Raw genomic sequence first — 69,840 nt, 5'->3', positions numbered from 1 at the left:
AGTTGCTGAGTGGCCCGTTTTGTGGAGGGTGCTGGGTGCAGCCGCCGTCCCTGCCCGGGGACGGAGAGCATCGGGGCACCGCGACGTGCCACTGCCGGCACCAGGGCGGCAAGGAGGGGAGCCGAGCGCGGCGACGGCACAGCCTACACCCAGCCAGCACCCCGGGGCCACGGCTGGCAGCCAAGGGCTTGGCTCGCTCCGCTTCCCCCAGTCCCATTAAATCCCGTTACTCCCTGCAGGAGCTCCTTCCCTGCTCCCCTGGCCCCCCCCGGGCTCCCCGAATCCACCCTGGGCTTGCTGGAGCCCTCTCTGCCCAACCTCCTTCCCCTCGCGCACCCACTCCTCGCCTCTCGCATAAATCCCATCCTGCCGGGGAGGCACCGAAACGGCTCAGCCCGCCACAGATTTGCCGCTCGGCCAAGAGGGACAGAGCTCATCCCCAGCAGCACGGCTGCGGCTGCCGCTGGATCGGCTTCAGATGGCCTCCCTGGCTGAGCGGGGCTGGAGCGGGGAGATAACCCGCCCGGCTGCCACCAGGAATGATTTGGCCTCGGCTGCGCTGGCCACGGGCCGGGGTCCCCGCCGGCTGCTCGCAGCCCTAGGAAGCCCCGGCGTCGAGCAGCGGAGGTGGCGGGGGCGGGGATGAGATGCTCTGGCCACGGCCTTTGCACATGGGATGCGGGACGGCCGTGGGCTCAGTGCCAAGGGGCAGGAGCAGAAAGCATCCCTTTCGGAGAGGCAGGGCCCCAGAGAGGAGGAGGGCAGGAGGGCTGGGGCTGAACCCGGACACCTTGGGAAAGCAGCATCCAAATCCCAGCTCTCCCCGTAAAGCTGTGAATTCCTGCAGAGTTTTGTTAGCGGGATCGGCGCGCAGCCTGGTGCCCCGCTCCGAATTAATTATCCGCTGACACGATTTCGCTTCTTTCCCTTTGTGTTATTTTAATTAACAGAGATCTCCTCCAAGCAAGCCAGCTGCCATGTAAATTGTAAAACTGTCAGCATGTACAGGAACTTAACAGGGATTTTAAGAAAGCCTTGCACAAAGCGATGTAAAGTTGAAAAAAAGTGTGAAGACCGGGGTGGGGCTACCGATGGAGAAAGCCCAGCTTTTATTTTAGATCCATTTCTTGAGGCAGAGGTGAGGGGCAGAGGTACTGCCAAGTATTTCTGATCAGGATCATCTTCTCGCAGCCGTGCGGCCGGGGCGAGTCCCTGCAGCCCGGCCGTTCCTCCCAGCTCCCTTCCCCTCCGTCCGAGCAGACTGCAGGTGGGGCTCAGCGCTCAGTTAGGCAAAAGGAAACATCGGTGGCTTTGCTATAGTGAATCTGTTCTGTGTCCATTGCGGATTCAACCTCATCCGCATTTGTCCTGAACTTGACGCAGCCGCGTGTGCCGATGGCCAGCTGCCGAGCTGGCACCAGCTCTCCGGTCTCTGCGTCTGCGCCCAGTTGTATCGAGGCTTGCGATTTTTAACTATGAGCTGAAATCAGCCAGTTCTTCCTAAGATTGGGCTCTGCAAACAAGCAAAACCGTGTTAATGGGCCCCATATGTCTTTGGTTAAAAGCCGCTTCAGCAGCAAGAGCAGCAGATGCAGAACCGAACGCGTGTAGATGGAGGTACGGTGGGAGTTCATGCGAGGATACTCCGTGGACATCTCATCTCCCCCGACCGCGAGCAGAAGCCTGTGGTAACCCTGCAGCGATCAATTAATAAATGTTTAGGCAAAGTCGATGAAGGTTAGCAAGGCCCCGGCTCAACGGCAGGCTCAGAGGGGCCAGCAAAAAGCAGAGATGCTCCGGAGCAGGGGCTGGCTCCGTTAGACATGCGGAGCGTGGGAGCCAAGGGGGAGCCGGGCCGGGGCAGCTGGGGGTTTCGACCCCTTGGTGGGACCTCACAAGGACGTGGGGCAGCACGGATGCTCACAAAACCCGCTCCTTGCAGAGAAACCCCAGGCTATACGAAAGTCAGCGTTTTTCTCCCTGCCTGATTTTAGGTGCAGATCAACAGCTCTGGGAAGGGCCCGGCTTTTCTGCAGTGTGGTTTTCTGTGCGCATGCATCGTCCCTGCGAGCTGTGGACCTGGGTTAAATTTGGATGAGGATTGAGCTACTTAATTCTATTTCCTCCCTTCCTCATCAGAAATTATTTTCATTGTCCTTTCAGAACAAAGCAAAAAGATTTCAAACCACATTTTGGTGAAGAAGGAGGGATTTTCTTTCCCAGCAGCAGCCAGGGATAAAAGCCTCCAGACAGCTGAGAAAGCTGCAGCATTAAAGCCCAAATGCTGAGCTTATCCGGCAAGCACAGCCGGGCTGCGAGGGGTCCAGCGTGATGCTGATGGTTTCACACGAGGCCAGTTTCCCAGGGGCTTGGATATGCCTATCGCATACGGAGGTTCCCTCCTCAGCCCTCTTTGCCATGCCAGGCATGCTGCCTTGTCCACTGAAACAAATGACCTTGAGCAGAGCTGTGGGTCAATAAAATAATTTGCTAACTGATCCATCTTCTGTGGCAAACAGATGAATCAACTTCGGCTCCCTGGGCTGTTTTATGTACGGATGGGAGAGCCGTGAAGTTAAAATAACATTTGCTCACACATCCATCTCCATGCAATAAAAGGATAGCTCCAAGTGAATAAATTTGTGTGTTTCAAGATGGAAAAAAAGCATCTCTGCATCTTCCGACACTTGTCTTTCTGAGGTGGGTGCTCTTCCTCAGGCCAACATGGCTTGGGCAGCCCTCCCCTGGGCAGTGCATCATGGCCCCTCGTCCCCGCTTTCTGCCCGTCTCTTCCAGCAGCTCTGCTTCCCCGGCCCGTCCTCTGACGGCCCCTCCTGGGGGTTCAGCCTCCGGGCCGCTCTCGGCCGCCCTGCCCTTGCCACCGCCTCGATCCTCCACGAGGGATGGACCGAAGGCTCCGGTCCCCTGGGTTGGGCTGAAGTTTCAGCCCCCGGAAGGTGACTTACAGCCGGGAGCTGGAGCGGCGTGGGAGGCAGACTTTGCTTTTACTGGTCTCCCGTGCAGCAAAGCACTAAAAGCAATTAAAAACGGCCATTTCCACCGTGGCGACACATCATCCCGTAGCAATTGGCAGGGGGTGGGAAGGAACTGGAGCCAACGAAGGGAATGCAAACCAGCCAGCGCTCCCCGGACCGCGGGCTCGTGCGCACGCCTGGACTGCGTCCGCCTGAGAGCACGGCAAACTGGGGCACTCGGAGGTACGGGAGCAGAAAGGCCCCGAGGCAGCCTGTGCTCAGTGAGCCCCTAATCACGGCGAGGTGATTAATGCCCTTCTGCTCCCGTGCGTCGCTGCTCCGTTCCCGTGCTCCCCGCGCTCGGCCCTGCTGCCTCGGCAGGTCCCACACCGGTGGGCACCAGGCAACCGGCTTCGCAGTGGATGGCACTCGGTTTTCCTGGTACCAAAAGCAGGGATGGAGCCGGCAGCGCGGGGAAACGGCAGGGCAGAGCCAGGGCTCTAACCCAGGGACTTGTCCTTGGCCATGAAATGGTCTGTGAGTTAACGACCGCTCCCAGGAGAGGGGATTTTTGTCACCTTCCTTCCCAGAGGATCCCAGCGCTGCGTGCTGGCCGGGGCCAGCGGGTTTTAGGAGTCCCAGGGCTGAGGCCGAGACCGGCTCCTGCCGCATGCACATTGCTCAGACTGGCTGGAGCTGCCCCGTATCGATCTGTTTGCAGATCAATCTGATGAGCGCGTTGCCTTTGGTTTTAGGCTGGTGCAAAGAAAGCAGTGGCTGGGAGCTGGGGACAGCCCAAATTTAAGCTCAGGAGCTCCCCAGGGAGTTGCATCCCAGGTTTCAGTTGCTGGGGATAAAAATCCCCTGTGCCCTGCTGCTCTACCTGCTTGTTCCCCAAATCCTTTATCAAAATTGCTGGCACGAGCGCAGTGGAAGGAGGGCCCTGGAGACCCCGCAAGGGAGGAGAGGTGCTGGTCCTCTGCTCCAGGTAAAGCCTGCTGCCCAAACTCCTGCTCTGACAGCTGGAGCACAGAGCTGGGAGCAGAAAGGGGGAGTCCCGGCCCCCGCCTTGCTGCGGCAGCACTCGCTGATCCCAGCACTGCATCCAGCTGCAAGACGGAGTCTTTCCCGGGGGGTGCAGGCGGGATGTGTCTCCCCTCTGCTCTCCCACAGCGAGGGGTGAGTTACCCGGCCCTGCTCCCCGGGGCTCTCCCCGGCAGGTTAACAAGGTTAGGCACAGCTCAGCAAGGTTAGGCACAGCTCAGCGGCAGCAAATAATAAGTTAGTGAGTGGGAGCGAGCGGCCGTGCTTATTATGGGGAGGTGAGAGGTCGTGGTTTGCCTGTCCCGGAGGTTAACAAACCCCACGCAGCCAGCCTGAGGGCACAGGAGCTGCTTTAGCTGGACACCAGAGATAAAACAGAGCTGCTCAGAGGGCTCAGAAAAATGGGGTCCCTTCCATGGGGCCACGGGAAACACCTCGTGCCCCGGCAGCTTCACGCCGCGCTCCTCTTCCTCGGCCGGTAGCCCAGGAGCTGTGCATGCCACAGAGCTGCACCGGGCAAAGCTCCCTCCGCACCGGGATTGCTGCAGGGCACTTCCTGCGAGCCATTAAAGCAAGTTGGGTAATTAATACCTTCCATGCATGAGGAAAAATGAAAGGCAGGTGGGAGGAGGAGGGGAGGGGAGCAGGGAGGAGGCAGCTCCATTTTGAGGGCAGTCGGGGTGGTTTTCCCTTGGCGTGTTGTTACTAATTCGGAGCCTCCCGTTCACTGCGGCGTTCACACCTCTCAGGCATGTTATTACCAGCCGGGTCCCACGCAGCACTGCGACGCTGTCGGGCTGCGCGTCTCGCTGCTGCCCGGGCACCCCACGAAGCCGGAGCAGCTCTCCTGCCTCCTCTTCGCCCCGGCACCGCTGCAGGACAGGGGCTGGGGCTGCCCCACGCCGGGCTCAGCACCGAGCCAGCTCCTCCAAATCCCCTCCAAAGCTGCCTGGCTGCAGAGGGCTACGGGAAAGGCCCCTCAGTGCTAAAGAAAGCTCCATTTCAGCACCTTAAATACAGTTTCTTAACAAACAAAATGTTTATTTTCTAAATAATAATAAAAAAAGAATTCCAGCCTTGGGGTATTTAGTGAAATGGCTGCAAGCTCATTCGAGCGTGTGTCCATTACCGTCCCCCCGCGCTCCAAACCCCGCCGCGTCCCCAGCGCTTTATTCCGGGAGAGTGACTGACAGACCCTGATCGATGCTGATTTTGGTCTTAAATAAACACATTGGCCCTGGTTCGCCAGGGAAGAGCGAGGTGTCGGCATCTGGCTGACAGGCAGAGAGAGGGCAAACTTTGCCAAACGGGCATTTCTTTGCAATGTATTTTATCTTCTGTCAGCATTGTGGCATGGGAGCCAGGCGAAAGCCGGGATGTGGCCGTTAGGAAGGTTTCAGCACAGGGGTTATTTTGCATTTTTCTCCTTTAAGTTGTGTTTTCTGTAGATGGAAAAACAACTGAGATGGAGTTCAAATATCCAAAGAGCATTGTCCTGCTGAAAGCCGTCAGACATCTCACTGTTGACTGATCAGACCATGTAGCAGGGAAAGGTGCTTTATTGTCGACAGTCGCTGTCAGGAGAAAAGCCCTTTGATAATTTGCTGAGCTATCGCAATTCACTGCAAGAGCTGCAGAGCTCCAAGAAACCCCGAGATTCTTGGAAATGCAAAATGGGAAACTCCTCCCTGGCTCTTGCACCAGTGTCGTGTAGTTCTTAAAATTATTAGAAATGGCACTTGGGAGATGAGTGAACTCAGCCTGCTGCAGGTTTGCAAAATATCACTCGGGTCTTTTTTTTGAGTACCATTTTGTCCAATCCATCAGTTCAATACATCTCCAACGCCCATTTCTTGCTTTACCACAGTGTCAGGCATCAATATCAGAATAGCAGCAGGCAAAGTTTGTTGCTGCAACAGCCCTGGCAATCTCCTCTGCACAACGCGCGACTGCGGCCGCCCCAAACGCTGCTGTGCACCCATGTGCACCCATATTCTGGTGGCTCATTCCCGAGGTGACTTCTTTATCTCTGCATCTCTGACCCCTGCGTGCCAGGCAGACTCCAGCCTGGTCAGAAATGAAGGTGCTCTGACTCGAAGGTCACAAGTTACTGAGCTGAACTGGGAGAGAAATTCCAGGAGAGCAGATTGGGATTGTTTTAATTAAAGGAGAGAGGCAGGGGAAGGGGGGCAAAGAAACACTTGAGCAATCAAACAACGTTTTCCCCTCGCAAAGACGAACGGTTTGAGGTAGGATTAAGAAGGCTGAAACTGTCTTTTTAAAGGAATGTGAAAATGTGGATGTTGAATGATTGACAAATAAAGGGCACTCTCCTTTAATTTAAATATGCTCCTAGTTTGTGCAGAATATGTTAATTTATACATTGCCTAAATAGCCAGTAGCTATTGTCTGTAAAACCACATCAGATCAGGGCAGCAGGGCAGTTAATGTACTGGCTAGATGTTATGGCTGGTCAGTGAAGCGATCCGAGCTTCCTTCCACTGGCTCCCGAACCCTAAATGGAATAGCTGAGCTGTAAAAAACTGCCAGGGGCATAAACTGAAGTTCATTCTGTCAGCCTTCAATAGGACGAGGCTTCTCCTTCCCACAAGGACCCGTCCGTACCCTCAGACCTAGCCTGGCTCCTGCACCCCGGTGACCCCAGAGCTGTCCCCCTTCTGCTGGGAGCGAGCGGGGGATCCTCCGGAGCCCTGCAAGCCCCCGCGCCCTCCGTAGGGCTGATCTCAAAGTTGTGGGGTACCTACAGCATGGGCCAGGAGCTGGGGGATGCAGAGGCTGTCCACAGCTCTGCAGTGCCTTCCTCTGTCCCCTGTGCTCCCCTTGTGCCTCAGTTTCCCTATCTGCAGGCTCTCCCAGCCCCTCCAGCCCAGCTCTCCTGGGGCTTTGGTCACGGCTTCTCTCTCTCAAGGTCCCACAGCAGCTCTTAGCCTCTCCAAAAAGTCCTCCTCCCCTCCTGCCATGCCATGCCCTGCTGTGGGGGTGCTCAGCTTGGCTGCTTCCAAAGCAGCCTTGGTGGTCGCGCTGTATTTTAAACACTGTGACATTTGACAGCCTCTGCCCCAGACAAGACCTGGGTGTGATCCATCCCTGACCTGCCTGTACCTCCGCCTTCACGCATAGCCACGGCTTGGTCTGGTCACTGGAGAAATTTTTAATGCAGAGAGGCTTCTAATTAACAGGATTCTGAAGTTAATTAAGACAATCTTTCTCATCTCCTTTAGATGAGAGCGCTCACCAGGGCCATGCTGCTTCCCTGGGCTCCTAGGGAGCCTTCGCTCACATCCCAGGGGCTGTCGTGTCTCAGGGCAAGGGTCTGGGATGTCAGCTTAAAGGCTGAACATACGTTTGGCTGAAGGACCAAATGATCAGCCCTCAATCTCAGACTCCAGAGAGTCCAGGACCCTGCTTCAGCCTTCCTGGCCCCCTCCATTCATTTATTGTACAAACCTACCGGCTTCAACAGATGACTCCTAAGGGGAAATTGGCCTCTGGCCTCTCATGTCAGCCCAGTAAACTGGCAATGTTATGGACTCATCTTACTTAAGAAAGGTCCATCTTCTGCATTCCCGATGCCTTCCCATAGATCAGTCTGGATTAAGTTTGGAGTGATATGATAAGTAGTAATAATACCGCTGCCTTGCCCCTAATTATTTTCAATATAATTACGTACCCTCAAGAAACCTTTTAAATAGCACACTCTCATCAGCGCTCTGGTCCAAGGGATTCATTTGTTTCAGGAAAGAAATATTCTTGGGGCTGAATCCTTCATTAGTCTTTACTAGAGAGACTCCTCCTGAAGTCAGTAGGGTACGTGTGCCCCACTCGAAGATGTGGGGCTATGCCCATCTGGGCAGCTGGCCAGCAAAGGAAGGTTTTTGCAAGCACCTCAGAATTTGGTTTGTTGGCAGCGTAAAGCATTTGGCAAGAAAAAAAGCCTGGAATTCTGCTGGAAAGTATCAGCAAAAGACTCTGAGTTTCACTGTCTTTTATCAGCTTATCATGCTTTCTTTTCTCCTGTTTTAATCCCACAGAAGTGCTGCAGCTCTGATGTGTGAAAGAAAAAGAGAGATTAGATCCCTTGGCTGCTTAGCTCTGAGTGTGGGGCCGTATTCCCGGTATCTGCCTGGGCACGGGGAGGTGCTGAGTCGCCATTTTATCTCCCAGTGCTCTCCGAACCAGCTCGGTCTGCCGGGGACCCAGGTGCCTGGTGGACGTGCGCCTGTGCCGGTACACCCGTGGGTGGACTCTGGGGTGCGGCACACATACCTGTGCAGACTTGGGTTCTCGCTGTTGGGATTAAATTGCAGCTCCGTGCGGGTGTGAAGGCTGTCGAGGGAAGCTTCCCAAGGCACGGTCTGCGTTTGGGATAGCGGTACCTTCCCTGTGCGTCTACAGCCTGGGTGCTAAGCGTGCAAACCGAAAACACGTATCATCGTATCACCATGGCACGCTGCCCTACCTTGAGATCAAAACTGGGAAGGAACAGCAAGGGCCAGTGTGTTTGGAAGGGAAGAATTAAATGCATACACTGAATTTATGCAATATATTTTTTGTATCTTAAGGGGGACCATTGTTTTACTGAGCAAATCGGCTCTTCATTCAGGGTGCTCTCAGGCGAGGTCCTGATTGTGGCAGCCCTCTGGAATTTCCTATAAAAGCAAGATGTCCTTTGCTGAATTGTCCACTGTCCCCGTTACCTGCTGCCCTCCGGTCCCACCGCTGGCAGCACGTCCAGGGGCTGGGATTCCCATGCATGCCCACAGCCCAAATCTGTCCTGATGCGCTCCTGCCTTCCCCCTTCAAACCTGTGGGATGCTCAAAGCAGAATTCGGTTTGTGGGTTTTAAGCAATTAATGATCTTTTAAAGATGAAAAATCTGTATAAATGGATGTTTTCCCATGATCTTTGGCTTTATTTTCTTGCTGGCACAATGGTTGAGAGTCCACTTGGACTTTGATCCTGCAGAGACTCTTCTGTGCCTAACGGGGTGTCCTGAGCGCTCCCCTGGAGTCAGGGGTGAGTGAAGCATCCGCGTAAATCAATGCCTGCTCCAGCCCCTAGACCAGGGAACAGGTACAGTGGGATCACCCCGTCTGGATCCCTGAAATCCTTTTGGGAAAGGGAGGACTCTAGCTGGGAAGTGAAAGCCCAGCCCAGCCCTTTCTGTGCATCCCCACACAACCTTCATTTCAGACTGTCCCTTTTCTGCACCAGGGTTTGAAAACCAAGGATGAGTTTCCGAGGAAGTTACCTCACTGAAACAGTTAATGAGAAATTATACCATCCCCCACCTCGCTCCCCCCAGCTCACCACCCCTCTGAAAAAAAAATCAGAATAATAATTAAAAGATGCCTAGAAACGCTCTTGGAAGAGCATAAATTCTGAAGATGAAAGTAAATGATTAAAATAATTAAATACTTCAAGTTGACAAGCAGAAGCAGAATCTTGCCAACGGACATTTGTCGGTAATTAGTTAATTAATCCTAACACAAATTATAAGCCATAACAAACCAGTCAGGCTGAACGCAGCCGGCTGTTCAGAATTAAACTTAGAAAAAGAGGGAGTGAGAGAAAGAAGAAAGAAAAGTTTTAGGATTCTTGCGGATCTGAGGGAAGATGCTGTGCAGAAGCTGGTGTCCCTGTGGGAAGAGCAGTTGGGGATAGGGGCTGGTTTGCTGGGGCAGGAGCGCGGCCGCGGAGCACTCCCCTTCCCTCCTCCGCTCTCGGGGTGCTCCCAGCTGTGCTGCCTGCTCAGCCCTCCACTGTCCCCGCTCAGCTCCTCACCAGCCTGCCCTCAGCCCTGCCTTCACACGGGAAGACCTTCAAGCACCTCTCGGTCCCCTCCGCAGCTCCCGCACGGCATCTCTGGGGAGCGCTCAGCCTCCCTGTGCTACCGGCACCCTGAGCCCGGGAGGAGCGCTTGCGTCCTCCCTGTACCCCCTGCGTCTGCAGACTGCTCGGTGGAGAACAACAGCGGTGTCAGAAAGCAAGGACAGAAACCAGCACACCCGCTGGGAGAGGGCACTGGCAGGTGCTGGTGTCCCAGAGAGCTCCTGCAAGGCTTTGGAGAGAGCAAGGATGGGGAGACAAGATCCGGGCTGGGCTGCATTCCCACCCCCAAGAGCACAGTGGGATGGGATGGGATGGGATGGGATGGGATGGGATGGGATGGGATGGGATGGGATGGGATGGTCGGAGCAGGCAGCACAGAGCAGGACTCAGGATTTCCACCCTTCTTCTGTGAGTAAATGTGAAACAAAAGCCTTCCCAGCTCTGTTTCCAGCTCTGCCACTGATGCCAGTGTGCGACTTGAGGCATGTCACTTAGCCAGCCAAAGAAACAAGCTGGTCTGTGCAATCGGGGTCCCCTCAGGTCCCCGAGCAAACAGTGACATTAATCCAGTGGTTTCTGGAAGACAAGCATGGGCCAGCATCTCAGAAGGGCTCCGTCTTGGGGTGTTGGGAGGGGAGCTGCAAACCAGCTGCCCATTAACACCCTGATTTAGAAAGTGTTTCTAAGACAGGCTGAAAAAGCAGGGTCGGTGCTTGGGAGCTGGGTCCAGCCAGGGACACTCGGTGCAAATGACACGTATGCGGTCAGCAGGGACCTGGCGTGAGCCTGGTGCACGCCAAATTGCTGGAAAGGTGGGGAAGCCGGAGCTGCTGCTTTACCTTGTGCAGCGGGAAGAGGTTAATGAACTGCAGTCTGGTTTCCCACCTCCAGTCACCTTGGCTCAAGTCCAATTTTCAGCCCTAGATTAAGTGAGCCCAGTGATCCACAGGCAAGACATGGTGAATGACAGCTCATATGCAGCAGCGTACCTCTGTATTAACACGTCGAGCAGGGACTGCAGATGCACTGAAGGGCCAGGCTTTGCCCTTCCTCCAGCACAAAAAGGCTCTTGAACAGACAGGAGCTGGTGCTCCTACGGAGAGGACCTGCGCATCCCCAGCACAGGGACACTCCTGTGTGACAAACCGGGCCAAATGACAGCTGGCAACGCAGTTAAAGTGATAAATGGGACATACAAGTTGCAAATGGGCTTTTATCAGTAAGGAAAAGAAGCCAGGCAATATTTTGAAAAAATAAACAGATGCCAGGGAAGTGTGACTTTCCCGCAGATTCCAGATTGTCAGAGGAATTGCCAGCGACTGATGTGCCATGTCCGGGTATGCGTCATGTGAGTGGAAGTACGAACATGTGAGCACACATGACCATCTACTGATGTGTTTTACATGCAGGGGAGAAAGAGATAATTTACAAGACAATAAGAACTCAACACTGAAGAAATGTAAGGCTCATCTTTTCTGGCCAAAATTCTCGGAGACAGATGTGAAGCAGGTTCCTGTTTTCCATAAAATCTATCCAGCGCTCCGCTGAAGAGAAAGTTTTATTCCGCATGTGTGTGAGCATGTGTACGCGCATGTTCTAAGTGTTTTGCATTATGTGAGCTCTGACCTTCAGAGGGGAACAGAAGGAATATTTTCCCCCCTGAGGCTAGAGTTGTCAGTGAAATGTCTGTCTTTCTTAATAATTTCAATCCGGGTGACAGGGGACAGGGCATTTTGCTCTGAACGAACGTACTGTAAAAACTGTCAGATAGAATTTGTCTCAAGAAGCAACATTTCTATCTATTCAGGGGCATCTTATGACCTGTGGAGCAGCACATTTTTCTCAACTGAAAAAAGGAGTCCTAAAATAGGTGGTTTGGTCTTCTGCAGAGCTTTGGATCAAACCTAAATGGATTCTAACAAGCAACGGTGATCTCCAGCAGAATGCTTTCTGCGTTTGTTTGTTGGCTGTTTTTTTTTAAGTCCAGAACAAACTGTGCACAGAAGTGACGTAGCAGAAAAGAAGGGATATAAATTGCCATTCACTGGGCTGGAGTAATGGCCTATTTTGTCCTATATCCTGTCTCTTAACTGCCTGCCTCTCTGAATTTCCTCCAAACTGACAGTGGCCAGCGTCTTTTTAATGAACTGAATAAGTAACTAAATGGGTAATTAACCAAATGAGCATGACGATAATTTGATTGTGCTTTCCCCACTTTTAAAGCACAGGAAATAGTAAGAAAAGTAGTAATTCAGTGACCAGCAGGAATTCAAACAGAAGGGCAGAGCTAGAGGAGCCAGGGGGGACCTTTGATTAGATGTTGCTGTCTATAAATCTCCCACGCCACCAGGGAAATCTCTGTTTGTTTTGTTAAACATTTTGATTTTTTGATTTGTGCCTCCTCAGTGGGGAAAAAAACTATCCAATGACTTGGAGCAGCTTTTCTTCTTATGGTTTAATTTTACAATTAGCAATGGTTATGAAATGGATCATCCCGCTGGACGCCGCAGAGCTGTACAGTTATGGGTCACACACCACTCAAAGCTAGATATTGTATTGGGATCACCAACCTGGTTTTGCACCACTGAGCTTTTGCAATATTAGCCTGCAGTGCCTGTTGCTTCCCTGCCTCACCGAGAAGGTTTGAGTGGCAAATCAAACTGGGAGAGAGGGAACCAAAAGTTAACACAGCAGGAAGCCGCCGTGATGCCCTGCACTGCTGGAGAGGCTCCAGAAGTGGGAAAACTGGGAAATGACGCTCCCTGTCCCTGGCCATCCCAGCTGCTTGCGGTGAATATCCTCTTGTCCACCGCAAGGAGACAATGATGACCACTGCAGAACTGCTCAGGAAGGAGCATCCCGCCGAGAAGCAGGGCCCCAGCTGGTCTCTGAAATGTTCTCACCTGCAAGATCAATCCTGCCAGAGACACATACAAGCGCTAATCAGCTCTATTGACATGGCAGATGGCAGGTTACAATCCATTTTCACCTGCACACTCCAATGGATGCCCTGTTCTTGCCATCACAGGTGGAGGGTAAACACTCTGCAACGGACCTGGGACCAGGGAAGCAGAGCAGCCCGCTCACCCACCGCCCGCAGCGGGGGGCTGCTGCAGGACGCAGGGCCCATAGGATCGACACTGCCAGACATTGACATTTCCCGACAAGTTTGGCAAGAATGAGGACTCTTAGGAAGGAGTTTTGCTGGTGGTGGGCAAGGAGGACACGCTCCCTCCACACTGACCTCAGCTTGGGAAACTGCAGGAGAGGTGAGTGGGGCCACCCATGTCCAGAGCAATTCCTCTGCAAAGCTGCTGTATGCTGGAAAGCAAGCACTGCAGGGAGATGCCAACAGTCCGCACTGCATCCCAGGAGAGCCAGGCTCATGATTTAAATGCCACCGACAAAACCCCTCCATCCAGGTAGTGTTTAACACCCATCTGTCAAAACAAACGTGAAAGAAAGACCCTGCAACTTTTGCTAGCTGAAACTCCAGCAAGCGCTGTTCTCCGGTGACCCAGAGGCAGCTTGGTGGGGAGGACAGAGGCAGAAACAGACCGGCACCAGGGGCTGCCCACCATCCTGGGCACGGGAGGAACAATGCAAGGTTCGTCCCTGCCTATCCCTAAGGAGAACCTGCTTAAATATACCGTGTTTAGGCCCACAGAAAGTCAGCTTGAGGCGCTCTGTGGAGCCCAGACAGAGAGATTAAGAGCAAAGCTCCGTGTAAGCCTTGCAGAGTTCATTCCGGGGTTGTGTGATCCAAATGGCACGCTTCAGCAGCTAGGGAGGAGCTCAGTGAATCAAGACGTTTCTATTCCCATCCAGTCCACTCACCTGCCCTGTGATCTCCACTAAATCACTTCTCCTCTCTGCGCCTTCATTTCCTGCACCTGAAATAGCAGGAACACGAGGATCCTTTTCTTCTCTGGAAAGCGGTGAGCTCCTAGCAGGAAACCTTGTCTAGGCATTACAGTAACTGTAGCATCGTCTTTACTAATACCATATTGAGACAGATGACAGCAAAGGGGAAAAGCCAGTGCAAACACTGGTCAAACAATCCCTGGAATGAAAAATACCTCCCATACTGCAGTTGTGCATCAAACCACAGCCCCATGCCTGCTGGGCTGCTTCGTGAGCTGGGGACAGAGCAGAAAGCTGAGCCCAGGTGCTTCAGGCCAGCACTGCCCAGCTCTGGTTTAGCACAAGGCAGCGGCAATGCACCCAGGAGGGCTCAGCATCGCTCTTGTGGAAGGGGAACAGGAACTTGGGATCACAGACTGGGAGACAGAGATAGAACCTGCAGGGTTTTCCTCCTCCTCTGACACATTTAGGGCACTGTGTCCTCTCTAAAAAATGTTCTGCTGTTATAACAGGTGGAAGAGGGACGGATGCCAGCCTTCAAGCAATTAGCCAGCGGCTTAGGAGTTCAGCAAGCAGAGTGCTTGTTCCTGGCCGAGTGATCGCAAATGTATCACAACTGCTCTACGCGGCGGATCTTCTGTCTACGGCAGAGCTGTATCTGCACTGCGTGTGAATTCACACAGTCCCTGTGCCCCCGGGTGTACGCAGACCTGGGATGGACCCTGTGGGGAGCCTCCGTAAAGTGCGTTGCTGTTTACAAATGTCAGAAGCATGGCAAGTCTGCCAAGCATTAACATGAGAACCACGCACCGTCGGAGAGCAATTCCACTCAAGGTAGCCAGGCAGCTGACGTCTGGCTGGCACAGCAACGTGCAGCCAGGTCAGGTAAAAGTGAGCTTGTTGTCCAAAGGTAAGAACAACACCTGCAATATCTCCCAGACAATGCGTGAAGAAGGGGTAAAAAACTAGCAGGGAAGAAAAAGCAATGCTGAAAGGTTTGCAAAGCCAGCTTATGTCTTCACGGACACTTGTTTCCCAACTGTTGATGTAATGACGTGTCTGCATTTTCTGCTCAGCTCTGGGCTCTCTGCTGGAGCAATCAGCACCTAGTAAAGAGACTGCGATGTTTTCCTCTGTAAATATAATCTTAAATTAGGAAGTACTGGTGAGCCCACATCAATGGAGATGAGGAATTACTGTCCAGGCCAGATCCACAGCTGGTGTCAGCCCGAACAGCTCCAGTGGCTGTAACAGGGCTCCGTGGATTTATATTCAGTATTTATATTTATATCCGTGGGCTGCACTGAGGACTCTTTACTTTTATTGTTTTACAGGTTTTCCCTTTGACTAACTACTTGTCTGCCTCTGTGTAGAAAACATGACAGCTTCATACTTGACAGCTCTTCTATCTACTTCTCAGCCCTCCCATTTTCCCCTTTCTCAACCAGTCTGTCCTTGCCGAGTTTCCTTCGTTGCACTGCATCTTGACGCCGATTTGTGGTGTAGAGCCGTCCAGGGAGTTATGGCAAGTTACGTAATAAATTCGAGCTGCTTCCTCCTTTGTGGGTGATCTCTTTTTTTTCTTTTTTTTTTCAATTTCAGGGTTCCTTACAGGATCAACCTTCCTTTTTAAGAAGATAACACATTTCCAGCTAAAGCATGCTTTACTTGCTCCAGGCTGCGATGGGAGGATGGGAAGGCGAGCTCCCCTCTCTGTCACAGCCTCTCGCTCTCTGTGCTCCCATTCCTGCTTTGGACTGGGATGCTTCAGCTCCACAACTTATCTGGACCTACTGAGAAAAGATACTCTGAGGACCACACAGTCTTTGGATATCTCTGTATATTGGGTACAGGATCACAGTATCAGAAACTGTATATTGTATATCAGGTTTCTCAGTACATATAAGAGTTTTACGTAGGCTGCTTAGCATCCCTGTGCTACTCACAGCTTTTGTTCTTGGAATAACCCCCACCAAGGCTGTGTAGCACAGACAGGTATAAATACGCCTAACTGCAATACTTGTCTTGAAAAGAAACCAGGCAAAGGTACATTCAATTTTAAGACATACGGCAGCCTGGACAATTTCCCTTTAATGGTGGAAAATATTCCCCGATTTCTGCTAGGCAGAGATGTCCTGCTGTCCTTCTTATACCGCTGTACTAATGTCAGAAGCGCCTTCACCCCAGGAAGAGAGGTAGGTGTGTACTGGATGCAGGCGTGCTTCCTAAACAGGGAAATTCAATCTGTCAAGAAAATTCAATAACAACCTTAACATTTAATTGTACCCTAGGGCCCAATAAAGGATGGTAGTTGTTGATTTTTCGTTAACCTTCTCTTAAAAAGGTCTCAAAAAATAACTGCTAAGTTCGACTGGCTGGCTGTATATACACATGCAATACGTACGGAGAACTATAGGGAAAAATGTGTTTAAAACTTCAGATTGGATCCACATAGAAAATGCTTAAGCAGTGGCACAGAGCTTGGCCATTGTTAGGTAAAAGAAAACATCCTGTTTTGATTTATGCACGCAGCACTCAATTTAACAAGTGTAGCTACAGGCAATTGGAAAACAGTCAAAATGGTGAATTTGCTGCTTACACTCATTTATACTGTTTCCTGAAGACAATTTGCTGTTGCTTTTTGGCATGTTCAGTATTTTTTAAACCACACAAAGGTTATGCCCAGTTCTCATAATTACACAGTGACTTTCTTGGTATAGGTGCAGTTGGGCGTTTGCCATGTGCTGTAGCAGCCCCAGTTTTTTTTCCTGGGGCTAACTCCTTTACGGCAACTGCCGCGGGGGTTTAATGCTCCGGTGGCCCCTTTCATTAGCGTGGGGCTGGGTCTCTGTGGAGCTGCACTTAGTGAATGTATTAGATGGGGCTCAGGCAGAGGCAGAGTCTAATCAATAAACCAAGTGCCAGTTGGAGTTACTCTGCTTGTCAGGATGGCGCCTGCAGTTAGACAATGTCCAGGCAATTAGAGTATACCTTTTGTTTCTCTTGTTATTAATTATCTACATTACAGCCACACCTGGAAGCTTCTGGGTGCTGCACAGCCACCCAAGACAAGACATTTTTTGCCCTAAGAAATTTAAGTAGATTGAGAGTGGGGGGGAATAAGGGAATAGCAGAGAAGAGCATTTGCTGAGCAGTGGCTGGCAGAACCCACATCCGGCCAGGCGATGAAACAGAGATGCCATCCAAGCTCCCTACCTGAGCTCATGGAGGAGCTCTGAAGCCATCAACTGATAGGAAAATCCGCAGGCACATCTGCGGCTCAGGAGTTTTCCCTTGGTGGCTGCCATGGACAAAAACAACCCCTTTATTGGCTCAAGAGGTGAGTCAAGCTAGGGCTTGTCCCTTTGATCGTGGGGGATTCTGCTCGGGATGGTGTTTGGGGTGGCAGGAGGGACTCCGGACCGGAGGGGCTGAGCATGCACTCGCAGTCACTGTCTGCGGACTGGCAGGCTGTCACCGCAGACGGCGGCAGGAGCCGCAGGGAGCCCCGCACAGCGGCTCGGGGCTCGGCTCTGCAGGCAGCTGGCACTGCTGGCGATTCCTGACACAGAAAGATGGGCAGCAAATAAATCACTCCATCGCTCCTGGAAGGATTTCACTGTCTCTTCTCAGTTCAGTTCCCTTTGACTACATAGATCAGAGGCTGCAGGAGTGCCAGTCATGTATTTCCAAAAGAATTTGTGCCCAAGGAACAGTTGACACACAAGGAGGGTTTGGAGTGTTTTTCTTTCCTCTTGGACCTCCACAGAACGCCACCAGCGAGCAGCCAGCCATTCGCTCTGGCAGAGACCGCCAAGCCACTCTGGTTTTATTCCACCGAGTGTGGGGCAGAAGCAGGCTATTCGATTATCACTCTTTTCTGCATTGAGACTCTGCCTTGGAATTGTGCTCTTTAATAGCAAACACGGTGTGTTTTGGCTGGGAATGGTGCCAAAGACCCAGACTCACAGGATTTTTCTCCCAAACCAAAATCCAGACCATCTGCCTGACAGGAAACCCAGGTTTGCCTGAAACCCCCATCGTCCCCGGAGCGTACGAGCACCCCTGTCCCCGCAGGGTCCCAGTGTGGCGGCCTAGGGCAGCGCGCTGTGGGAGCACACCGGCCGCTCAGCCCCCCCGAGCTCCGTTCCCGACGGATCGATCCCCGCCGCCTGCGGCCCGGGGGACAGGGAGGAGCCCGCGGGACTCTGACAGACCAGCCGGCGCCTCACGCCATCCCCGTGCCCCTTCCCGGTGCCGCCGCCAGGCTGGGCAGGGACAGCCCTGTCGCTGGCGAAGGGGGCTGTAAACCGGCGGGAACGGCGCCCGCCCTCATCGCCTCAGGCCGCCGCGGGCAGCGCGCGCTACCGCCGCGCCACGTGACCCCTCCCCCGGGCGGGCGGCTCTCGCGAGCGCCGGCGGTGGCGTCATCGCTGCGCGCCGGCGCTTGCGCGCGACCGGGTGGGAGGAGGCGGCGGCGCTTCGCTGTGTCACGGCGCGGCCTGAGGGGACGGCGGAGCGCGGCCGGCCATGGAGTACCTCATCGGCATCCAGGGCCCCGACTACGTCCTGGTGGCCGCCGACACGGTGGCGGCCTCCAGCATCGTCCAGATGAAGCACGGTGAGAGGCGAGGCCCGCGCGGCTCGAGCAGCCCCGCCGCTGCTCCGGGGGGCCCGTTAGCTCTGCCCTCCCCGGGGCAGGCCCCGCGGGGAGCCCCGGCCGAGCCGGCCCGGCCCTGGGCGGTCAGGGTGCCCTTGGGCTCCGGTCATGAGCAAGCGACCGGTGCTGAGCTCGCTGCATGTGGTTAGGGTGCTCTTGAGTCTGTGGCTGCGGCTGAGGAAAGGCTGTAAAAATAGGTGGGGGTGGGGGTAGAGGCTGCTGAATGTTTCAGCTCAGGTTTTATTCGTTGTAGGAGCTGCTGGCCGGGCTCTGTCACTCAGGGTGAGCCTAGGTCTCAGAAGGCCGGTTGCTCAGAGTACAGTTTCCAAGCCTGAGCCAATATGACTGCAGTGTGATGGGTTGTCACCTTAACTTACCGGCTCAGGCAAGCGTCGACTGGTTAACCCAAACCTTGCTCTGTACCGCAATACAAATGCGTGAAAAAGCTGCACGGGGGTAACAGTGGGTGAGATTAAATGCTTGGTTGTGTCTAATTCACTGGTAAAATGTAATTCCTGGAAAAAAGCAAATATTGGTAGTAAAAGCATACATGAAATTCATAGCATATGAGCCAAACTGTAATATGCTTTTGGTTTCTTTATGTGATAAAACATCTGGGGCATTATCAAGCCTTTGAAATTCTCTGAAATGAATTTTTCTGTCTGCTGTTGCAATAACCTAGACTGAAGTTTGTTTACAAGGTGTAGTGATCTTTCCAATCTAAACACTGTGGTTTAGAGCCTCTTTTTTTTTTTAAAGTTGTAGATTTTAGTATTGATAAACATCCCATAAAATCATGACTGCTATAGCTAGCAGTGCTTTTACCTAAAATATTTCACTTCAGGTCTGTAAAAGTCAATTGTATTAGTGTTAGAAAGATGGCTGTGAAAGGTGGTGGCACAGACAAAACACAAATATAATAACTTTAAACAATGTTTTGTAAGTTAGTGTTGATCCCAAGTAGGTTTATTGATAAACTTTAAGGAAAATGTACTTAGGACATAGAGTTTATTTGTCTTTGGGGGAGAAAAAACCCCAGATTTCAGGTATTTGTTTAGAGTGTTGGCATTCACTAATACTTGCTTTAATTTGTAAATAGATTGCAAGGGCTGATCAGTGCGAGTGGCCTTTCCTGAACTCTCAAGGTGTGCAGCTGCTGAGTACTTCAGTAACTCTTGAAATGGTGTTAGGGGATTGTGACACTTCATACATACCTCGCAGTGAGATTATTCACCAGCATTTAGTAAACTGAAAGCGAAGGTCAGAGGGAGAGGTTTAGTGTTGTTCCGTAGACCTGCCTTCAGTATAGAGAAGCAGTCTGTCTTTCATGCCAACAGCTACTTGAATTTTTCTGTCTCGGATATCTGAGTGCCAGTCTGCTTCAATTAGATGAGACTGGAGTGTTAGAGTGAGCACAGAATTGTCTTCAGCGTTGTCATCATGACAACTGGGATTCCTTCAAATACACACAGACAAGTTTTTAAAACTGCAATTATGAGTAAAAGTATAGCTTACTGTTCCTTAATTTTGGTGTGTATCAGTGGGCTGCTTTATAATTTAAAATCAGTACTTAATTTTTAATATGTTTTTTTTTACAAAAAATGACAAGCAAAAACCTGTTTCTGAAAAAGTTCCACTCACCTAAATTGCTAATTTTTGAGACAGTCCTGGACATTGAAGAGGGGATCATTTGACATGGATTTTGGTTCTGGATTTCCTAGAATTGCTTTTGCTCGATGTGTTGGTATTTCAGCTTTATTCTAAAGGATTTGCTTCTGATGCAGTATACTTAGATATAGTAGAACGGTCACTGAGCAAAATTCTTATTCCGGAACCCAGGAAGCACCACGTATAATGTTAAAGTTTGAACACAATATTCTGTGTGAAGTTTTAGTCTTTGTTTCTATGTAAGAAAGACCATGTATTTCTGAAATGCCTCCCTTCCTGAAGGAAGCACTTTGTGCATTTCAGCTTTGTTTCTCTTGGTGATGTGTTTAACCAGTCTTGTGTACTGTGCTACCAACTGTGAGAAGCTGAATGTTCGGATTTGCTCAGGAAGACTTTTGGTAGTGCTCCAGGACATAATGTAGTTATCAGAGTCTCTTACTTCCTTGCTTCTGAAAGAAATCATGATGTGTTAGGTTATTGGCAAAGAAATTTATTCTTTCTCATGACCGTGGCTCTTAATGTTATTTTTCTTTGCCTAGACCATGACAAAATGTTTAAGATGAGTGAAAAGATCTTACTCCTGTGTGTTGGGGAGGCTGGAGACACTGTACAGTTTGCAGAATACATCCAGAAAAATGTTCAGCTCTACAAAATGAGAAATGGTGAGTGAAGGAGAACAGTGACTCACTGAGGGCTGGGAGCAGAGTTAATGGTAGGTATGGTTTACAGTTGACTGTTGGTGGAAAGTGCTGTTCTCAAAGCTTCTCCAGCTTTAAGGATTTCTGCATTTTTAGTGTCAAGGAAAGGTGGTAGTGAAGGCAGGATGAAGAAATGGAGGTTGGACTATACAGTATAAACCAAGCGGTTTATCCAAAGCCCAGCTAACCTATTTGCAATATAAATGACACAAGAATAGGTTTGTTAGTAAAATATTTCTCTTAATATGTTCGTTGCATGACAACTGTTACCAGTTTTCCTGATACACTGGACTGAAAAAATCAGGCTATATGCCCATAGTATTTTAATTTTTTGAAGCTATGTATTTTAATGGTCTGTACAGATAGGAGCTACCTGGATTTTGGGGGTCTTTTTTATGCTTGTAGCTTTCAGAATAAACTAGAATTAGACATATGGCATAACATTTTGTCATTAAAGAATATCTTGTTATTTCAGAATAGGAATGAAAATTCAGGAAGTGAAACATGAATATGGATTTGTACTGTTATCAAATACACCCATTTCTTCTCCAGGTTATGAATTGTCTCCTACTGCAGCTGCAAACTTTACACGACGAAACCTAGCTGACTATCTGCGAAGTCGAGTGAGTAATAGCTGAAAGATTTTGGCAAAGGCTTACAGGGGAAAATTTCAATTTTCAAGTAATGGAGTCTGAAAAAGGTGGCGGCTTCTGTCTTTAGCGGTGAATTCACTTTGCTGAAAGGATGTTTTATTAAAATATAACTTGATTTGCTTATTTAAAAATATTATCACATCACTTATCAATAACCGATACAACTATAGTCTTAAAATTCCAGCCTTGGGCCCGATAAACATTTTGTCACAAACACTGCAGACAGCTAAGTGAAATAAGCCTCTTTAACATCGAGATAAGGTTGTCAGTTTTCATGCAAATGCACTGAATCTGTTTAATCTTCTTGGAAAATGATTTAATGGAGCAAAGCTGTTTGATGTACTTAGCAAAACGAGTCCTGTTTGTAAACAGCAACATGAGGCTTTCAGTAAATACCAAATCCAAGTTGGAGCTGTGTTTTCAAGTTACTAAACTGCAATTACTGATTTTTCTCATGGTAATTTTTTGAAAGTATGAAAAGATGTCATGAAGGGGCAAACGGACTTTTAAAGATCCAAGGTTAGGAAGCATTTCATTAACATTCTTCTCAGCCTGCTATATGAAAGAAAACAAGAAGAAATAGGATGTTGAGAATGAAGTTGAACAACTCTGTCAGGGATAGGGCATGGGATAAATTATGTTGCTGTTCTAACAGTATACTGCCCAGGCCTGAAATTATGTTTTACACTAGCAAATAAAGGCCAGTGTTAACATCAGAGCTGTATGGCTGAGAATTATACATGTGCGGAGTGAGGCCCAGCCCTTTCTTCAAGAGCTCATCCACAGAAACAACCTGAGATCGTTCTTCTCATTTCTGGCATGGACGACAGCTGAAGGTAGCAAGTTTTCAAGTTACTAAAGTCAGAGTGAGACAGCAGAAAAACTCAGTGCAGAGTCCTGCCTCAGTCTTATACGTGAAACGCTACTCTTCTGGTTTAAATGACTTCAGCCAACTCCATGGATTAAGCATGGCTGGTAGATGATGGTTGGCAGTGATGCTGCTTGCTTTAGCTTTTGTTCGGATGTGATTTGGAAGGTCTGTGTGTGTTTTGTGGAACTCTGTGCAGTTTTTGAGGTTGATGTGAACGAGTAATGCTGCTTGGTGCCTAGCCCAGATGGCTGTCGGCTGCCCGGTGCTGGTGGCTCGTCTCAGGGGCGTCTGACCTGCACAGATGGTGTAGGTGAGGCTGACACCGAATGTCCTGCCCACTTAAGCAGAGGCAGCTATTTCTTACATACGATTTAAAGTACCTCTAACAGGAGTAATTTAACAGGCTTTTTGGTAAACTTGGCCAGCAGGATGTGGCATCGATGTGGCACTGTTGTCTTCTGTGCCATGTCCCTTGAGGCCTGATCCTCCCTGTGTCTCCCCTCCTTCCTGAGCCCACGCTTGTCTTCCAGCTCACCTGCTCCAGATGGGCAGCACAGTGGGGAGGACACTGGCAAAGGCAGATGTGTTTATTTACCGGAGACGAAATGTTGTGCTGTTGCAGATGGCAATGCCCTGCAGCAAGTGGCGCACTCTGACACTACTGTCACACTACAGTGATGTCTATACTGTAGGGAGAACTCTTTTTCTTTAAACATAGCACTTAATGATTTGTTTGTGGGATTTAGAACTTGACGATGCAAACCTTGCCATCAGAATGTTTTTCCTGCGAATTTTGTTAATTTTCATCATAATTTGTGGGATACCAGAAGGATTAACACTAGCTCTCTGTCTATTTAAATTGCATATAGGATGCCTGGAGGCTACTAATTAAATTATGTGGATGATAAAAATAAAAACTGAAAAGGTAAAACATGCCACCGCCTCCTGTTAGGAGCGAGAAAATAGTTTAGAAGTAAAAAGTTTGGTGGGGGAAAAGGTAGTTTGTTGCTGTATTGCCATTCACTGTGTGAAGCAGTTTCTGTTAGGGAAGGCTAGAAGGTATATGAAGGGGGGTGGCTAACCGAAACAGTAGTTTTTCAGGCATTAGACTGTTGTCGTGGCCCAGCCCAAAACAGAGCTTGTTCTGCATTGTTCATCGCCGTCTGGGTTCCTCCCTATGGCATCTAGTTTGGTTTCGTTTGTGAACCTTGTGGCTCATGTAGTCCAGGTTCCTGATATCTTGGGCATGGCTGTCTTGTAAGGCAGTGCCTTGAAGTTGTTCTTTTGGTGCAACAGAACCAAAGTGTGTCGTGACACTGGGCTTGTAACTTAAGGCCATTACATTACTGTGCTCTTTTCTTTTACTGAATAGTCAACGTGGTTTTTCATGACACTTCTCTTTTTAAAACATGGGGTTTATGCTCCAGAGTAGGATCGGAAAATAATCTTTGTTGATTGCTGTTTATATGTTGCAACTGAGGCAAACGTAGGAACTACTTTGGAGCCAACTGGCTTTCGCATAGGTGAGTGGTGCTGTAGTTCCTCTTCCACTGTTACCTACTCCAGCATTGCACTTGATTCACCTGCTGAATCATTTAACGTAGTACATTTAACATACTTCTGAGGTTGCATGTTGGTGGGGAACAGGAAAAATCCCCCCCTGCCCCTCCAAACCCGATGAAGTTCAGTTTCTTGTTGTGATGCTATGTTTAATTAGGTGAGAGGGTCTGGCCCGAGTCCAGAGGAAGACTGTTGGTTCCTCTCTCCTTGTCCACGCTTGGCAGGATGCTTCCTCACGCCCACCTTTCCCCCGTGCTGTGACTTCGGCTTCCGCCAGATGTCACACCGCTGCTCGTCACCGCCCAGCTTCCCGCTGCTGATCTTGTTGTTTTAGTGTATTTATCACAACTGTTCTCTTCAGCTGTGAATTCTGAAGGATTTCACACATCTCTTAATTGCTGTAGTTATTTTAAATCAAACAGCATAACGTGCAAAGCTACTTGGGATGAGAAATATTGCCTCTAATAGGAAGGTTGAGTTTGGAAAAAAATAAAAATTTAATCTATCCTGGAGCGTTAGTCATCCACTCATTTGGTAGCCCTTTAATCACACCAATCTTCTACAGAGTTTAGAACTGTTGGCATGGACTTGGTTACAAAAGCCAAGGGTGCCTTTGGGATGGACAAAAGGATTGTGATGTACAAGGAATACCAGTCCCAGCATAGAGACGTTAGTCCCGCTAAGACAGCACTAAGAGGTCCTGTCTGCAAATTTCATTTGTAATCACGGTAGTAGTAGATACATTATGTATATTTTTCTAATGTTTAAATCCTACCTTTCTTGAATAATAGGAAGGCATGGGGGATGCTTTATTTACATTTGAGTTTTAAGAAGTTGTCTCATGGACCACTAGCAGGAGAATATACAACTGAAAAACAGCTTACAGATATAAGTCTGTATAACACCATTTATTTATGGTTGAGTATCTCGCATATGCCAATGTTGGTAATTCAAAGTCACACAATAATTCGAGTGATCTTGTGTCATGGCTCTTAAATATCAACTTGTGTGATGTTTCAGAATAAATAAATGATGAAATACAGACTAATTAAACAAATACAGCTGCATGGTAACTTGGTTCCAAATATTCTTGAATGCTTTGAAGATTAAATCACACAATTTACAGTGTTTGATATATAACTGTAGCCTGCTTTATTCTTTCTTACTATCTGGTGAAACTCAAAATATAGTATCTTGTAATATTTTTTTGAGTGCAAATTCACTGTGTTTATTATCAAAATTAACTTTTTCCTGTGATAAAGTTAGTGTTTTGGTTTTAGGGTGAAATTGTGCTTGCTTGTTCTAATCTATTGTTAGTTGCATCATAATTTTTTTCTCATTTTGTTGCTTTGTTGATCTAGACTTTTCAGCATTTTAAGAGATATCCTGTTAGTATGATTAATAAGATACATTACATAAATGTGAAAATACTGGAAGTATATAAAAGCAGTTTTTAAAAAAAATACATAAGATTCCAAAATTTTCTTCTGAGCCTACATTTAAAAATAATACAGTGCACGCATGTTTCATGGTCTGATAAAGTACACATCTTGGAAGATGATGTATAGGGACATCTGCTTTATTCATTATGGTGGAACACACTAAACCTAAAACACGAAGGAAACGGCTAAGGAATTGCTAAACTTGCAAGTCCAGCACAATAAAAAGGCATGTTGGCATTAATGAAGTTGCATGGTCTTTTTGGATAAGATGTAGATATTTCTCAGTCTTATTTGATGGGCTTTTGCTAAGTAATAAAAAAGAATCAGAGAAGACAGCAGCTAAAGCAGACTAAATTTCTAGTTTAAGAAAATTGTTTCCAACCAAGCAAAAAAGCTACTGCAAACATGATGTTGCAGTATCTTAGTAGCCAGTTTTGAATAGAAATAAACCAATTCCTTGGATCTTCTTCATTCAGTTGGTCAAGTTAGCCTATTATTAAAGATTAAACTTGGTACATGCAATAAAAATCTTAACTATCAATGTACTGTATGTAACTGCACTGTATGTAGGCTTTCATCTGAGCTAAAATGGTCTATGGTTAGCAGTAGTGTGACTGGGAAAAGAGCATGTTAAATTGACAAAGAAGTTCTTATAAGCTGCAAAATGTTCACATTGTGCCCACATGTTAACATAAAACTTGTGGATTTTTACTGTCGAGATGAAAGAATCTGGTGTGAAAACATAATTAAAGTTTTCTTAAGTTTGAATGTGCCATGAAAGCTTTAAAAAAAAAAACAAAACAAAAAACCCAAAACAAACCACTAGTTTTCAGAAGAATCAGTTTTTATGTTTTTATTTGCTTCTGCATTCCATGTTACCAAAAGACCTAATCGTTTTTAGACTGAGATCCATAATCTCCTGCAGACAGTATCGATGTAGTTGCTAGTAGCATTTTATGGCAGAATTGTGAAACCAACTATGTTGCTGTTCTGTAGGTGGCATGGGGAATTGAGAGTCCAAGATTTGGGTGTGGCTGCTTTAATGAAAACATCATTTCTGTTTGTAGACCCCTTACCATGTCAACCTTCTCCTGGCTGGCTACGATGACCATGAAGGTCCTGCCCTTTATTACATGGATTACCTTGCGGCTCTGGCTAAAGCTCCTTTTGCAGCACATGGATATGGTGCATTCCTTACCCTCAGCATCCTTGACCGCTATTACAAGCCAAGTAAGTGGAGTCTATGGAGAAGAAAATTCTCCTGTTACCAATTAATAAATTAAAGGCTTAAACTGAGAGATTGACATTTGCTGAGTCAGATGGTCCAGCACAATTGCTGTGATGCTACAGATTTGAATTTGACTTTTTGTTAGAATAAATGTAGCTTTAAAGATTGCCTTCTGTTTTTGCTGAAATGGTAATGTGAAACTAGTCAACTCCTTAAAAGTGTTTTCCTGTTTGAAGCATAACAGACAGTAAGTGAAGGAAATTTCAATTTATTCTAAAACATGACCGGACTTTCCTGGACCATTAGCTGCTAGTAGTCTGTTTTTAATAAATAACATTTTGATAACTTTATCTTCTACTTGCTTGTCTGTTGGCTATGACATGTACATTTTCCCAGAGTGTCAGAGGGCAGTCCCAGATCCTATTGCTCCGTATCTTGGATTGGCTTTGTGTGAGATACATTAAAAGCATACAAGTGAAAAGATACTCCTAGCAAGATTATCTTCAGTACTCTGAAGTGGTGGTGATGAAGATTGGTTGGTTTGGTTTACAGTTTTATGCACGTGGTAGCTGTTGATCATAATTCTTGTACATGTCTGTACCTGTCTAAAGTTTTAATTTTAGAATCATAATCCAGTTCTTACACTGCCAAGGAATAAACATGGCCCCATCCCCACTTCACAGACGAGGAAACGTACAAAGCTTGGAATGTTGTTAATCTGATATCTTTGGCTTTAGCTACAAAACTACTTTACTCCTGTGTGCAAAGCTGAGTTTAATCTCATAGCAGAGATGTTCGCTTAGTAATCCTTTCATCTATCTCCTGCAAGAAATGTAGCTATAAACTGACAATTTTATTCTAATGGGGCTTCTGCCTGAACAGTGGATGCAGGTCTGGAACAAACTCTAGAAACAAGTTTTGTGAGATCCACAGAGCTTAGCTGTTTTCTAGTCATGTCCTTTGAAAATTATACTGCTCCATTTTCACCATTCCTTGTGAAAAGAGGAAAAACAGTGAGCTACAATACGTTGTCATGGCTTGTCATCCCTATAGAGTGCTGGATTTTATCCTAATGTGTGAGAATAGCAGGGCCATCACACACGTGCCTTTCCCATTATTAAAACTAATACCCAGCAGGGAACGTAGCACTAAAACCAATCTCCGCCTACTGTCACTGACTTGCAGCCGGCTGTGGACAGATGGAGCTGATTTAAAACTGTAATAAACTCGAGGAGAGAGAGACGGCTGGACTTCTCCGAAGCCCAGTCCCTGGCCATGGGAGGCAAAATTCCGTCATGCTTCCCATTCAGTGTAACAAATCGATTCTCAATGGCTTGTTGCAGCGTGAGCGCTTCGGTGCAGGGCGTCCTCAGTACATCTGGAAAGTGTTTTCTGTGAGCTGGGAAGGAGAGTTTTTGGTGCTCAGCTGAAAAGTTGTTTAAATTTAATAAAGTTTCTGTTGAGAAAGATGGCCTCTAATTAAATCAATCTGTGGATGCTTTCTCTTTCAGGTATCACACGTGAGGAAGCTGTGGAGCTCCTAAAAAAATGTCTACAGGAGGTGAGTTGCCAGACTTAGGCCCTTATGATCTTGAGAAAGGAATGTTTGTTTGTGTTCATTTGTTGATATTTTCGTGTTCCTATTGTGGCATTTTTTGCTGTCTTTGCCAGGAGGGGGGTAACAAAAGCACATTGACCAGATGTGGAATAGCTACTGAGGAAAAGGATTTGTGGGCACTTGCATTGTCTTAGGATGGTTCATGTCCTCCAGAACGTAAACTTGAAGCTTAATTGCTTTTCTTCACTTCTGCTTCTTCCATGCTTAGCATAATATTGATACAGTCTTTGACTCTTTCCTTTTGTGTTTCTTCTGAACATAATGCAAGCATCCTTCTGTTACTTGTATTACACTTAACTAGTATATACTTCTAAGTGTACTTCTCTTCCAGCTTGTGAAGTGATATCTAACTAAGGTAAAGATTTGACCTAAAGTTCATGGTCAATTTTAGTGTAAACATAACCTTTCCAACTCCAAGGCTTTTATTGTATTCATCCTTGTCTTTAAGAGATTGAATTGATTGTAACTGGGAAGAAACATCTGGGGAAACCTCAGGAAGAAGTACTCTAAAGAGGTTCTGTTTGAAGTATCTTTTTGATACATACACTTTGTGCCCTAAGTTGTAGCCCGCTCTAGTCTTCCTGCTTAAATGTCTTCCTTGTTCGCAGGCTTGTGATTTTTGCATCTCTAGGCTAGGCTTGTCTAACAAGGATAGTCTTACAACAGAGAAGAAACTCACACTAATTGATTCCTGAGCAGTGAAAAAAACACTCTAGTTCTTAATATTTCAGGTCACTAGAACCAGGATGGAAATGTTGATGCGCAACAGCATATCCCTTAAATTATGCTCTCCGCTTTTATTTAAGCTTTGAATGAATCTCATCTCTTTTGTCTTTTTGTCTTTTGTTGAACAGCTTCAGAAACGCTTCATCTTAAATCTGGCTTCTTTCAATGCCCGGTTCATTGACAAAGATGGCATCCATGAAGTGGACAATATACCCCTTCCAAAAGCGATGTCCTAACCCCTGAGATCTTTCTTCAGCAGTCTTCTTTTTTGTTCACTTTTGTTTTTTTCTATTCATTTGAAGCAGACAAGTCATGTACTGCACTGGGAGATCAAATAAAGATTGACGTTTATATAGCCAGTTTTATCTTTTTATTCCACTGATCCTTCCTGAGAGTATTTAAGTAAACTGTTCCACAGTGAAGGTGAAACTTGATTTACTGTTAATGGGTGCACGTTCAGGTTACTTATATTTCTTTCCTCTTCTGAGATTTTTACTTCCCCCTCCCTGTAAGTTTTCTTATGTGTGGGAAAACTGGTACTATATTTTCCAGATGACAATATGCTGTCATCCACTCTCATAATTAAAGCTCAACAAACACCGAGCAAGTGTTTCATGCTAAACATACATCATCTACTTGATTTTTCTGAAGATGTTACCACTGTTTGCTTTATAAAACAATAATAATCAGTTTTTCAAAGACTTAATTTGTTTTTGTTATACTTTGTTTCACTCTAATCCAAGTGAAAGGTGAATGAACAGATTTTCAAGTAGAATGGATTCTAAAATGCTAATGTCATTTTCAACTCACCTGGCCATGGTTCTGTTACTGGGAAAGAATATTCTCCTGCTGGCACAGTAGGCTCATAACTACATTAAGTACTTTAAATACAAACCGATGTATCAATTGCGTCATTTTTCTTAACTGATGTGTCTGTACATTTAGAAGTACATGAAAGCAGTTCAGTGAGAAATAAAACTGCAGCACTTTTCATAAATCTTTGAATTACTCTCGGCTAGCTAGAGCTTTGTTTCCATGAGAATAATCACTGATCTGTCTAGGCTCAAGATGATGCTTCCACATAAAAACTCCATTCACAGAACAGCCTCAGATAATTATCATGTGGCTGATACTTGTAGTCTGCCCAGAAGTGATTCTTCTGAGAAAAAATTTCATTGAGAGTGCTTCCCTACTTGAATTTGCACTGAATGAGTTAACCATTTAAAATGCTCTGTTTGGGTGCTTATTTTATGTTTCCATAAGCTTGGAAAAAGAATCTTGGAAGTAGAAGGACGGATGTGTACAAGATTGTGTGCAGATTGTACTAGTTGTGTGGCATGGCGTAACACCTAAGTTCTCAGTTGGGAAAGGTAAGTGACAGACCTAACTGTCTTTATTTGTCAAAGCTTTTTTGGTCTTGCCTCAGTAGTGCGTTTGAGAATGGCATCTTTTGGGGGAAGATACTAACAGTCTTAAAGACCAAGTACTCCCATCTTATTGAACAGGTAAGAACTGGATTAGAGACTGACACTCAATGTCACAGAAAAAATTTGCAGCTCCACTGCCGTAACTCATCCTGCCTCTTAAGACTGCCCTTACTTAAATCTAATTCTTAACTGAAGTCCCATCAGGCTTTGTAGTTTAATTCTTTCCAGAATGAGTTTAATTATCAGCTGGCTTTGTTGTAGTATTTGCCGCCATGGCTTTTGTTTAAGGCCAATGGCATATAACTCTCTGAAACATTTTGCTGAAATTTACTTTGTCTTTAAAAACTTTTTCAAACTTTTAAGGAAGGAAGTCCACAGCCTGCTTATTTTCTCTTGGCAGGTCACATTTAACATGAGTAGAGTCTGAGCATTCTAGTTCCGTGATTGAAATCTCACCCCTTCATGTTGCATTAATGCATTTGTTTAGCTTAATATGCAGCTTCTCTAATTTATTTTACCACTGATGTTGAATGTTTTTGCAGGTTTCTTGTCTCTTTTCAAAGTCACCATTGCAGAGTGGCTGAGCTGATGTGATATTTTTGTCACTGCATATCAAAGTAGTAATGCCTCCGTATTGGAGGTATTCATTATTTCAGACACCAAAACTGGGATATGGTGCTATTAGATCATGTGAGTCTGGCAGAGAATCTGCCTGGAGTTTTTATTGGCACCTATTTGCATGCAGGTGATTAATAAACATAAAACAATTATTCCCTTGCAAACGCCCTTGTTGGATTCAGGTTGGAGTGGAACATATGTTTTGCCTGAGGGCAGGGACCAGGATCTGAATCCCTCATTGAGCGAGAGATACGAGGGGTTGCATCAGAAGCCAACAGAGCAGCAACCTCTAGGAATGAATAAATACAGACCTTTATTGCAAAGCAGTAGAACAAAAGAGTTGGCCCACAATGAGATTGGACTCTAGCCTCTAATGAAGTAGATTCTTTTGAGGACTTTCCAAGAATTTACGCTTTTTAAGGAAAGGAGTAATACTTTTGCTGTGTAACTTTGGATTGTTTTAAAGGTCTACAGTGCTGATCTTTAAATTCAGAAACATTCTGCTTTCATTTTTAACAGTAATATGTGGAATCTGTTTGAAAAATCAATGTTTTAAGTTTACCATTTGCATTACTTAAGGAGAATAAAACTTCTTACCTTCTTCAAGTTTAGCCCTAAAGCTTTTGGAAACTGTATTTTGCCTGGAATCCAGGAATACCTTTTGGAAAGAATTCACCTTTCCATTTGAAAAGCATCTGTATTTATCATGACAGGCCTCTATTTCATAAGAAATCTTGGAAAGAATTGAGCACTGCAAGAAAGTACTGCTTTCTACTAGTAAGTTTTTGGTCCTTCAAATTATAAAAATTAATGTTGTAAAGCAAGGTAGCGTATTCCTAGGGCATTGTAGCCACGGTGAGCTGTTCTGCTTTGCTTTGGCTGGTAATTCTGACCATATGTTTTACTGCCAAAGCCTCAGGGCCTAAAGAGTTAACAAGGCACTTTTTCTTGGTTTAGGTTTCCTGTTTAAAGATGGTCTCTTCCTGAGCACTGTGCATGTAACAGATCATTGCACCAGCTCATCTCTTCAAGAGCTTGGAGTTTGCTCTCAGATCGGTTTACAGGGGAACAGAGCCTTTGAGCCTTAGGCCACATTACCTTGGGAGTGCTTTGCGGAAAGAAGTATGTGAGTGTAGGTGCAGTGCTTACAGGTCTTTTTCTTGGTGTTAATTATACCTTTCAATGGAAGAAAATCTGCATTTTGTTGTAGAACTTCATGCACACTAGAAATGTTGGCACAGAGGAGGTCATCAGTACTCGGACAGCTGGCTGGCATAATTGTTCTTAGCACAAGTTTGCAATGTCATCAGGACAGTTCTGCAGTCCTAAAAGTAACTAGATGGCTAGAAGTTGTCTTGAGTGGTGAAGCTTCTCCCTGCATGGGATGGCAAGTGACAGCCGAGCACAGACATGCAATTAAAATCTGAAATGGCCGAAAGGTAAGAACTACCTCCCCCTTTTGCTGTGGTCAGCCTTTATGTGGCACCACTGGTGGGGGAGAGCGCCCCAGGTTGATTCACTTATGTTTCCCCAAGACTTTTCCAGTCCAAGAAATCTGTGACCCCGTTCAGTTGAACAAGCCAAGAGACGCTTCAGCCATGGGTAGGTGAAATGCCTTGGGCAGGGACTGCTTTTGCTGTGTAAACCAGAGGGCCCTCAGCAGGTGTGCTTGGAGAAAGTGGTGAGCCAGTGTAGAGACTACACAGCAATAGAATAATCAAAGATACAGAAATAAAGCATGTTTGGAGCAATCCTGTACGGTATTCTCGGCAGTCTTTGACTTGTGTTCATGGTGAAGTATGAAACGGTCAGTGGCAGAAACTTTGTTTGTGACAAGTGGAGCTGTGACTTTTCCAAGTAAAGATCTAGGAGTAGAGGGGAGAGATCAGGCTAAACTCTCCCAAGGATGTGTTTTCATTTGCTCTTGTCTCTAGTTTTGACACTAGGTTCCTACAAGAAGTATTAGCTGATGCCAGGGCTGGCATTATGGATTATGTTCATAGTGCTTGGGATTTGGTTGATTCCATTTTCCAATCTGAAGCAGGGACAGAATATTCCTTTTGTATAAAATAGCTTGGCATCTAAGGAAGGAAAACCCTCTAACTTTGCTACCTGTGAAGCACTGTACATATTGTGTCTGCAAGGAAAAATACATTATCCTACTCATAAAAAGTTTATCCTTCAAGGCACTTTAATTCTTTTTCTTTAAAGGTTTAACCTTATATAGAGTTTCCACATGTTGTTATCAGTCTGCCATCAACAGTAATTAAGTGCAGGAAATTTTCATGTGAGCACTGATCAAACTAAACAGACATAAGTTGTTTTAACAGATTTTTAAAAAGCAAAATGGAAATGGTGGAATTAAAGCATGCAACTTCTTTTTTCCATGTTCTTGACTACGTTGGTTTGAACATCTGTGTAGTCCTGACTTGCTGAGGACTATGTTAAAGATAAGTTAGTTGTCTTGAAAATGTGAAGTGACAGTTTAAGTGTTTTGTTTCTGTGCTAATGTGCAATTAGGTAGTTATCCAATAAGCTTATTCGTGTAGTCTAACTCAAGACAGCTGTGTAAGGAATAGAGAAAACCCTTTACTGTTGAGGAATGGTGAGAGGGAAAAGGATGTTTGAAAGGATCTGTTTCAGAATTGCCAGTATGTTCTTTTTCCCCATGTAATATAGTAAAGCATTAAAGGTTAGCCAGATTTGTGAAAAATTGAATTCTGCTGATCAAATCTATAGAGAGGTGAAACTAAAATGTGGATAGATCTGAATACCAGCGAACGTAGTATAAGTTTGGCTCTATAAATTAACTCTAAGGCAACCATACAAGGTGGGGCCCACCTAATAATCTAATTGTCTGAAATGAAGACTTGGCTAAGTGTATTTTGATTTGGGTAAGGTACCTTTTGCTTAGTAGATTCTTCCTTGATGTCAAATATTTCTAGTGTTTATGCACAAACATGAAAATAGTGCATCTCCTTTAGTTAATTTACAGAAGACAAAGCAGGCTCTGTCATATTCTGTGTCAGTATTTTTAGGATTATTGACAGTATCCTACTATAGCACCACCAAAATGCCTGTGGGCTTAAGCGATGCTTGATCTCCTCTTACTAAATGTTGCACTTGAAATGCAACAGATGCCACTACCCTGCTACGGGAGCTCTTTGGTTTGTGGAGAAAACCTGTGCATCTCGCAAGCCTCTCCCATTCAGCAGAGGGCAGTGATCTTGCATGTACACCGCTGCCTCCGTACGAACTCGTTTGGCCTCTTCATCTCTGTGCAGATCATCCGACAGCCACAGAAACTCAGCGTTATGGAGAACGGATTAATGCCTTGTCCAGCAGTGGCAGAGAGGATGTACAAGGTTGTTTCTTCCCTTGGAAGATGCACATTTTATTTTTCACAAGTGTTGGACAGCCGTCCCATGAAACAGATACTTATCCATGTTTTCTCAAGTGAAGGTTAAGATAGCTAGTGACTTGCCAAAAGTACTAGTAGTAGTAGAGTAGAGAGTAGTAGTAGAGTAGCTGGAATCCATCCTCTACTAGTTAGTCTGAGCACTAACAAGCAGGGATGTAAAGTTAAAGTACATCTTCAATTTTAAGATAATGCCATTCTCCCTTGCAAAAGTGCTCCTGATATTTACTGCTATGTGCTTGAGGCGAGGATGCTCACGGTATTTTATTAGCAATAGTACGCTGGGGAGGAAAAGCTACGGCACCATGTGATACTATTTTCAAACAACTTTCTGTGATGCCACAGCGGAATTTGCTTAAGAAAAAAAAAAATCAGGAAAAGTCTGAAATGGCTGTTTTGGAATGTGGAATATTATAACACATTCATCTGCTCTTACCCAACAAACATGGAGTGTGTTGAGGCCATGGCTGAAAAATATCATTATGGTCCTGGGTTTAGCAGAAAACGCACTTGTCTGTGTAATTAAAATGTCCACAGTTGGAGTATATGGGAATCAGAAACTTTAAAGTACATAACCAGACTCTGACATCTGGGAATTGGGAAGACATTTCCTAAGCTGTCAGATCATTTTGTGGTTTTCTTTTTTTTTTTTTTTAACAGCAGTTTCTTGAATCTTTGAAGCTTCTGTTACTGGGCAAGGCCAAGTACAGGATAGAAAAGGATCTCCAGGGTTTACTTATTTCTTATTTTGTCTCATTTAAAGTGATAAGGTTCAAACCTGTTTCTCTTCTTTTTTTATAATCATCCCTAAAATCATGTAGCTCTGAGTGGGCACCTTCAAGAAGAAAACAATTAAAACTGGGTTCTAATTTCAGTTGTATTACCGTATTCACTGGAAGCACATGAGGAACCTGTCCAAATCATCACACTTGGGGCTTTGGTCTGGTACATCTGATATTCCTAGGTTTGTGTATTAGTATTTACTTTAGTGTTTATTGCCCATGCTTTGATGAAACATCAGGAAGGCTGGTTGTGTGAACACTGCCAGAGGTCAGCTTGCCTTCATCTCAGATGTTTATATAAGCTGGTTAAAGATTTGAGGTTAACCTCTGCTGATGTTTTTAGGAGCTGTAAAGCCATACGTTTTTGGTTTTGGCTTCCATGTTGGCTCCAAAATTTGCGGAGAACTAAAACAAGAAGTTCTTTATGTTCAAAAGCTGTGAAAAAGCTTATTAACACGTGGCATTCAGAGAAAAAATTTCTGCCCTGAACTGAACAGAGCTATATTTCCTCACAGCACTCAGCTGAATTACTCCTTAGCTCAGCAGATTCAAAGGCACTGACAACTTTTCTTAAGAATACTTTAAAACAGGGATGTTCCTTTATTTGTTTACCTTTTCATCAAAGTCTTCAGACTTTACCAGATAAGACCTATAGTGTAGATTCTCTAAACTGTCCCTCTTTCTTCCAAATATTATGAAAGATGCTCCATAGGGTGGACAGGTTTCCTACCTCTTTTGCCTTGCTCATTTTCCTGGGGACAGCTGAACGCTTCTCAGTTTGCCTGAAACCTGCCTCTTTGCCTGATGCACGCATGGCCGTGCCCTGCCAAGGCGGTGATGGGCTCCCTGTCTGACACAGGGCTGCAGATGCCCTTGCTCCCATTTTGGCTCCAGAGAACTGTGCCAAACCCTGTCTTCCTCGCAAAGAGATTCTGAAAGGGGCAGAGTCAGAGTGATCTGTGCTAAAAAACTAGTTTGATTTAGCATGGTAATAACTGTGTTCTTCTGAGGCTCCCTATGATGACCAAATGAGCAGGAAACTCTAAAAGGTATAATATGCTCCTGACATATGACAAGGCTGGGGGAGAGGAAATGAAATGAAAGTGGGTCAGGAGTGGGAGGCCTGGGCTGAAGCAATTCCCTGTGGTGCCAGGGTCCATTTAAGAGTCAAAACAGCAGCACATTACACAGAGGGTGTAGAAAGGCTGTTTTCATTGTCCGAACTGAGCAAACTGGCCTTTCCACTAGTCTCCTCCTCAGCAGTGCCTGTAGCACCTGCAGCACAAACCTCTGATGTATTGCCTTCCTAGTTTGAATGCTTTTCTGCCTTTGTTTTTGCAGTGAACCAACAGGCAAAGTAGAACAGGGATTCTTAGAGGAGATAACTCTATCATTGGAAATAAAATAATAAACTTATAGACTATATCTTTGTCTGAAACAGACTGTTGAAACTAATTTTGGGCTTTTGTAGTTATGGTGCTAGACTTGAATTATCTGGGTTTGGATCCCAGCTTTTTCCCAAACTCCCTATGTCTCCCTCTGCAAATCGCTTTAACTCTGTATGTCACATCTCTTTTCTGTAAGATGCAGGTAACTATTTCCTTTGTAATCTTGTCCATTGAAATAGACATTTTGGGGTAAGATCTCTTTGCATAGCACCTAACAGGACGAGAATTTGATGACTGATGGCACAAGGTACTGCTGGAATGTAAAGGTAACCCTCTTGAAACAAATAGATATGCTGATTGGATTGGACGAAATGGTTTCATAGGAAATGCTGCTCTTTTGAAAATATTTGCTGCATGCTGAGAAGTAAACCTGTTGGAAAAGAAATGTGCCTGGACGATACAATCTGTGCAGGAAATACAGATAAGTCCTCTGTTTACAATTCCACGTAGCTGTCAGAGTACAGTCTCCAAGGTGCGATGAAACTCTCATGACCTCCAGAATAAAAGCATGCAGTAGTTCAGCCACTAATGTTGTGAAGCTCATCCAGTAAAAAAACTCCATGGATCCACTTTGATCAGGTCTGTAACAGAGTAGAAGCTTGACTATGGAAGACCTTGAGTGTCCAATGGAAAGAATGTGATTTACTTCTTATAGCATGCACTTGAGGATAAATAAATCCAAGATGCCATTGCAGAATTAGATGAAACTTATGTGTTCTGTGAGATAACAAACAGAACTACATATGAAATTTTAGGTGTAGACAGAGGAGGATGCTGGACTGATTACCATTTTTTGAGTGCAGGTCATTGTCGCACCAAGAAAATGCTGCCTCTTGGGGATTCTTTAGCCAGTTTAAGGCTCTGTACAGTGGAAGAACTCAAGGGGAACCCAAGGCACTTCTGCACGGACAGACCAATCATCAGGTGAGAAGACTGTAGCATCCAGACACATCTTGACATGCTGGAGAACTTCTTGACTTGGAGCAATAGCTTGATCTTTCTCTGAACTCATTTCACACCCTGAAAAAAGCTGAGTTGTCTCCATTTAACAAATTATCTTTGGCTATAACCTTTGCTACTAAAATGAAGCTATCCTTATGGGAATTACTTCTGAATTTCAGGGTATAATTTTAGCCTCTTCTCTGCTGAAAAGAATCAAATAAGAAGCATCTGAAAGTGTCAGGATAAAAGCACACAAAGAAGCCATCCAGAATAACACTGGCATAGTTTTTGCTGTCTGCCTGCCTCAGAGAGGTTACTGGGATGCTTCAGCACTGCGATTATGGGGTCAAAGCTTGGGTGTATATTCAATGTCTGGAATTATTATTGCTATTTATGGTATCCTGTTGAAAATGCAGTGATGCTCAGGTGGCCGCAGTGGGAATTCTTTGCAATATAAAGGAGGTCAGGCAGGAAGACCAAAATGATACCTTCTGGCTCAGCATGTTCAGGTTCTGTGTAATGACTGGGTTTAGACTGTTTCTCCTAAAGTCTGTTAGGATAATGAAGGCTCTAGTCGTATGCTGCACATGGCACTGTGCTATCTGTCTAGGCTGCTAAATCAATAATCTCTGAAGCAAGCATTTTGTCACCCTTGCAAATAACACTCGTTTTACTGCCTGATTTGAAAGTGTTTTTGGGTTTGGTGTTTTGATTCAGTTGCACCAGCAGGAAAAACTTCCTTTGCTCACTGATGGTGTGGCTCCTTGGATTCTGTATGTAAAGTTTGGAATTTAATGGACTCTCTCATATATGGAAGAATGCATTAACTACAGGTCAGCAAAGCCTGTTTATTGCGTTGTTTTAGTACAGAGAGCTATTATTACCCTGTTGCTTTTAAGGTAACCTGCTTAAAGGTAATTATTTAGTCTATCCAAAGCCATGCAGAATGCCAACACAACCTCTGCTTGTTTACATTATGATACAGTATAGAGTCACAGTTCAATGTTAACCTCAGTTTACCCTTGGGATAGCTGACTGTTAGGGAATGAAGAGGTTTTGTTAATGTTCTTCTTCTTTTTCACTTGTCAAGGATTGTCATGTGGTTTCCCTGGACTTGTCATTCATTCAAAATTAATTCAAAAAAGATTTTTTTCAATTCCCCTTTAGGATTGAAATTCCAGAGTGTTCCATAACAAGCGTAGAAACCATGAGCCTGAATCTATTTTTACACTTTGACACAATCCCACGTATTTTCCCACGATAATATTTGTAATCAGTGTGGGAATTTATATCAGGGTTGAGCCATGAATTCTGTAAAATGCCTTTTTTTCCTCTTAGGATGGAAAGGCAAAGAACACATCGGGGGATGGCCTTGTTTGACTGAACCAGGAGGGGAACTCCAATACTAACTCATTACAAACAATAATTAGCCTGGTGCAACCTCTGAAAGCTGTGCTCTTCTCGGGTATCCTGCAGAAATGAAGGTGTCCAAAATTTTGCAAAGTGGAAGTCTCAATGATTTTAGAAAGTTGATCCTACATGACATGTCCATCGTCAGTCTTGACCATCTGTGGCAGGATCAACAAGTGAATCCAAATCGTCAAACTTCCTCCCAATTAAAAGGTAATTGGTGGTATCCTGGCCTTTCAGGCACCAGACTGTTCCTCATAAAACATGCAAAAGCCTTGCAGTTACCCAAAGAGGAAAATGAGGAGGGAGGTATTTTTTCCACCCGATGGACGTGGCATGTAATTACTGTAGGCATATCCTGATTCTTTGTCTGTATTGCTCATCGCTGCTATGTCTAAGAATTCCTTGATATTCAAAGAGCACCCTAACCAAGTCAGGTTTTCATAATATGATTACATTATGAAATTATATTTCACGCCTGTATATTATAGTGTGCACACATAGACTTTCATCATGTGTCGGAGTGTAGTTTGCTCTTCTCTGATACCATGCATCAGAGGATGTCTACAAATTGAATTATTTCAGGATAGTTATCCTAAATAACTCCATGTAGGGAAACCTGTATTGTAGCACAAAAGCACCTTACTCTCCTTTATCATAATCCATTTTAAACATGGATTATGCTGATGCAGAACAGGGCACTCCTATTTTGGAATAATTTTAAATAGGAGTAGTTTTTGTGCTTTTGGCTCACGCCCTGTGTTATCCAAAATAGCTTTGAAGTGTAAACAAGCCTCTGATGTGTCTCTAGCATTTCCATTCTGCTCCCTGGCTCCTCCTTGTTCACTGGGAAGGTCTGCCTTTGGGAAGGTCCAGAGCAAAACCAGACCTGCAGAGCCTGTCATTTAGGTCTTTGCTTTCACAAACTTCATACCAGGGGACATTTCCAATCCAATTCCCAATTTAAATGCATCCCTGAGCTTTTGAAGGGAGTATTTAGATGCAAGTTTCTGACTGTGAGCCATCCCCACAAATTATATTAGTACATAAAATGTTTCCTTTCACACTTTTCTGAAAGGGAGAAGGGTTTGTATTTCTAACCTCCTGTGGTCCCTTTTGGAACAGCTTGGGTTTTTTTCTCTGTTATCGTCAGCCTATTCTGCAACCTCCAGACAAAACTGATGGGTACAACTCTGAGAAAGGTCCAGTATAACAAGTGCTGTAATGACTCAGCCCCATGTCCATCTGCCTCGTCTTTAGCTGTGACGAGCAATGGATGTGTAGGGAAGACTGCAAACGTGCTTTCTAAAATCATCTCTCTTCCATTGTGTCAAAAGCCATTTGCACGTCTGCTTCCATGAAATGCCGCGGCTTCTTACTTGTCTTCTGTTAATTTATTTAAACCTGCTTCCTGACTGTTTCATTTGGCGTCCTGCCTCTAGTTTTAGTGTCATCAGTCCCTGTTTGTATTCCTTTATACCGTTGTTTTCCATGCCTGTGTCATATACTGCTCACGTCGTCTACAAGTGGTGCAGCTCTAATCCCTCGGTCTTTCCTTGCACAGAAGTCTGTTCCCACCTGAGATCCCCCTGGCTGCTTTTCTCTGTGGCTTTACCAGCTGGGCTGGCCAGATCTGCAAGTGGCATTCAAGAGAGAGGAATACCATGCAAGCACATGTACATCATGCAGTATAATCTGTTTTCTGGTTTGTCAATCCTTTTTTAACAGTTTTAACATTTTGTTTGTATTTCCAGCCTCCTGTGAGTACAAGGTGGCCGTTTTCAGAGTCCTATCCTTAATAATGCCACAAACACAGCAGCTAATTTAGAGAGCTTCATTGCATATAGATTAGTAGGGTTATTTTATCTGTTAATTTATCACTCATTGTCTTGATACCATGAGGTCCTTCTGCAGCTCTTCACAGACAGGTTTAGATTTGACTATCCTGAGTAGTTCTGAAACATCTGCAAACACATCACTTCACTACTCATCTCCAGCATCACCAGAGGCGCCGGCCAGCTCGGCTGCGATGGCTTGCGAGATCAGGGCATTAACGCCAGCTCCTGTCATTCTCTGAACTCTCTATTTGTGACGGCACATATCAGTGAAATGTCAGCCATGAAACTGGAGGATATTGTTTCTTAAAACTATATAATGTTTCAAGATGCAACCACAGAGGCAGAAGGATCCTTGTTCACAAAGACGATGGAGGTGCTTTCTTCAAATAAAAAGAGGTTTATTAAGATAATGAGAATGACATTGTGGTGTGGGTGTTGTACATCTATTGCAGCATTAAGAGAAACAACAGCGAGTACAAAATCCTGCAGAACTTCTACAGTCATTATCATCACAGCCTATCTTGTCCATGCTACAGTTTTGTGTATCCAAAACTTCATTCCCATTTCTAATGGCAGGAAATCCAAAGACTTTCATCTTTCAAAAAAAAGCCCCAAAACAAACAAAAAAAGGCAAAACAAAAAAACCCAACTTAATTTGATATAAATAACTTGCACTGGACATTTTAAAACTTTCAGATTTTAATTACACATAAATAAATATATACAGATTTAGAACAGTTCAGTTTGGCCTGGTTCAAGTTCTGCTCCTTGTGCTTTATTAATTAATATTAATTTTAGAAACTTGTGTGCTGTTATCTGTAGCTTGTGGAGTTTTAGTTAGTCCTGGGTTTAACTTAACCTGCTTTATCCCCAGCTGTGACCATAGCAGTCGGGAAGGCTCTCCTCGATCGATTCCTGCCCTGGGAACCATCGGGTGTGCGGTGTGTTCCTCCCCTCATGGTACAGCTCAGGGCTCCTCAGCCCCAGGGAAAAATCCACGTTGAGTCTCAGTTTGAAAACTGTAAACGAAGTCTGAAACTGCTTTAAATCCAAAGCAGTTCTGCTGGCATTTTTCTCTTGGCCTGGCTTTAGGACTGGGCTGTAGGTGGGGAAATAGGAAGGTTTCCTGTGGGTTTGCCTGTCAAAACCAGCTGATAAATCCAGGTACAGCCAGCGATCCAACTCCCTGCCCTCTGCTGCTCGTGCCTCTGGTTCTTGCACTGACGAGGCTTTTGCTCTCTCTTCTCAGTTTTTCAGTTGGAACAAATTCCTGGAGCATGTCAGGATTTCACGATGGGTTTTTAAAAAAACAAAACAAAATAAAATTGCACATGACTTGGCTTCCTGCATCCACGATTTAAAAAAAAAAAAAAAAAAAGGGTAAAACCCAAAAGCCGTTAACCTGGCTTATTGTCTCGATCTCGCTATGTCCATTAGAGTTGTTTTCTTCTTAAATTCTTTAAATCTTCTTTTTTGTCTTTTCTTTGCTTTACGAGTTTCATCCCAAGTTCAAATGTAGCAGTTCAGAAAACAGTGCACTGGATCATCTTTATCCCCCAGTGCTATCTATCGCGACGGGGGAAACCTCCCACCGGGGAGAGGGCGGGAGACAGCACGTTATTTCCGATGCTTCACTTCTTTTTCTGACGCTTTGGAGTCTCCGGCCGTGTGCCCGTTCCCTGTGCTGTTCATGAACATTTTATCCAGCCCCTTAAGGGACTCCACCAGGTAGTTCTGGAAGGCTGTGAGCGCTGCGCAGATGGCTGGGCCCCCAAAGCCGTGGGTTATCAAGCTGAAATGAGTCAAACAGCTCTGGACACCGGGCTCTAAGATGAGTGAGGGCCGGCTGTTCCCCAGCGGCGAGCGATCCTGGGCTATCAAGTCTGCAAACTCTTTACAAATTTGCCTGAAAGAGAGAGGTTTGTGTTACTGTAAATGCTGTTGGAAAGCTGCAGGGACATAGGAGAGTTCGAGGTCTCTTTTCCTGCTCCCTGCCCGAGCAGCTGCCTCCCCTCCAGGCGTTTTCAGCCCCAGCCTGGGGAAAGCCCTGCCTGCAGAGTCTGAGCTGGTGCAGCTGCTGCTGCTTCGAAGGGGCACGTGTGGCAGTGCCGAAATGTTCCCTGGGGTTAGGTTAACCTCTCCCACGGAGGAGCAAGCCCTTCAATCCATGCAAATTATTCCTCTTGCTGCCCATCTTTCAGATCTGTGCGCAGCGTATGAGGCCATCTCTTCCCCGCAGAAGAGTAAGCTTTCAGGGCTAACGCTGCCCTTCCAGGCTGCGGGTACCTAACGCTGCGGTGGCTCGTAGCCACCTGTACTCACTTGGTAGCCAGCAGCATGTTTTTCCTGGTGTGGAGCTCCGTGGGGTCGGAGTGCTGTCGGCACAGGTACTCTGCCGCTGCCTTGGCTGGGAACTCCGTTTCACACACGTACCCGAAATCCCGAGCCAGGTGAACGGCTTCACCTACAAGCAGGACAGATTAAAAAGCTGTGTCAACACCCATGTGAAAGGGGAGCACTTTCTGTAGCAACTTCAGCTATCTCACTGATGTGCCTTATTTCTGCTGGGACTGGAGCACTTTCCTTCCTCAATTGCCACCCAAGAGCTCTCTCCACCTTTGGCTCTTGGTGCAGAGACCACTATGCGTTCCTTACGCTCATCTGTAAGCCAATTAGTCCACGTGGGTCCAAATGAACCATTGCCAACTCTAAACAGAAGCTGGTTCCTTCCTTTGCTAGCTTTTAAAAAAGCATCAAGATGGGGCTGGAGTTAGATCGGGATGAGGTGCGACTCTCTGGGCTGCTTCTCCAAAAGGAAGAACGGCAGAGGTGTTTCTCGCTTGGGCACTTCCCTTGCTGCCTCTTTCTCTCCCCACTTCTTCCAAAATTTCCTGCTTGGCCTCTCCAAATTGAGCAGAGATTTAAACAGGGGCTGGAGAGTGAAAAAGCAACCTTAGCCCCATGACTGCTAGACAAAACAGGGATGTGAGAAACGGGCAGAAGGAAGGGGTTTACATCCTCCCGCAGCGAGCTGGGGCCCTCGGGCTGGACGCGCAGGCAGCGTATCCATCACCCCGTGGAAATGCCCACCCATTGATGGAATTGATCTATCCCCAGGCGTCCCCGTGGAAATAATCAGAGCTGATGGCAATTGATCATGCCCAACACCCGAAATCCTGGTCGGGCAGGCAGAGCTAATTTGACTTGCCCCCCTGCTGCTCATACATATTAGGCCATCCATCCTAATAGCATTAACCTAGATCCCATCACAGTTTCCCCAGCTCCCGGAGCTCAGTCTGTGAAGCCATGTTATGGGGAAAGTGTCTGTGCTTCCTATATAACGATAATACTTTCCACTGTATCTCCTCCTCCAAAGAAGGAGCAAATAAGGTAAACCTAGAGAATCGGAAATGCGGTTGTTGTATGTTAAAAAACAATCAGAAAGTAATAGCTGTTGAAAAACAGTTCTTGTGACAATAAAAAAGGGCGGTGTGACCTCACGGTGAGACCCAAGGCTGGAGCCAGGATTTATTTCCTCCGTGAGTGTGTGCGAGTGGCTACACAGCGGAATGTTTTAAAGGCAATTTGGATGCTGGCTTACAGAGGTGTCAGCGGAGGGGACCAGGCGGTCCAGCTGCTGAAAGCGGTGTTGAAGCCACACCAAGTCAGAGCCCGGGGACGAGAGGCTGGAGGAGAGCGCTCGTGGGGCAGGAGGCCACGGCAGGCAGAGGGGCCGCAGGAGCCTGTCGGGATGCACGCCTCTTTCTGAGAGCTTAAGGATGTTTCTGAAGTTGAAATATAGCCCTGCTGCTGCCCTGGGTCCATGCTGGAGCTACTCCCACGGAGCAGGTGCCCAAGAGAGGGCAAGTGCTCGGTGTACGTGGCAAGGGCTCCCAAAGGAAGCTGTGTTTCTACCTGCAGCCCTCGTAGTGCTCCCTGGGTTCCCCGGTACTCATTCTCCTCCATCTCCATCTATATGAATGGCTGTGGGTCAGTGTAAGATAAAGTATATGATTAGCACTCAAAAAAGCGCCCAGTGTTTCTTCTAAATGAACAGGCATTGGGAAGGCAGAGGGGAGAAAATAAATTAAACCAAGACAGCAAATGTCCAAGAAAGAGGGTGCCTGGGGCGTAGGGGCACAAGACAGTTTCTGCGTGCTGAGTAATGACAATGCAATAGCACCTTCCTCTGGGTGAAACGTCTCCCGGTACCGTAACACTTATGTGCAGGAGGAAATTATATCCGTCAAGCACACATGGCACCACTCTTTTATTTACTATGAGCTGGTAAGCAGTAACCAAAACATCAGCAGCCACCTGAAATCAAAATGTACATTTCTTCCTTCCTTTATTTCTTTCATTCTTTGCTTTCTTTTCTTTTGATGGAAATCAGCCTTTCATTCAGCAAGAACCAACTGCCCTCGGTAACAACCTCCGCCTAATGAAGCGGGTCATTTAATTTGCTGGCAACAATGGAGATGATTTTCTATTCAGAAACTGCAGGCAGCTGCCTCCAACACGCTGGGCGCAAACACAATGGATTCCAAAGCTCGAAGGGAGTCAGAGCTGTCATTGCATTTGTTTGCGTCCCGTGTCCTTTTCTCCAAAGATGCAGTGGAGACATCATCATGTCCATAGTGCAAAAAGTAGGAGGGGAGCAAATAAACAAGCGGCTTTAAGCAGGGGCACCTCACACGTCAGGGCAGGTCGCACGCTGCCGGCTAAGGCTGTGCTGCTCGCAGCAGGTTTTCCATAGCTTAGCCCTTAATGCCACGCTCCCAGGACTGCTACTGCAAACTCTCCCTCCACCTGCAAGACCTCAGAGCTGTGCGGCATCTCCTCCGTGTCTCATTGTCCCCTGCTGTCCCCGGGAGGAGGGCAGGACTCAGATAGAGGGCATCTCCTTCTTACGGGAGGCAAGACACGGACCCGAGTGTGGTGACGGAGCCTCGACAGAACAGGCCGATGCTGTCCGAGGGCAGCACGGTCAGCAGCACCCAGGTTGTGTCCTGAGTGGGTGCGCAATGCTACAGAACAGCTGCTAAATTCCTAACAGCTTTATCCAAGCTTTTTTTTGTATTTGGTTTCTGTGAACCTGACTCAGCATTATTAGAACCAGTTCACAAAAGTGAACGGTACACTTGGATATTGCTGAAAGGAAGCTCACAGCCCCGTTCGGGCTGTGGATGCCTTCTCCTAAAGGGCTATGACTGGTCCGACAGAAATGTCTGAGTTTCGGAAGACAGACATGCTTAAATCAGCATGGAGGCTTACACGGGGATATTTCCAGTCTCAGTCGGTGGTGACTGCTGCATACTTTGTTTTAAGTGTTCTCGTTTGTGGAAAGCTGCAAATGAAGGGTATTGAAGTTTCGGCACTCCCAGCCTCCGCGGGAGTGGAGAGCGACTCTTACCTTCCACGAGGGATGTCAGCAGGGTGACGTTGGCAGCTTTGCGCCTTCCTGCAGGTAGATTTAATCCGATTTTCTCTAACCTTTCCCTTAAACACCGACCCCCATTTTTTGATTTTGCTCTGAAAAGAAAAAACAAAGAGGGGAAAAAAATGATAATGTAATTAATGTTAAAGTAACTATAACTAATCCCAGTTTAAGCTTTTAGTTTTGAAAGGAAAGAAGAAAAAGCAACAAAAATGCTATTCCCCAATATACCACACACCAGAATTTCTCGTCTCCGTCAATCTGAGAGGTAAGAGCTGGTGCTGAACACAAAGCTTGCTTCGGCATTACCCCCGGCATTTCGGTGTGCGGCGCAGCCCTGCATCCTTGGGCTGTCCCAGGGCTCTCAGGAGCAGCTTACCTGCGGAGGACTCCGCCGAGGAGAGAGGCGTTGAGACACTCGGGGGGCGAGAGCCTTCTCTGCACCTCCCCGACGGTCACCTTGTACTTGGAGGTGGAGCTGAGAAGAGAGAGGCGGCCAGGCACGGAGCAGAAGACCTCGTTGGGATTCGTCACCCCTCCGATCAGGCCATCTTTGTTCATTGACAGGGTGGAAATGGTGGTGCCGTTGGCCTTCGAGGGGATGGGCACTGGGAGACAAGGAAGGGAGAGAGAAGAGGAGACCGTGGCTGAGAGACTCCAGAGCCAGGGAAGCCGCTCGGTGACTCTCCTGGCAGCGTTCTAGCCCCCGGCACCCGTGCACTGCCATCCGCAGATGTCAGCATGGCTGGCTGGAATATCTCAGGTTCATATTTTCCTCAATAAAAGAAGAGAGGTGGGGTGATGAAACTAAACTAAATAAAGAAAAAAAAAAAAAAGGAAGAAGCCTGGACTCTGCTCTCGCCTGCTTTCCCACGCCTCCCAGCTCTACTGTAATTAAACCCAAGGTTTTGGGCTGGTCTCCTGGAAGGCTAAGGACTGTCCGCAGCATCGCTGTCTGGACCTGTGACCAGGTTCCCCTCCCTGTCTCCTCTGGGCACTCCGTGGAGGTGGGGTGGCAGGGCAAAGCGCTGGCTCGTCGCGCTGGCCCGGGTGCCGCTCCTCTCCCGGCTTCGGGACGGGACCGCAGCTGCAGCCCAGCTCTGCACAGGCACACGGCTGCGTCCCACCAGACAGGATGAGCCGGGCTGAGCCATGACCTTCATACCCTGCATAAAACCCGGGAGATGCTGAGATGGCCGAGAGCCGTGTTTGCCAATATGCACCCACAGGAACCAGTGGAAAGAGTTTCTTTGACTTCAGCTTTGGGATTAGCCCCACAACAAGCCGCAGCCCTAAACTTTCATCGTCCCTGGCTTAAAGGAAGCTTGAGAAGATCAAACCCCATTAATCCAGCACAGACTTCCTTTTACTTAATGGGCAAAAGTCAGTTAACACAAGAGGTTAGACAGGCAATGGGGACTGCAGCATCGCATCGGGCCCATGGCATCACACCCGGGGTGAAATGGGCACGGTTTCCCCGTACGTCATTCCAGTAAGAAACGTTCTTAGACGCAATAAAGGTTTATAGGTTAAACTGGGGCTGCAACTTGTGCCAAATCTCTTTGGCTTTTATGTTCTGAACTTAATAACCAATTTAACTCTGGAAAAAAGCAGGTTTTGAAAGAATCCAAAGAGGACTGCAAATGCCATCGCTCCAGATCATTTCAGCCCTGGCATTCTTTGTGGTTCCTCGGTAATGACTGTTCCACACTGCACATTCAGATGGTTCCTGCAAGTAACGCAGCAACGAATACCAGGGCGAGATGCAGGTTTTATAAAGGAAATACACATGCCCAAAATGAAACAGAAAACCCGAAAATTAATTGGGGAGGGTATGTAGACTGGACCTATTAGGGGGCGCTTACAATCAGCGTATTGTAAATACAGCTCAACAACTTGTTAGCGTGGCAATAAAAAAGTAGCACATGTTACATAAAAATGGCTAATGTTTTAAGACTAAAAGATGAATGGAAAGGAGCTAAGGTACATCAAGTTTCCTCTCAGCACGAAACTTGGACAAAGTCAGGGAACCGAAGGGCAAGATGCACTGGTGCCGCGCTGGAGTCAGCCACTGCGGTGTTGGCGTTTGCCACGACTGTAGCTGGTTGAGGGACGTTCAGGGAAGAACAAATATGGGAACATCACCATGCAACGTAGGAAACCAGAGCTATTTCCAGGAAGCAGCAACTTCAAAGCTTTCTTCCACAGTCCCAGAACAGGTTATATTTGTCTTTAGGGGACACCCTTAAAATAAAAAGTCAGAGCATGTTTTACAAATATCCATGCGTTACTGCCAAGGTGTGTGTCACTTCGGGACGAGGTACCCCGCGGATGTGGGTTCTGCTGCAGCAAGGGCCACCCATAAACCAGACACCCCTGGAGAGCTGGTGTTGCTTGTAGTATCAAACACTTTGTCTGTCCACAAAGAGCTCCGTGTAATTTATATACTCGCATATTTGTGCATGCCTGAAATCATGCGGTGGCGTGCATTCAAGCCGCATGCGTGGCCGGGGACCTGCGTACACACGAGGGACTGAGCAACCATGCAGGAGAGAGGGGAATCGTGCCCTGCCACACATGGCCATGAAACATGGCATCTGGGGAGGAGGCAAACCCAGCTGGCACCAGTGTGAGTTAACACCGGAGCCTATGGAAAACCAGGCTGGAGATCGGTCCGATACAGCTCCGGCGTTGTTTGCAAGTCACCCCACAGGCACCAGCAGCGTGCGGGGAGGAGCAGGGCAGGGTAGGGCAGGGCGGTGGGAAGGCATGGATGGATGCCGATGCACAGCAGGGTGATGACATGGAGACACCACGACACTTTTGAAACACGTACTGGCATTTTTAGGAACGATGTTACTGTCAGAAACAAATCCTCTGGAGAGCTGTAACCCAGAGCCTACCGCTGCGAAGGTTAACGCCCAGAGCAGTCAGGTGAGCCCTGCTCCGTGCCACAAGCAAACCATGCAGGCACCGGCACCGGGCGCCCGTAACAGAACATGAATACTGGCATTGCTCTTCTGCCTCGAGGCCTCAGCCGAGGCCAGAGCCCCGTCACATTTGGCACGTGCAAGCATGGGACAGGGCCGCCCGTGGCACGGAGAGCTTGCACCCTCAGCAGCGGGGCACACAGCGAGCGAAGGGAGAAACAGAACGGGCAGCTGGCCCGGCATCACGCAGAGGTTAGCGGCAGCGCTGGAAACTGAGCCGGTCTCTTGAGTCCTGTAACAGTGCTTCATCCATTAGACAACGTTGCCTCAATACAACAAGAATAAACATAGCCACATTCGCCATTAATTATTAATTATTGTTATTTGGCCTCACCTGCTGCTGTTTGCCTGGTCTGATCTGCAGCTTGTTTGCCCATAAACATGCTGCAGGAGGGAGACAAGCTACCATTAAAGCCTGACAGCTTTGTTTCCTTGGCTTTTGGGGAACCAAAATTGTCTCTTGTCATCTGAGTAAACCAAAAGTCCCCCTCGATCTTCAGTTGCTGCTTTCCTGTTCCCGCAAGCAGCAGGTGATCGGAGCACCTGAGCCAGCCTGCAGACAAGAAGGAAGCATGAGAGCGTTGCGGGTCGGCACGGCGCGCAGCCAACAGCCCAACGCCCCGGCGCGCGAGCACGCCGACCCCCTGCGTCCGCTGCCGCCGTGGGCAGGAGCCGCGGGACCCTTCCAAACCAAGACGGGTGCATGCAGGCGCCTGGCCCCGCTGGTAAGCTCTACATGCTGCTTCGCACAGCCTCGTGTCGAGGGTTCATCCGAGCTACGGGGCAGAGAAATAAACCGCTGGAGCAGAGACGGGGTTTTCACGACGAGGTTTCTGGGTGCCAGACACTGAATAGCCACAACGCGAGTGGGAGGCACTCGGTGCCATCGTGCCCAAGCGGAGGAGCGGCCAGGCAAGGCACGGACCTGAGCCCCGCACAGAGCTTTGCAGCTGGGAAGAGAAATGTCATGTCGGTGTCACGGCGCTGGTTGCCCCTTCCGCGGTTTTCTGGGTTAGCCATGGAGAGACCTGCCCTTGGCACGGGGGCACGACATCGCCTGTCCCTCAGTGAGCCAGCTCTAGCCCTGCTCGTCCCCACGGCAGGGACTTGGGCAGGCTCAGCTCCCACTCACGACCGTGGAGGACAGGGTTTTCATCAGAAACACGCCCCAGAGATGCTCGTTCATACAGTGACAGGCCGACGCATTACACCGGCTGACAAGGAAAAGGTTAGATGCTGGTGCCCAAACCGCCGGGTGCCCAGGTGCTTGGCCCCCTCCCTCTGCACTCGATGAGTGGGACGGGGCTCAGCTGGGGTCACCCCACCCCAGGAAGCTATAAAGGGCAGGACACAAGGTGCATTTCTCTCTGCAGGGCTGTGTTTGGATTGATTCAGTCAAGGGAAGGGGAGGAATAGGCGCGTTAGGCTTTTAGTGACTGCTTGGAATCCTCTTGGTGAGTGTGAGGTCTTTCTCTCTTCCTGTGACCACCTTTGCTATCTGCTCTTATTATTATTATTTTCTAATTTTTTCCTAATTGGCCCCATGTGAGCTCTGCAAGCGGTGTGATAGATGAGCGAATGGAGGGTGAGCCTGCAGCAGCGCTGGGGAAAGGCTGTTCCCAAAAGCTGGGAGCTGTAGCCAGACCCACTGGTGCTGGTGGTCTGATCAGGAACCTCATGGCAAAGACACAGCTGAATCCGGGGGAGCGAGAGGGTGAACATCCACGCTGTGCTACTGGCAGACTTGTTCTCAAGCAAGAAATGCTGTGAGTGCAGGGGCTTTTGAGAAAATGAGCTGCCAAGAAGGTTAGTGTCGCCCAAGGAGCTGGGCATGGCGGCAGAGACTGAAGCCCTGGGCACGGTCCTGGCAGGGTGAGCTACTGCAGGGAATGTAGATGTGTCTGCGTGGGGGAAAGGGAAAAATATCTTGGTCTGCTCCCTGAAACCCCACGGTCATCAAGGCTTGGCTGCTACACTATGTCCCCTTGAAGTTTGTTTGCTCTTTCCTTTGGCTGCCAGGCTCTCCTGAGAGCTTTTTCCCCCCATGGGAAGGCTGCTTAGTTCAGATTCATCCTGCTACTTCTAATTCAGCAAATCCAAAAGGCCTTGACTGGAGTTTCTGCTACTCAGCTCCTCACATAGAGGTGAGCTCGGCTGCGGATTTCACAAACTAAAGCCCCAGTGAAGCGTTTGGACTTGGTGAGCCTCCGGTCCTGGGCATGCTGCGGCGAGGCTGCGCAGCACACGGGTCAGAGGGATCTGATTCGAAAGGGAAAACTGATTTTGAAATAAGTTTATGCTGACAGACCTGAAAGAGAGTCACAGGTTGCTAATCCCCAGCCCAGTGCTGGTACAGGACCAGCCACTTAAGTCATTAACTCGCTCCCAGTGCCTGCCTGAGGTGGCTCATGATTGCAGCTGGGGAAGATTGAGGCACAGAACCAGTTAAATGATTTACCAAAGATCAGGGATATGGGCATGATCTGAATGCATGCACTTCTGCTCTGTGGGAGTGCTTTTCTAAGCAATCTGGGCTTTAGCTATTGCCCAGGTGTTAGGCGGTGCTGTACAGAAAACTGATTAAGTATGGCCTCTGTTTTATAACTCGAGACTTTCTTTTTAATGCTGTGAAATAGGGGTGTTTGTCACTGCATCATCTTGCCTATGGTGCTCTTGTATTTTGAAGTCAGCTGCTGAGATTGGCAGTGTCGGTCACAGGTGTGTGACCCCTTCCTGAATGTGGGAAGGGAAACAATCCTCATTTCTTCTGTATAGCGTCACAGGAAGCGTTTCCATGAGGCTCAGCGTCTCGCTGCTGCCCGTAACGTTGCAAGGCGCGTACCACTTGCAATACGCGATACGTTTCACGTGTGCATTGAGCAGCAGCGCACAAACTCCCCTGCGCGTCGCCTGCCCTGGTGCTGCGCAGCAGGTACACGCGGCTTCGTCTTCCCTTTGAACCCGCGAGGCTTGTGATCTCCCATCAGAGATGCCTTTTTTGTGCCGAGTCAGATCTAGTTTGTCTTGTAAACGTACTTTGGGTATAACCGTCAGCTGATGAAACGCACACAACTCCATTTGCTGTGGCATGAAAACCCCTGACTCGGAGAGAGCGAGCGATTTCAAAACAGGTCCTGGTTTCCAAGAACACCAAAGGCTTCGTCCCTTGACTTTCCTGAGCTGCAGAGCATCCTGCCTGCGTGCGGTTGTCTCCCCGTCTCCTGCGCAGCCAGCAGCCTGGGGGTAGCGGGGAGCCCGCAGGCTGGGACGGCTGCGGCCGGCTCCCTGCTCTGCTGGGGAATCGTTTTATGACACTGGGCAGGTCGCCGCCCCAGTTTGGGCTTGACTGTCTCCAGCAACAAAATGGAGATAATAATACCTACCTGGGAGGGATGCTGTGATACCCAATTAAAACTTGCCAAGTGACCCCTGGATGAAAGATTTCTCCAGGTGAGAAGTCCCTGGGTGGTAAACGTAGCCAGAAGGAGTTGGTCCAGTGCCTAAGCATGGGATGTGATGATGCTCCTTGGAGAGGCAGACAGGTGTGGAGAGGCAATCCCCATGAATGCGAGTGAGGTCCTGATACCTCCAGCGATGCTGCAGGTGCGATGGGATGCCACAGCCCTTCTTTCTGTGAGGGCTTTTCAGGAGATACCGGGCAGCAGGGTGAGAGAAGAAACACCACTGCACTGATGATTGTTCAGTTGTGAATCTAGTGGATGGAGTAGGGAGCCTTGTGCCTTCAAGGTGTCCCGAGATAGAGCATAAAGTTTCTGACACTTTTGTTCTGGTTTGCAGAGGTGGGTCCCTTGGCTTTTAAGTTCCAGCTACAAAGAAGGAGCAAAAGAAACCCATTCTTCACAGGCTTTTACCCGGGGAGCTAGAAGGCCTCGGAGGATTTCCTGCTTTTCCCCGACGAGTTTCAGCACGGCTGATCCGCAGCCCTGTGCCTCTGCTGCCTCGTCGTCCCTCTCCCACGTGGTCCAGGGTGATGATGCTCCCTCCCTGAGCTCCTGCGCTCCCTCTTCTTCCTCGTCTGCGTTCACAAACATTTGTGTCTGAAATTACCACTACGATTCCTGGAAACAGCCACTTTTACATGTCAATATTCAGTGCAAAAGGCACATCTGCAGCCCGGGCTCAGGCTCCATGTGTGGGTGCTGCCGGGAGCTGCGGGATCGTGGTGCCCGTGCTCGGGGGCTGGCTGCACACCATCAACTTTTGGTTTTCTTTAAGGGAAAAGAGATTTTATCTACAAAAAGAAAAAGATGGAGTACTGACTCATTTCTATATAAGAAATGTGCTACCTGCTTGCGAAATTATTTGTAAGCAGGAAAATTTGTGGTACTTGGAAATTGAATTGCTTATCGTGGTGTTATTTGTTCAGTTCCATTTCCAGCTGGAGCTCAGGGTGCTGCGAGGGGAAAAACAAGTCCAGAGGGAACATGCAAATTGCTGCCCGTCTTACACGTCTGTTTTCTTCTCTCTGTAGGTACATTACAGGTAAATCCTCCTCAGCAGCGCCGAATCCCTGGATATCGGAGCTTTTGTTGCAATGTCTCTTTCAAAAGTGGGAGTGTGCTACAGCTTAGATGGCATTTTAAAGAGACATCAGTTAATCCTTTTAGGAGACTACCTGGGACAAAGCAATCTCTCATCTTCAGGCACAGGGCTGTCTCCAGCCTCCCCAAAAGCATCTCAGCCCCCCGGTCCCTCTCCGGGGCCACACGTCGGTCAGCTCGGCCACGTCGGGCGTCGCTGCAGATCCAGGGCGGTCCAAAAAAAGGCTGCGGGAGGCCCGTGTCATGCTGCCCTGCAAAGGGGACGCCTGCACCGTGCAAACCTATTTCGGCCGCTCCTCGCTGCAGCTGCTGAGGTTTGCTTCCATGCTATTGCAGGTCCCGGTGACGGCAGCCCCGAGCCCCCCTCGGGTTCTGTTCCCTGCAGCAGGCTCTGGGCAGGCAGCGGTGGGAAGCTCTGGCTGATGGATGTTTGTGCGTAGCCCCTGATGAAAGGTGCTCCTGAAAGGTGAGGGATTACTGCTGTCTTTCAGGAAGAGCTTTCGGTGAGCTAATCTAGCCGTCGTTTGAATGTCTCTGATGTAAATTATAAGACGGAGATACATATATAAAGAAGTATCTGCATGTGGGTGTGAGCCAGAGGCAACTGCTCCTGCCATCCCTTTAAAAGCCCTCTTTCACTCAGGAGGTGCTGCAGAGTTCAGCTGCTTCAATTTCCTGGTGTTTCAGCAGAGAGGTATTTATTGATGGTCCAGGGAAGGAGGTCAGTGCCATCAGCTATATTTCAAACCCTCAGTCTGTAATTATCCTTTCTTCCCAGAGGGGATTATACAGGTATTTTCTTTATCTTGAATGCACAACCTGAACCAAGTCCCCATGTCAAAGAGCCTCTCTAGGAAACGCTGTAATCGGCTCGAAGGCCTTTTCAAATGGAAGGATGGAAAGAATCTTGTTTTTTATCTCTGGGCTTTCCAGATTGCTGAGACCCGATAGGGAAATGGATCTCGGACCCTCGGAAGAAGAGAGGGAGCAGGGATACAACTCGCAGCCTCAAACTATTCCCATGAGAAAGCTAATCAGGAGAGGTCCCATGCCTATGCAAAGCTCCCATACTTAACATTTTGTTTCCAATGCAAATCAATACATTAGGTTACGAACTAAATGTTGAGGTGCCGTGGGATATTAATTGCATTTTTCTTTCTGTGCCTCTGTTTTACCCAGCGAAGTGCTCACCCTGTGTCACCGCAGGTCTCTGCTCCTGGGGAGCTTCGGGCCGGATCAATGGGGCAGGAAGGTTCAGCCTCCCCGAGACCAGCGGATACGGTGTCCCGGTTACGGACGGTACCGGCTTAGTTCATTGTGTCTTGATAGGAATGGTCAATCAATATAACAACAAAATGCACTCAGACCTCTGCAAAAGCACCCTGTGCTCCTTCAGGACTGGGAAGGGGATTAGTAAGTCGTTTGCAATTAATTTCAGCTAATGCATTTCCTGGCTTTAGCATTTAGGAATGACTCTGCCTCAGATGTGCTGCTTGTTCAGAATATTTTGTGAATTTTTTGGAAACTGCTCACAAGCAATTTGTTCTGAGTTCCCACACATTTCCCTGCCGCACTTCATTTTATGGATTGGGCCGTGCTGTCTGGGGAGCCTCTGATGCAGCAGCCTGAGCAGTAGCCTCAGGAACACCCCACTGGAAAGCAGCAAATAGTAATGATTAAAATGTCCTCCTAACTGGTGAAACTCAAGTGCTCGAACCTTCGCAGGAAATGAATGAAAAAGGATTTGGATTCTGCTTTTGAATGTCCAAATGTATTTGCAGATATTTACTGCACGTGGTCTCTGCTGTTCACTGAAAGAGCTGCTCTGATGCAGCGGTGCCCCGTCCCCTCCCTGAATGCTGCACTTCTGTTACCTTTACAACTTCATTTGAAAAGTCAGTTTAGTGCAGGAATTGATTATTTCACTGCCCCTGGTTCTGTATTTTTTTTTTAATCTGCAGCTAAGCCTCTTCACATCTACGTTAGAAAAAATAACAACTATTTAAAATGCTCGGGATGGATCCAAGTAGCTCCGTCTCTTCCTGTGTAGGATACGTGTATTTCGCAGTGCACAAAACACGCAGGTGTCGGGAAGGCGAGAAACTGAAACGGGAGGCTGGAGAGCCCGAGGATTTAAGCCAGAGGAACTGGAAACCTGCGCTGCTCTGCGCTGACGCCAAGGGAAGTTTCTCATCCAATGCCACCCCCAGCCCGGTTGAGCCGTGCCGCGCGGCAGCGAGCGCTCCCGGACTCGCACACCCTCCTCGGCTCTGCCCTGTAGCATTAACCATCACAGGTTTATTCATTTAGCAGCCCAAACTCCCATTACATTTTGGCAACCGGTCTACGGGATCTTTATGTGTTTAAACAGTATAATCCATTTTACAGTAACATGCTTGAGAGGTTTTCCCTGTATTCCCTATAGAAGCGCCTGAATTCGTGTGGCTTGGATCTACATAATCTAAAAAGGGAGAACAAAGATGCAGTGTCTTTTGCAAGCGGCAGCGGATCCTATGTAAGCCATGGTAATGTTGCTATCAATTTGTTAAAATGTATTTAGATCATTGAAGGGCAAAAGACCCTTCAGCAAAGATTAGACATGAATAATAATAGAGAAATACTTCTCTTCATATAGAACTTGCTGCCGATCCACAGAGCATGCGAGAGGGTTTTGATCTGAGCCTCAGACCGCAGCAACGCAAATCTCTCTGTTCACCTGTCATTCTGGAGTCACCGGCTCGCCCGGGGATCGCTCTGGGCAGAGGCACCACGCGCCCACTATCACCGAAAATGCTTTTACTTTTTCTTGCTCAGAAGATGCCCTGGGTGTTTTTAACGCCTGTGCATCGGTGGGACATCCAGCAAACCAGACATGTTGCAGCCCGGTCGGCACCGTGCCCTGGCCGGGATGCGCGTCCCAGACCGAGCTGCCAGGGTGCACACCAGGAAACCCCTCTGCAGCAGCTGGGACCCGTCCACATCTTTCTGTGGGGAAAACAACTCCGACCAGCCACAGAAATAGCACGGGGAGAAGCCAGCCGGCTGCGCAGGATGGGGCACATCTGCACACAGGTGACTGCTGCGCAGCGCTGGCGATGTCTACAAACCCTCTCGTGCTGTTTCTTCAATGACCGTGCCCGTCCCTTGCTCACTTGGATCTCGTGCTTGAAGCAACCCTGAATACCCTTGGTCAGATCCTCTGCTCGCACCTCACCAGCCCCAGGACTGCAGCCCCGCTTTGCCCGGTGCATGGGTCCATCTCGGGGCTCCCAGGGAGCCCTGGGGATGTGCGGTCCCCACACAGCTGCCTCCTTGCTGGGGACACCCCTTGTTCCCCGGGACCTGTCCGACCAGTCCGGAGGGAATAGGGCCTGACCCGATCCCTGGCGCCTCGGCACTTGGGTGACTGATGCCAGATAAATGCCTGAGATAGAGGGTGGGGAGACACGGCCCGGCTGGAATCCCAAGCATGCGCTGCAGAAGCTGCAATGGCTTTTTAGGCTGCAAAGGTGACTTGCAGCTCCTCTCATCCCACTCCAGAGACCCTCACCCCTGAGCTGTGGGCACGCCATATTCTGGGATCTTTAATTGCAATGGGTAGTTTGGGCTCATTTCTAGCAATTCTTTCTCACTCCCTTGTGCTTCTCTGCTCTTCTCCACCAAGCCACAACACAACCTCTCTCCGAACCAAAGGCGATACCCAGGCACAGCAGAGCTGGGTGTGGGATAGGGCACAGAGATGAGAGCTGAGCATGCAGCAGCCCCAAGCATTATATCCACATTTGCTAATTAGTTCCTCCATTAAGAATTAAAACAAACAAACAAATGGAAGGACAGCAAGAATGAGTAACTCCCTAGGATCACACAGGAAAGGGTGGGATGGTTTGGTGGTTAGGGTGCTAGTCTAGGACTTCAGAGAACCTCGTTTAGGCTCCTCAAATAATTAAGGCATATGGCAAATATTTTCTTTTTTTCTGAGATCGTGTACCTTGGAATATTACTAAACAGGGAGGAATGGTCTATGTTTGCCTCTGCTCTGCTGCAGATTTGGTGTGACCCTGGGCACGTCCCTGGGCTGGAGGCACATGAGTGGGTCCCCGTGGGCCTGCCCGTGTCCACACTGCTGTGGGCCAGTGCCCTGCCAGGCATGCGCCTGCTGCGTGGCACCGTCTGCAAAATGAAGATCTCGGTGCCACCTCCTTTGTGGGGCTGACGTGGGGACAAGCACCACAGGGTGTATGTCACCCAGCCGAGGCCGCTCCTGCTGGCTCCACTGTCGACCCACCAGTGGACACAGCAGTCCCTGTGGGAGCCAGGGCTGTGGCTGCCCCGCAGGGTGGGAGCATGTGCTGTGCTCTTCCCAAAAAGCTTTTATGCCTTTACACAGTTCTTCGAATTACAGAGAGAGTACCTGGGGTGATGGGGTGGCTGGGGACAGCCAGCCCCCGGTGACCCCTTCGCCCACGAGCGCACATGGCTGCAGCCCTGCCTGCCCCGAAGAGCAAGGTCTGCAGCAGCCGAACGCCGGCCAAACCACCGAGCTGCAAAAACAGAGATCAAGAAATCAAGGGAGAGCTGCTCCAGAGCCAGCCCGGCGTGTCCGCGGTGCCTCGCTCGGTGCTGTCCCGTGGAGAAGCCTCACCTGGGGTCCAGCTCCTGGAGGAGAAGCACTGTTGGTTTGACTCACAAGCCAAAAAGCAACCCAAGCTGGCTTTTCTGAACCTACCCTTTAAGAACTGCTCTTTACTTCTAACTGAGAAAAAAATTCATTTAAAAACATCTAATTAAACAGTAAGTCATGACAAGGTACATGAAACTTGGAGATAACACATGCCTGGGAGGCACCGGGGAGGTTGAGACAAAGCCCAGCGCCTTCACCGGTACCCACGTGTGTTATCTCACATGAACACACACCTGGTTTTATCCTGGTGCAATTATAGGACATTAAAAATATAATTTTAATGGAGGAATGGTGATCTGGATGCAGTTCAGAGTAAAAACTTTCTTTTAAGTTTCTCTGTTTGATTAGTAGGTGTTCCTGCCGCGCACGCATGTGTGCATGAGGGAGAAGCGCCCGGATCGGGAGGTGTGACTGTGTTTTGATGAGCGCTGTATCTCGTGGTGTGTGCGAGGGCTTGTCTGAACTTTAAAGCCTTTGTGAGCAGTGCTAAGGCAGCAAAGCCTCCAGTCAAGACCCGGCTTGTCCCAGGTGAGCCCCTTTTCCCACTCAGGCAAACTACCGCAGCAGATAAAGCTGCAGAAAGCGGGGAGGGCTCTGCCAGCAGAGCTCAGCACCCTGCAGCTGACTGGAGTCCAAGCACCCCCGCCCACGCCCGTGGACGGTCTTATAAAAGACATGTCTTTGCAGCCCCGGGTGTTTTAGAGGGTGACCTCATTTATTACCTTGCTCGTCACAGGAAATGATGTTTATCTAATCTACCATTCTTTCAGGATTTTTTTTTTTCTCCTGCCACATCTGGCTTCACGCGGCATTTCTTACAGCTCAATCCCTTTCCGTGCTGAAATGAAGGAGAAATGGCACCACTGCCGCCACGTCGGCACCCTGGTCCCACCGGCCGCCCCGCACGCACGCGAAGCCCACGGGGAGATTTGGCATCAAAACCTGGAGCTCGCATGCGGTGGCGAGTGGATCTAAGGATCTCGGTCTTAATCTCCCTCCTCTGCTGCATTCTTTAGTAGTGACAGCTACTTCTTGCAGTATTTCTAAATGTGGGCTCAGAGCACTCTGAGGCACAGCTTTCCGTCCATCTGTCCAGCATCCAGCCAAACAGGTCCACATTCCTGAGCAGAAACGCTAGCGCTGCCACTCCGGAGCAGCCGAAAAGCCTCGGATGGAAATTTAAACAAGTCACAAACACGAAGGAGAGTGCAGGGGCCAAATCCTGCTGCCTCAACGCGAAGCCAGGGGAGTTCCGTCCCCGCCAGCCACGCAGCACCTGTGCACCGGGCATGCCTGGGTGCCGGCGGGAGCCCACGCTGGCTACACCCTGCTCCATCTGTGCTCCAGGTTGTAAAATGCTGCAGCCAAAAGGCCTGCCCGCGAGCAGGGTGTGCAGGCCCCTGCGGCTCTCCCCGCTCCCGCTGCTCGCAGAGCCCCGTCTCGCCCCGGCCCACCGCCGGCAGGACCCCGGGCTGCTCCTGCACCCCAGCGTGCCCCCAGGCTCCAGGTGCCAGGGGAAGAGATTTGTATTTTTCTCTGTAATAAAAAGGCTCTATCAGAAGCTTTCCGCTGATCCTGAAAGGATGGCAGAGCAATAAAACCCCTCCCTAGTTTATGACCGAGCTGCAGGATTTTTTTTGCTACCGAGCGCAATGGCATAATGCTTGATTTCATAAACGGAAAATCACCCTCTCCTTGCCCAGCCGGGGGACGGACCCGCAGCAGGAGCAACGGCTGCTCGGGGCTCGCTGGGCTCCAGCCCTTTGTCCGGGGGCTTCCACGTCTGGACGCGAGTAGCCGTCCCGGGCACCTAAACACCAGGGCAGCAGGTGAATGGAGCAGATCTAATGCATTTTCTAATACCTGTAGCTGCTGTAGCCTAAAGCAGCCAGAGCCCCGGACTAAACTTTTTCAGAGTTAATTTTACTGTTTGCAAGTCAAATATCTTCCTGGTTTTATATAAATGCTTGGGAGGAAAAATAAAAAAAAAGAAATCAAACAAACAAAACGACAAGAATGAAAAAAAGACGCGGAAAACCGTTTCTGAAATCCTTCTGGAAAAGAGGGAGAACGAACAAACGTGTCTACAAAAGATATTCCGAAAAGCTCTGCTGCCCCATCCAACATTTTATCCGTTTAATTCCCAAACTAAGCATATCCCCTGTCTCACGCCAGCACGGGGGGAAGCTCATCCTCCCCTTCTCGGTGCTGTTCGCAGCTCTCCGTGCTCGGAGTGAAATCCCCGCTCTCCTCCGCCCCGCGCAGCATCCCCCCAGCCCAACCGGGACCCCCGCACCGGGTTTCCCCCGGGACCGGCGCATCCCCTGCGGCTGTCCTCGGGAATAACGAACCGGAGCCAGTCCCGGGAGCGACGGTGGAAATTGGGTTTCCAAGGTGTGGTTGCAGCCCGGATCTGCCCCCCCGGTGCCGTCCCGCCGGCGGGACCCGGCTCCCCCCAGCCCGGCGATGCGGGAGCCGCGCAGCCACGGCCGGGGACCCCGGGGCCGCCCCCCGAGCCCTCGCCGGGGCCGCACCCCCCTTCTCCTCCTCTCCCTCCGCCGCTTGCTGAGTTCGGGGCCACCTGCAGCGGGGGGGGGCTCGGGAAAACACAGCCGGGGTGTAGCAGCGCGCTGCAGCCCTCGGATCGCCAGAAAAATCCCCTGTAAAGATACGAACCGCTGCACCCGGTGCCGTTTGTTTAAGAGGGAAAGGGGGGAAAAGCAAGGGCGCAGGCAGGGACACCCGGGCATCGCGCTCCGGGCTCCGGGCTCCTCCTTCCCGCAACCCCCGCGCCCGGGGCCCGGTCGTTTGGAGGGGACACGGGGGGTTACAGCCCCCGCCGTGGGGACGGGCCCGGAGCCCCGCGGGGACACGGCCGGGGGCCGCAGGCGCTGCCCTCCCGCTTCGTGCCGGTTTCCCGCGGGGTCCCGGCGCGGGTGGAAGCGCCGGCGGTGCAGGAGCGAGGAGGCGGCGGTGGGGATTTGGGGCGGGTGATTAATATTTTGTTGAACCAGGACAACAGTATCTCGGCAACTAATTAAGGGCAGATTTATCTGTTTTCACATGCACAGATTTAGATCAGGTTCCTGTCCGAGGGCCGCACCGTCAGGAATTCAAGGATTAACCAGCCCCGGTTGCGGTATTTGAGGTCCCGGCGTGATTTATGACAAAATTGTGCTTTTCAACGCTTACCCTCCCTCCCCTCGCAGAGAGACCCCGCTGCCCACCCGCACACTCCCCTCCCGCACGGTCTGCCTGGAAACCGCTCGGGATTCTCTCTCTGATATTTTTAATTTCTTTTTTTTTTTTTTTTTTTCCGAGGGTGTAATCCATTCCGGCCGCGGGGCCGCGGCTTCGTCCTGGGCTCGCACCTCTCGCCCCCGTTGTGGCTCCGGGAGTCGGCTCAAAGCAGACAGAGCCGGCGCAGTGAAACGACTCCGTATTGGATATTAAAAATTTTAAATAAATCAGGCTGCAAACTAATCAAGTCTCCCGGCTGGAGCGGAGGGCAGCGGCCTTTGCCTGCGCCCGGCGCTTCCCCCGGTGCGGAGCGAACCGCCCCGTTACGGGGACCCGCACGCCCGCTCCCGGCTGCCGCCCGGGGCCTGTCCCCGTCCCCGGGGGTGAGCGGCCGCCCGGGCTGCGGCGGGACCGGGGACACCCCCCCCCCGGCCGCAGCTTCCATAATTGCCCAGCTTGCTTTTGGGCTCAAATCGCCCGATTTGGGGCATCCCTTCCGGGGCCGCCCCGCAGAGAAGGGGGAGCGCGGCCATCGAAACACGGGGAACCCGGGCAACGGGGACCCGCAGCCCGGCCCGAGCCCCGGGCAGCGGTGCAGGATGCGGCCCCGCGGGACCGGGGGTCCCGGACTCCGGCTCCGCTACACGAATCCCCCCGCCGCCTCCGTCCCGGCCGTGCCGCGGCCCCGCTTTGGGGGTCCGCGCCGCGTCCCCCCCCGAAGAGACGCTTTGCTTTGGGTGTATCGATTCCTCGGGCTGCTCCAGCAAACTCGGGGCTTGGAGCTCCCGAGCAGAGGCGGGGACAGCCCGGCAGCCCATCGCCCCACGGCTGCCGCCGGCATCCTCCGAAATAGACTTCGTGTCTTTATTCCAGACACAGCGGGGGAAAAAAAAACCAAGAGAGCGGGAGTGGGAAGAGCAAGAGTCCGCAGGCAGCGGGGCTGCAGCCGCCCCGCTTCTCAGGCAGGGTTATTTGGTTATTTTCTTTTTTTTTTTTTTGTTCCGAAAGAGAGATTAGAGAATCGGGAGGCACAAACCCGGCACTGCCCGGCAGCAAATCTTCCCGACGAGAGACGAAAATCTCTAAGTAATGGCGTGGTTTGATTCGATAATTTCTGTTTTGAAAAAAAAAAAAGGAGCAGAGGGGAAAAAAAACCCCCAACCCCCAAACCGCTGTAACTTCACCGCAGCTTCCAGCCAGACCCCGTCGCGGTGTTTCAGGCCGGTCCCGCTGGCACAAAGCGGCGACCCCGCAAAGCCGAACCGGGGAGCACCCGCACCCCCCGGCTTGTTGCAACCCTTTCTCAGGCAAGGATATTTAATGAAATGCCTCTCATGTCTTCTAATTAAAGCTAAAATAATTACGGTCGTTAATGCTCTACAGAACTGCCGCCTGTAATGAAACTGTGGTCTTAGAATGACGGAAAGGGGCTGTGCTCCCCCCCGAACGACCCCCACCGCCGATGCCGCCGGGGGAAGAGCCGCACGATCGGGATATTTTTCCCGGATTGCCGGGGCTGGGCCGTTACCGGCGGTTCAGCTGCGGCCGGGCAGTGGGAAAGGTCGCCCGAGCCGCGGCGGGCCGGTACGGGACCGGGACCGGGACCGGGACCGGAGCTCGCTGCAGCCCCGGAGGCTGCTAACGACCTAAACCCTCCCGGCTTCAGCGGCGTTTTGCCGGGGCCCGGCCCGGCCGGAGCCAGCCCCCCTGCCCCGGGGGGCTCGGCGTTTCACCCCGCCGGGCTGCGGGCACCGGGCCCGCCCGCCCTCACCCTCCGCCGAGCCCGCCCGGGCGGCTGCGGGTCCGTTTGCCGCCCGCGTTGGAGACCGTACCGCGGAGCAGCGGTTAACCACGTCCTTTCCCTCCACGTATTTTTGTAAAAAAAAACAAACAAACAAACAAAAAACGGCGGGGAGAAGCCGGGGCAGGGCTCGGACATCCCCGCCGCTCCCGCAATGAAGCTTTGATTAGAAAACCGTTTAACGGCGTGGAGCTGTTTTAACCGCGGGGCTCAGGCCGGGAGCGGAGGGGCTGCTCAGCAGCTCGGGGAGAACCGGCGGTAAATTAGGAGAGGCGGCGGGAGACACCGGGGGCCGTGCGGGGCCCCAGCCCGCGGCCCCGCTTCCCCGCTCCGGCCCCGGGAGGGAGCGGCGGGCCTCCCCGCCGGTCCCCGGGGCGAAGCCCCGTTTCTGGAGCCGCAGACGGCCCGGGTTGCTGCCGAGGCGGGGGACGAGCCGCGACGGCGGGACGGGGGCGGCTGCGGGGTGCTCCCCGGCCGCGGGGACGGCAGCACCGGCTCCCACGGCCGCGCCACCTCCTCGCCCCCGTTAAACGCGTCCTTCCCCCCGGTACGGGCCCCGCCGACCCGGCCCGCTCCGCCGTGGCCCAGCGCTTTTCCCGCCCGAGGCGGTGCGGAGCCGTGCGCGGCCCGGGCTGCCTCCCCCGCCGCCGGGCGCAGGGCTCCGGCCCGGGGCGGCGGGACCGGGACCGCCGGGAGCTGCCGCCGAGCCCCGGTCGGGCCATCCCCGGGGCTTCCCGCGCAAACCGTCCGCGGCCGCCGGCGGGGCGGGCCCCCGGGGCTCCCCGATAGCCGGGCCCGCCCGGCCGGGCCCCTCGGTCCCCGGTACCGGGAAGGTGCGGCGGCCTCGGTACGGCCCGAGGGAGCCCAGCGGGCCGGGGGCGGACGGACGCGCTGGCCCGCCGGGACCCGCCGCTTTCGTTTCAGCCCCGCCGGGGACGGCAGCGAGCCCTTCCCGACGGGAGGGAGCGGCCCCGCGGGACGGCTGTCGCGGGGGGAGACCCGACGCGGGGGAGCCCCGAGGGCAGGAGCGGAGCGCGGAGCCCGGGCCCGGTGCCGCGTCCCGCGGTGCCGCCGCGCTCTTACCTTTCTTGATCACGGACTGATCGAGCAGGTTCATCCCGCCGTCGTCCACGGCCTGAATGAAAGCACCGAAGCAAGAGCCGTCAGCCGGCGGCTCCCGCTGCGGACGGGCACCGGCCGCTCGGGGCGTGGGGACAGCGCGGCCGGGGCCCGGTCCACCCGCTGCCCCCGGCCAGGGGGAATCGTCCGGGCACAGACGAGCCCCGGTAACGGGGCTCCCGCCCCGGCGGCCCTCCTGGCCCGGGGGTACGGACGCCGCGGGGCCCGCCCCTCCCCGGCCGGGACCCCCCCCCCCCCCGCCCCGGGCGTACCGGCGGCGGCGGGATCGGTCCCCGCCGTGCCGGCCCCGCGGCCACCCCCGGCCTCCCTCCGTCCCCCGGTACCTGGATGTCCTCGATGCCGTGGTGGCCGAGGCCGTGGAGGCCCAGCGGGCCGTCGGCGAGGCCGTGTCCGCCGTCGGGCAGCCCGTGGAGCAGGCGGGGCACGGCGGGGTAGTCGCGGCGGGGGTCGAGCCCCAGGGCGCGGTGGGTCTGCGAGAGCAGCCCCGCGTCCTCCTGCCGGCCGCGCTGCGGGGGCCAGGCGGGCTGCTGGTGCTGGTGCAGCGGGCTGAGCGCCGCGTACGGGTCCCCCAGGTGCGGGTAGCCGGGCTCCTGGCCCTGCGGGTAGGGCAGCGGCGGCTGCGGGTACGGCGGGGGGAAGTAGGGCGGCTGGAAGTCGGCGGCGGGCGTGTGGCAGAGCGGCGGCGCCGAGCCGTAGGGCGCCTGGTTGAGCGCGGGCAGCTGCGGCAGGCGGGCCCCGGCCGGCGCCCCGGGCAGCCCCTCGGCGCGGTCCTGCGGCGGCGGAGACAGCGGCGGTGAGGCGGGCGCGGACCCCCGGCCCCGACCCCCCGGCCCGGCCCCGGCCCGGCCCGGCCCGCCCCGCCCGCGCCCCGGCCCGCACTCACCATGCCCGGGTAGCTGTGCACTAGCATCTGTGCGGGCCCGCGGCGAGCCCCGGGCGGGCCGGGCCCCGGGGGTGCCCCCGTCTCCGCCCCTCTATCCCGCCGGAGCGGCGTCTCCCATCGCCCGCCCGCTCCTCTGCGCCGGCCCCGACTCCATGCACGCCAGTTATAGCGGCGGGGGCGCGCCCGCCGCGCCGGGAGCGCGCGTCAGAGCGCGGGGCCGGGGACGCGCCGCCCGCTCCCGCGGGGCCCCGACGGCTCCCGACGGCTCCCGAGACGGCGGCCGGCGGGCGCAGGGGACGGCGGCGGGAGGCGGCCGGGGCGGGGGGCGAGGGGCGCCCGCCGCCCCCGGGAGCGCGGCCGGTGCCGCTCCCCGCGCCGTCGGGCGGCCCCGCTCCCGCCGCTCCCCGCGCCGCTCCCGCGTCGCACGGTGCCGCACAGACCCCCGGTGCCACCCCCGGCTCCCCCCGCCCCGGGCCGCGCCGCCTGGGAGCCCTGTCGGGGAGCGCCCCGGGCCGGAGCGGGGACCCAGCCCTGAGGGCCGGGAGGGCCCGGGGGTGCGGGCGGGCTGCGGGGCCGCGGCGAGGCTCTACGGTTTGACTTTATTAGCCCGAGCGGGGAGCGGGGGCCCCGGCCGTGAGCACAGCGAGGGCCCCGGCGGCAGCTGCAACGTCCGCCCGACGGCGGCCGGAGCGGGGCCCGGGGCCGGTCCTGCCGGGAGAGCCCGGGGCTCCCCCCGGGGCGCTTCCCTCTCCTCCCCGGCGGGGAGCGGAGAGCGCCAGCCCGGGCCCGGGGAGAGAGAGAAGTGTCTGGGGGTGCTCCGGGCCCGGATCCCTGCCCGAGGCGCCGGGCGAGACAGAGCCGGGGGAAACCGGGGAGCAACGACCGGCAGCGCGCCTGCCTGCCCGGCCCTGCCCTCCCTGCTCCATCCCTCCCTCCTCCATCCCTCCCTCCTCCTCGCCATCCCTCCCTCTGTTTGGGCCCTCCCTCCGGGGCAGGGCGAGGCGGCCCCGCAGCACCGGGTCCCTGAGCGCGGCACCGGGCACCGGGCACCGGGCACCGGGCACCGGCGGGGCGAGCCGGGCGGCCCCGCGGGGCTCGGGGACGGCGCGGCGGCCCTGCCAGCAGCAGAGAGTGATCCCCACTGACCCCCCCGTCCCCGCCGGTAACACGCACACGCAGGCGGCTGCACACGCCCGCGCCCACGCCGGTGCGGTGCTGCACCCGCACGGGGCGGCAGGGAGTGCACCCAGCACAGGCACACGCAGCACGCACGCCCCCCCCCCACGCACACTCGCGGCACCCGGACACCCACGCACGGACGCGCACACCCGCACAGGCCCCACGCGGCCCACGGGTGCCGTGCCCGGGCTCCGGGGCGGCCGTGTCCCCGCGGGGTCCCCGCGGTCTCCCCGTGCCGCCCGCCGGGAGCAGGGGTTTCCATCGGTGGCGGCGTGTGATTTGTGTGCGAGCAGAGAACAACCCCTTTACCCCGACTGTAACACACCGCGACGTGTGATAGACATGAACAAACACAATCCCACATCGCATTTAATGTAATTCCACTCTTCCCGCCCCGAGCTACAGCTCCCTTCATTTTCATTTTTCCTCTGAATTCCCACAACTCAGACCTCTTTGATTTCCAGGTTTAATTAACAATGCTCATTAAATGAATTTTTATTCATTTCTTTTAATATCACCCTGCCACCTGTCTTTAGGAGGCAAGGGCTGATCATTTATTCTAATTTATTTCTATTAAAGATGGCATTTAAGGGAGGGAGGAGGGATGTGCAGAGGTGTAAAGGGCCGATCTATTCAAATCTCTTCATCCCCCCTCAAATGCTGTTCAAGGACGCTGCTCCTGAAAGTTCTGTATTTATTTTCCACCAGATCCGTTTCATTTGCTAGGAAAAATTGGATTGGACATGCTGTATTTTGCAGTTATGTTCCAGTTCATTCTTAATGTCCCTTGCTCGTCTAGCCCGTATAATGCCAAGTCTTTATTCATCGGAAAGAGGTGAAACTGTGCAAAATCCGGGCGGGAAGGGCCGCCAGCCGGCATGCGTGTGGGACCGTGGGGCGAGCGGGAGGATGCTCCCTGGTAGCAGCTCAGAGGGAAGCCATGTTTCCACCCAAAAATGAGACAGAGCAGAGGAAACCTGCAAGACTGACAGACAAAGGGAAGGAAAAACAAAAGGCAAAGCTGCCCCGCTGCCACCGAACACGCCGGGCAAACTGGGCTCGTGGCAATGCGGTGGGCTGGGGCAGGGGGCCGGGGCAGCCCGAGCCTGGTGGGGCTGCAGGGGCTGCCAGGGGGTCAGGTTGGGGCTGCTCACCCCCCCCAGCCCAGCGGTGCCCAGGAGGGGGACAAGGGACCTCAAAGCAGACAAGAGCGAGTGGCTGTGACTGCTGTTGGGGGCTGTGCGTGTCCATGCCAAAGGCGAGCTCTGACCGTTCCTCTCCCCCGGCACCCTCCGCCCTGGCACCCTCTCCGTTGGGAGCACAAGCAGCACCTTCCCAGCCCTTGGCTCCTGCCCAGCAGCACGCTCAGGGCCCTGCAAGCACCCGAACAGTCCTTGCAAGACGCCTGAGACCTGCCCCGGTCCCTGACTGCCCCATCCCCTCTGTACAGCTGTGCTAAGGACGTTTTCACCCGCCCAGTGATGAGGGCAAAGTAAACCCACGGGCAGGAGGCAGCCGTTCAGCCACCAGTGGTGATGACGAACAATTATTCGCTTTACCCTGCTGTCCCGAGGTCCCAGGCAGGGCCAAGGGCTGTCACACCGGGTGCTGCCCACACGCTGTCCCAGCAGCTGCCTGGTTCTGTTGCTGGTTCAGCACGGCCAGAGCAATTGCTGGGGGTCAGCTAAACACAGGGTGCTCAAACGCAGCTCTCCACTGCTGCTCTTTAGCCTCCCAGTTTAAGGGCCACGTGCACATCCAGCTGTGCTTGTGGTTTGCTCTGCCAAACGTCCTTCTCGAACAGAATGTCATGATCATGCCGAGGTCCTCACCACGAGAGCTGCCCCTCGCCCCCCAGCTATGGGGAGCGTTCGCTGTCGGTGTGGGCCACGCTCCACCCCAGGGACCACTCGTTGCATTTGCACCCGAGCCAGAAATCTCTGAAAAACTGGTTTTGTAACAAAGGTCCCAGTGCTCCTTCCCAGGGAGATCAATGTGTATGTTGGCTCTTCCAGGAGCGCGTGAGGGGCTTAAGGCAGCAACCTCTGCTCTCGGGGGTCAGCAGCGAAAATACCTGCCGAGCAGGGCAGGAAGGGCACAGAAATAAAAGTATGTGAGCACAGGTCTCTGCCCCAGCCAAAGATGAACTGGTTCTTCTCCAGAAGCCCAGCTCCCATCAACAGCTCAGAGAAATTTGGACTGGTCCTATCATTTCCCACATCCCCTCCCCGGGAATCCAGGTGGGGAAGGAAGCTGCTTGCTGTGGGGCTGGAGAGCTGGGCAGGGCTTCGGGGAGAAGCACGGGGACCCCGTCGAGGGGTGGGCAGGGAACGGGGCAGCCGCCCTCGCTGTTCAGGCCTCCCACCCTCACCACCCCTGTCTCATCTCATGGCAAGAGGTTTGTGGGAGGGGGCTGCGCTTGGTTCCTGCAGCGCAGCAGCCAAATAAGAGCCTTATGAAATATTTAATTTTATTGCCAGTGCTTTTGGGGTGATATGAATGAACACTGTAAGATACCGTATGCCATGGTCGGGTTTGCAATGGTGTTATGACATTTAAGCTGTCAAAGCAAAACAGAGTGTGCATCTGCCTCTCTGGGGCCTTATCCATCTTGTCAAAGCCACGGTGAATGATCATCTTGTTCCTGGAGAGCTCGCCCTGGTGTTGAAAATGCACTGGGAGATAAAGCACGATTTGCTCTGGGATCCCACTCCGTGCTGGGATCTCAAAGCGCTGTGGCAGACAGGGGACGTTAGGTGATGCCATCATCCACCTTTCTGGCACTAGAGGATCGATGCCCGCAGATGCCAGTTGCCAGTGACAGAACCTGCGGTTGGGCTTGCAAAGCTCGGGGTGGCCAAGGATTCACCCTGCAGCCTCTGAAGCCTTGGCCAGGCTGCTGGGACACCATCTCCCTTGTGCTGGGCTGAGCCGCCCTGGGCACGCTGGGGCCTGCAGACCGGCACAAGCAGAGCCAACGGAGATGCCCACATGGCAGGAGGCCTCCACCAGCTCTGGTGCTCTCCCCTCCTGAACGTGCTGCACTCCCTGTTGTCAGAGCCCAGGGGTCTCGGGGAGGGAAACCAGCCTTTTAGGGGTGCTCTGTCCGAGAACATGTTTGGAAAGTGGTGTCCCGGGACAAGAGAGCAGTAATGCTGCTCAAGGAGCCCCGGCACCTTCACAA

The 69,840-nt window shown here is 50.5% G+C and overlaps 2 protein-coding genes across 3 annotated transcripts; one reads left to right on the top strand and one right to left on the bottom strand.

The window, feature by feature from the left end:
• Nucleotides 1-18,174: 18,174 nt before the first annotated feature.
• Nucleotides 18,175-29,219, top strand: PSMB2 (proteasome 20S subunit beta 2). The gene is made up of 6 exons (XM_072885326.1): nucleotides 18,175-18,357; nucleotides 20,604-20,726; nucleotides 21,315-21,385; nucleotides 26,356-26,518; nucleotides 28,028-28,077; nucleotides 28,989-29,219. Exons 1-6 carry the CDS (start codon nucleotides 18,267-18,269, stop codon nucleotides 29,094-29,096), a joined length of 606 nt encoding a protein of 201 aa, XP_072741427.1. The 5' UTR covers nucleotides 18,175-18,266; the 3' UTR covers nucleotides 29,097-29,219.
• An 11,939-nt stretch (nucleotides 29,220-41,158) lies between these two features.
• On the bottom strand, nucleotides 41,159-65,611 carry TFAP2E (transcription factor AP-2 epsilon). Of its 2 annotated transcripts, XM_072885020.1 has the most exons (8): nucleotides 65,478-65,611; nucleotides 64,918-65,364; nucleotides 64,538-64,589; nucleotides 49,505-49,723; nucleotides 46,560-46,788; nucleotides 46,157-46,275; nucleotides 43,066-43,207; nucleotides 41,159-42,649 (listed from the first exon to the last, which is right to left on the bottom strand). In XM_072885020.1, exons 1-8 carry the CDS (start codon nucleotides 65,502-65,504, stop codon nucleotides 42,361-42,363), a joined length of 1,524 nt encoding a protein of 507 aa, XP_072741121.1. In that variant the 5' UTR covers nucleotides 65,505-65,611; the 3' UTR covers nucleotides 41,159-42,360. The 2 variants fall into 2 exon arrangements, with proteins under 2 accessions (XP_072741121.1, XP_072741122.1); XM_072885021.1 differs by lacking the exon at nucleotides 49,505-49,723.
• Between the last annotated feature and the right edge of the window lie 4,229 nt (nucleotides 65,612-69,840).

The sequence above is a fragment of the Ciconia boyciana genome, chromosome 21 (genome assembly GCF_034638445.1).
Source record: "Ciconia boyciana chromosome 21, ASM3463844v1, whole genome shotgun sequence".
Classification (NCBI taxonomy): domain Eukaryota; kingdom Metazoa; phylum Chordata; class Aves; order Ciconiiformes; family Ciconiidae; genus Ciconia; species Ciconia boyciana.
The sequence above is the reverse complement of the archived record's forward strand: the minus strand, read 5'-3'. Positions and strand labels throughout refer to the sequence as shown.

Bases quoted from the DNA above. Each gene is read 5' to 3' on its own strand.
- PSMB2 (XM_072885326.1), top strand. From the start codon at position 18,267: ATGGAGTACCTCATCGGCATCCAGGGCCCCGACTACGTCCTGGTGGCC. The intron at 20,727-21,314 runs GTGAGTGAAGGA...TTTCTTCTCCAG, and splicing joins GCTCTACAAAATGAGAAATG to GTTATGAATTGTCTCCTACT. The intron at 26,519-28,027 runs GTAAGTGGAGTC...TTTCTCTTTCAG, and splicing joins TGACCGCTATTACAAGCCAA to GTATCACACGTGAGGAAGCT.
- TFAP2E (XM_072885020.1), bottom strand. From the start codon at position 65,504: ATGCTAGTGCACAGCTACCCGGGCATG. The intron at 46,276-46,559 runs GTAAGCTGCTCC...TTTTCTTTTCAG, and splicing joins CTCGGCGGAGTCCTCCGCAG to AGCAAAATCAAAAAATGGGG. The intron at 42,650-43,065 runs GTGAGTACAGGT...TCTCTCTTTCAG, and splicing joins AACATGCTGCTGGCTACCAA to GCAAATTTGTAAAGAGTTTG.